This window comes from Delphinapterus leucas, chromosome 1, assembly GCF_059928025.1.
Source record: "Delphinapterus leucas isolate spDelLeu-1000000601 "Yukka" chromosome 1, BTC_Dleu_Yukka2, whole genome shotgun sequence".
Classification (NCBI taxonomy): Eukaryota; Metazoa; Chordata; class Mammalia; order Artiodactyla; family Monodontidae; genus Delphinapterus; species Delphinapterus leucas.
This window is the reverse complement of record NC_143129.1, coordinates 166,598,242-166,670,163: the sequence shown is the minus strand read 5'-3', so window position 1 is coordinate 166,670,163 and position 71,922 is coordinate 166,598,242.

Genomic DNA, 71,922 nt, shown 5'->3' with positions numbered 1-71,922 from the left:
TTTTACAGATGAAGAAACTGAGGTTCAGAGAGGTTAAGTGGCTTGGCCTGGAGTCACACAACCAGTCCATGGAGGAACCAGGGTGCTATCTCAAGACCTGCTCTTAACCACCACGCTGCACTGCCACCCTAAAGGGAATAAGGACAGCCAGCACAGTGATACTAATGACAACAGCATGGGGCTGGCTGAGGATGTGGTGGTGACTGCCCAGCGAGGGCAGGCTGAGCGATGGATTCTGGGAAGTTGTAGGTTCCCTGTCTCCCTGCTGTTCCACCCCCCTAGCTCCACCCCCTCCAAGTGCTCAAGGGGATGCGCCCCACCCATCAGGGCTGCAGTGCTTCCTTCAGCTAGAAGCCTTGCATTTCTATAAAAATCAAGGGGAAATGTGGCCCCAAATCCCCCCCTCCTCTCTCCTTTCCCCTCCCTGCTTCTCACCTCTGGCCCCTGCTGTACCAACAAGAGGGGAAAAGAAAGTCGAGCCTCTCAGCATTTATCACTGTGGGACTAGAAGCCCAGAAACAACTTTTATACTTTGGCGAGGGGAGGGGAGGATGCATGGGTTACAGTGGTGCTGAGCTGAGGTAGGAACACATGTTTCCCTGGGCAGATGTGTGTCTCCGGGTGGGAGGCAGGACCTGCAGAGATGCTCACAGCCAGCGCTGGCCTGAGGTCAAGGCGGCCTCCTCCCAGGGGCTCTAGAGAGGGCAGTGCTGACCCCAAGGGGGATATGTGCTGATGGGGATTTCAGGCGCAGAGGGAGGCTCTTCTGATGCCAGGAGCCTTCACTGTACTTGCGGGTGAGCTTGACCTGCAGGGAGAGCTGATTCTACAGCTCAGAGTGGCAGAGCCAGAAAGGCCCTTGGAGAAGGGGTCACCCCTGCCTTGGGGGGCAGAGGCCACCCAAGACGGACTGAGGGCCAGGCTGCCTGCTCCCCAGCCCCACCCTCAGGTTGTATCCCTCCCTGAGCTCAGGGACCACCACTGTGGCTGGAGGAACTGGTCTGAGCCCGAGGCCTCCATCCCTACTCTGAGAACCTGAGCTTGACCATCTCTGCACTGGCCCTGGTCTGCTCTCTAATGAGGCCTCTGCCTGGGATCCAGCCCTGCTGGTCTGAGGTGCCGTTCTGCTCCTACAGCCCCTCACCACCACCACCCACCCACAGCCCAGGCTCCCATCTACCCACCAGTTAATGGGCTGGCATTATGATCCTCAAATTACAGATGAGAAAGCTAGGCTTAGAGGAGTGAGGCGGGGAGGAAAGTGCATCTCAAACCCAGGTCTCTATGGCTCCAAAGGTCAGTTCTGCACAGGCTGCTCTGCCTCAGCTCTCCAGGGCTGAGAGCCTGGGCCAGGGGCCAGGGGTGGGCCAGGAATGGCCTGCAAACAGACCAAACTTGTGGGCAGAGAGAGGTCTAGGAGAGAGTACAAGAGGGCTGGTGGAACCAGCCAGGCCTCACCCTGGGTTCGCTTCCACCCCTGAACTCTGCAGGGCTTGCTGGACATTCCATGTTGTTTCTTGCCTCCGCCATTTGGCTTTGACTGCTCATTCCGTTCTTCTTAAGATGCCCTTCTCTCTATTTTGTCTGCTTGGCAAGCTCCTATTCATCCATCAAAACCCAGATTAGAGGACTCCTCCCTGCCATTTCCCAATCCCTATAAATTCTCATCTTTACTCTATTACTCTTCTGAACTAACATCCCGTATATAAGTCCTTATCCACTAAATTGTGATTCATTTATTGCCTACTCATTCACACAGCTGGATATGAATGTTGGCAGGAGACTGGCAATCAACTGACCAGGACTGGACCCATGAATGCCCTCTGAGGCATGGCCACTCCCATCCCTGTGCCCCTGTGCCCCTGACTCTCCCCGGCTCACGGTCCATCCCCTCACGAGATGTGGCATTTCCAAAGGGTAGGCTGAGAACTTTGACTTCTTTAGTGTCATTGTCAGCAGGGGCTGGCACAGAAAGTGCATCACGGATCCAGGAGGGGGCAGCCTTCTCTGCTTCTGGGTGGAGCCCGGCCCACCTCTGGTGACCAGGCAGCCCAGGGAGCATGAGGACCCAGCCCGCTTGACCACAGGGGCACAGCCCACAGGACAGCCTCCAGGCAACTCCACAAGCTTCCTGGGTCGAGATCAGTGACAAACTGCGGGAGGGGACACAGAGGAGACTCCACCTGTGACCATAGCTGTTAGTGGGCTGGGTTTTGAGCCCACATGAGACACCCAAGGGACCCTCAAATTGAGGGAGAGGCTTTCAAGGGACCACAGTTCACTCAAGTACAGGAGGGATCAGAACTGGCAAGATCAAGTTTACCTGTTAGATTCTCCCTTTTTCCACCCGTAGCTGGTGAGACCCAGGGACATTCAGAGACTGTGGCCACCTAGCCTGCGGTCAGTCCCCCCACCTCACACCTGCCCCCCATCAGGTGGCCTAACACAGAGTCAGGATCTCCAATGGCTCCTGTTGGTTGAAGGGCTCCAGATCTCCCAGCCCCGGTGACACAACGACATCTCCAGCCCTAGAGCTCTCTGCAATGGGCACGACAGTGCCTGGGTGACCCCACGCACACACTCCACCTACCAGATTTGTATGCAGCGCAAGGAGGAGAGCATGGCAGCTTATTTTATTTTCTTTGAACAAATCAACTTTCTGCCATAGCCAAGCAGCGTGGAGATTTCAGTGTGTACAGACATCAGAGAGAGGAAAACGAATATCCAGTTCTATGGGTTTTATTGGTCTCACCCACGCTCACCTGCCATCCCTCCCAGGTCTCCCCTGAGGCCTGGCTGTGTTCTCAAAGCCTCATGCTGCCACCCGGGCATAAGCGCCCCGTGGCAGCCTTGCCTCCTGTCTCTCTGTCTCTCCTGCCCTGCACCCCCTTCTCTCTCCTCTCCCTCCTCCTCCCTTGCTGCTAGCCCTCTCTGAGCACAGGGAAATGTGATCTCAGAAGCGTCGCCTTCCTTTAATCAGGACCTAATTCCTTATCCCAGAGCTCAGAGATGGAAGTTTCCAAGAAGACAAGGAAGGTGCTAGTAGTGATTAACGCTTCCCTGCTCTCTGGAAAATAGGACTTAGTCCAGGATGTGGATTTTTTTTTAAGGTGCTTTACCATAGGAGATTCTGGGAGGCCAGCCCCTGGCTTAGCAAATACCCTACAAGGCAAAGCAAGAATTTGGAGGAATGGGGGTTGCCAAACTGAGAGACAAGAGAGAGGGTGAGCCTTGAGGGAGGGTTAGGGAGACCCCAAGCCAGGGGCAGGAGTCAGCTTGGCCCCCACTACCAGGATGCCTGGAGGTTGGGAGGGCCCTTCCTGGTTGTGCAGCTCTCCTGTCTTCCTGTCCTGCCCACATTCCTTAACCAATTCTCCTTTGATTAAATATCTCTTCCATCCCAGAGGTGATGAGCGGATCCTAGTGGCTGGAGTAGGGGGGCACTTTGGGGGCACATGTCCTTGTGGATGGAGGAGAAGTTGAGGGTAGCTCAGAGGGAGATCAAATACCAAGTATAGGAGCTCAGGTTTTGACCCAAGGCTAGAGGAGCCACGGAGGGCTGGGGGTCTTGTGTGTGTGTGTGTGTGTGTTGCAGTGGAGGACAAGGTGGTTACGTGCTATAGGGAGGCTGCTCAGTAGGGATGGATGGGAGGGGAGCCTGAGGCAGGGGGACCAGGTACAAGGATGTTGCAGTGGTCCTGTGGGACGTGGCAGTGACCTGGACCCAACTGGCACCCAGGGCTGCAGAGAAGGAGACAGATGCCATAATGGGGCAGCAGGTAGAGTGCACGCACACCCCCTCCTTAGCCGAACTCCCCAGCGCCCTCTACGGTCAGTCTGGGCATCAACGATTCTCAGATGCACACCAGATATGTTCAAGGTCACCAGATACTGTGAGGCAGTGCCATGTCCAAACCTAGAATAGGTCAAAGGACATTTCAAAGGCGGAGATGACAGAGGTGGAGGGGGTGGGAGCTGAGGGCAGAGACGCCTGCATGTTCCAGGCCGGGTCGTCTTCCCCATCTCCCACTCGTGGTTCACCCTGTCTCCTAAGGGCTGACCTGCAGTCCAGGGCCCAGCCTATCAGCCCCTCCCTAGCTGGTGGCCTTTTCTCTGGGCCTCAGTTTCTTCCTCTGTCAAGTGGGTTAATGCCCCCTTCCTCCCACCCTGTTGGGGCTGCAGTGAAATCGTGCCAGGATAGGAAACTGGGGGCGGCCCAGCACTGAGGTGACAGGGACCAGCATCTGTGTCCTCCTGTGTGACTGGTCCCTTCTAGGACCAAATAGTGGGAGTTTCACCCCATTAGGTGACGCTGAGTTTTACCACATCTGATGGCTTCCAGCATTTGGCGCAGAGTAGGGCCACATTTATGTTTGCCCCATGAACGAACCGATTAGTTCATAGATTTGAATTCTGGCTCTGACACTGATCAGCTGTGTCCCTCCAGCTGGGACCTCCCCTCTGGGCCCTCAGTTCCCTGTCTTGGAATCTGTATGGTGGAGAGTCATTTGCCCCCTGGGTTCCAAGTAAACATCACAATAACACAGCACCGGATGCAGGGACCCAGAACACCTGGAGGCAGAACTAGGAAGACAGACTGTGGGCATGAAGTCAGCTGCCTCAGTGTTCACTCTTCTCCAGAGCAGGGAGACGGTGTCCCAGCCATAACGCGGGGTGTGCTAACCAACCACAGAGCTTCCGCAAATGTCAGCGCTGCCTGCGGGAAGCTTCCTGTGAACATTAGTCGGAAGGTCAGGAGGAGGTGACGTGGAGGGGAGCTCTGTGTGGACAGAGGGTGGGCAGGCCTCCAGGGAGGTCTCAAAGGGACAGGCCCCCAGCAGGTCCAGGAGGCCCCAGCTGGGCTGCTTCCGGGACCTTTGAGCCCTGTAGTCACACAAGGGCCTGTCCTCAGGACGTCTGACTTGGAGTTTAATGCCTTGCAGTCATTGTCCTGAAATTCACAAAGGTTTTGAACAAGGGGCCCCAGTTTCATTTTGTGCTGGGCTCTGCAGATCACGCAGCGTGTCCGGAACCAGGGTCACTTCCATATCACAGCGATCGTGGGACATGTGACTTCATCCCCCTGCACAGATGAGGACACTGAGGCTCTGAGAAGGCAGGAGACTTACCCAAGGTCTCACAGCTATTGAGGGGCAGAGCCATCTCTCCATGAGTGCTGAGGGAGGCTGGCCCTGTGCCATCCACGGGGATGGAGACAGTCACTGCCCTCCAGGCCCCCAGTCCCATGGGAGACAGACATTGAAGATGCAGTGGGATCTCAGGCAGAAGCACAGGCAGTGTGAAAGCAGAGGGAAACCCCAACCAGCCTGGGATGTCAGGGGGCTCCCCAAGGAGGGGCTGTCTGCTCTGGGGCCTGAGGGTGAGCAGGGGTTAATCCTGCCAGGAGGAGGAAGAGGGGACAATTAGTTCACAGGCTTCCCTTGCTGAGCCTCTTTCATTCCCTCCCTGGGGAGGAAGCATCTTAAATTCACTGTCCTGTTCTCACACAGATGCCCCAAAAGCACCCAGACCCATGCCCCCTTCCCTGGGCTGCCCCTCCTTCTCCTCCCTCTTTCCCCCTTTCCCAAGGCAAAGGCAGCCCCTGGGGTCTCAGTACAAGACCTGCTGTGTGTCCCTGGGGGAGTCACTTGCCCTCTCTGAGCCTCAGTTTCCCCATCAGTGAAGTGAGGGGCTTGGACAAGGGAAGAGAATTCACCTCGATGAGACCTCATGTGTGCTGGGCCCTGACCTCCCGCCCTCTCCAGAGCCCTGGGCACCAGGATGAATGATGCACTGTCATGAGCCCTGAAACACAGACTCCACCCCCACTCCTCCCCTCCCCCTGCCTGACATGGGGGTCACCAGGCAGAACAGCCATCCTCCACATCACCTGCATCACTGCTCCAGGACCTGTTGTGGCTCCTGCTGCTGGCTGCCTCAGGCCATCATGCCTCCCTACTCAGCAGTTTTACTACCCACCACCTCTCCCATCCCAGGAAACTCCCAGGAAACTCCAGGCAAAGTGAAGTTTTGTATGCCAAACACCCTAATTCCACCCTCACCCTGCCAGGGCTCCTGATGTATTCCCCTCTTCCTCTCCTCCCTCTGAGGAACTCCTATGCATCCTTCAAAGCCCAGAATTCATCTCTTTGGTGAAGCCCTTTCCAGGCAGAACTAATTGCCCCTTCAACTCAACCCCAGAGCAGCTGGTGGAGAACGTCCTGAGCCTGTAACATGTGCCAGGCTCTGTCTTCACCCGTCACCTGTGTCATCTCACTTAATCCTCACCTCATACTGTGAGGCAGGATCATTATTGTCTCTGCTGTGCGAATGAGGAAACTGAGGTCCAGAGAACTGTGCAACTTGCCTGAGGCCACACAGCCAAGAAGCAGTGGTGCCCCCACCTCTTCGTGTTTTGTTGGCAGCTTGTGACATGGCCCCCAATGACCCTCGCCTCCTATATTCACACCCTGTGTAATCCTCTCCCGTGAGTTAAGCAGAACCTAGTGACTTGCTTCTAATGAATAGGATGTGGCAAGAGCAATGAGGCGTCACTTCTGAAATTAGGTTACAATGGACTCTAACTTCTGTCTGGCTGGGATTCTCTCTATATTGTCTTCTTGACTCTCAGGCTTTGATGAGGCTGACTGTCACATTGGAAAGGTCCACATGGCAGAAACAGAAGGCAGCCTCTGGCCAACAGACAGCAAGGAAATGAGGCCCTGAGCCCCTCAATCACACAGCCCAAAAGAAGTCGAATCCTGCCAACAATCACATGAGCTTAGAGCCAGATCCCTCCCCAGTCAAGCCTCCAGATGAGACCACAGTCCTGGATGATACTTTTTTTTGAAGTATAATTGACCTACAGCACTGTTAGTTCCTGGGGTACAACATAGTGATTTGATATTTCCACACATTATAAAATGATCATTACGTGAATGACACTTTGATTGCAGCCTGCATGAGACCGTGGGCCTGAGGACCCAGTTAAGCCAGCACTGGATTCCTGACCCACAGAGACTGTGAGATCATCAATGCGTCGCTTTAAGTATCTAAGTTTGGGGTAACACATTGCAATGCAAGAGATAATGAATACAATCTGTTTTCTAGTCTGGCTCACCAGCTAGGCCTCTAGGTACTCAGGGCAGGAGTCATTTCTGAGTCATCTGTACTGTGAAGACCTAAAACAGTGTCTGGAAATATGAATAAACATGTGGCATTAAAGGAACGTGCCAGTCGAGTCCCACGTTTGTGACTTCGTTCATGCTGGTTCCCCTGCCAGGTGTGCCTTTCCCACTCCTCTGCTGAGTATCCTCGCATCCACAGCCTGCCTCTTCCTGGAACTCTTCCTAAGCATGTGTGTGCCTCTGCTTACCGCTGGCCTCCATGGAGTCCCTCCGCACTGCCCTTCATATATACATGAGATGTACATCCCCAGATGGCCTCCCTTGGCCTCCTCCCAAAGTGTCTGGCCCTGTGCTTCGCAAGAAAATGCTCAGCCAACTTAAAATTTGATCCTCCTTACTTGGCCCCATTTGGGTCAATGGCAAGTCCCACCACTAACATTCTGGGTCCCAGCGCTCCTGATGCACAAGTACACGTGTCCCTCCTCCATGGGGCCAGGGAAAGAGCTGGGAACCCATGGTCATCCAGGCCTGGGCTCACATCCCCTCCTGGCACTGGTGAGCCGAGTGACCTGGGACCAGTCAGCTCACCCCTCAGAGCCCAGACTCCCCTGCAGAAAAGTGGGAGCAGCAGTGCCTCCGGTGGACAGTGTGAGGGTTAATGGGGTTCAGCATGTGCCCCGCCCAGCACACAGTAGGCCCCACCCCCGTCCCTTGCAAAGGCAGCAAACTGTAAGCTGCATCCAGTTCAGAGCTTCCAAGTGAATCCTTCATCCAGCAGCCTCCGAACCCCCCCAGCCCCGCCCCTCCCTCCCAGGCCCCAGCCCAGCTTCCAGCCCACCTCAGCCCTGCTGCTCTGAACATAATTTGTGTGGTGTTTGTTCCATCCATTACATAGAATAAATCTTTCAGGATGTTTAAATGCCAATCTTTTAAAAAAAATTCTTCCCACACCCAAAGAGGAATGGCTGTGTTTGGCAAAGGTCACACATAAAGCACAGGATACAGGACAGGAAGAGGAGGTCAGGACTCGATCAGGGAACAGGTGCCATTCGTTAGGGAAATCGCAGCTCTCCTTCCAAGGAGCACGTGCTCTTCCAGGGCTGCAAACCCAGAGAGAAGGCACTTTTCTCCCTGAAGCCTCAGAAATGCGCCATGTGGGAGCTCCGAGCTGGGCGGCTGCTACAGCAATACCGTGAGCTCTGGGTGTTGAGCGCCTGCTTCCTTGGGCCCCGAGCCCCGCACAGCCCGGAGTGTTATCCCCCCTGCACGGTGGGGGCCACGCGACACTGAGAGGAAGGGACTCGCCCAGGATGGCGCAGGGCACTAAGAGTGGGGCTGGGATTGGAACCCAGGTCTGCTGGCTCTCGGGTCCCTGCTCCTCTCCAGATTCTCTGCTCCATGGGAAAGCGGGAGGATCGCGATGGGAAAGGTGAGCAGAGAAGTCAGCCCTGTCTAGGCGGACGCCCATCAGGCTTTGGGTTCCATCTTGGTACCAGAAACCTTAAGTACAGGCCAAAAAAACACAGAAACAAAAAACCATTGATTAATTAGTGCAGCCAACTGTGTGTTTAGCTGCAGGAGGTGCGCAGAGCGCAGTCACAGAATGGATTCTGAAGTGATCCCCCTCTTCACCTCCAGGGGCAGCAGAGCTCACCCCATCTGAGACCAGCCCCATGACCCCTCCCCACCTCCCTCCCCAGCTATCTCTCTCCGGGTCAGAGGAGGAATGAAGGCGATGGGAAGCCAGGTCTATCTTTATCCTTGGGATGTCTGTGCCTTTCCATAGGACGTGAGTAACAGGATGACGGCAGCCTCTGTTCACTGCAAATGCCCTAGAAGCAGAACCTTCTCCTGGCCCAGAGCACGTGGGTGCTCGCACACCCTCCTCAGAGGTGAAAGGACTTCCTGGGGCAGAGCGAGGGCAGGTGGTCTGGCCCAGGTCACCCAGAAACCCAGAGGGACAGCAGGCACCCCTCCAGATGGGCTGGAGGGACCAGCCTGGAGGGACCAATGAATAAATGCTCTGAAGAGGGGCACATGACCAGATGGGAGAGTAAATTCATGCCTCACTGCTTAGGTGCACGGATCCTGTGCAGACAGTGGAGGGAGGAGGGAGCAAGATTGGATGGACCCCCGAGAGCAGACAGAGGGAAGCCTTGGGGCGTGGGGAAGCAGAGGTCTTCCTCGCACTGTCTCCTTCGGTCTGGCTGTCGTGCTATGGAGGAGCTCCATCATGATCACAACCTCAACCTGACCTCATGAGGGTAGGACACGACGCATAGAGACGTTAGGTAACTTGCCCCATATCACACAGTTCATGGGGCCAGAAATGAATCCCAGACACTCCTCAGGCTGCTTCCCCAAATCTGTCGTGGGCCGCCAGGCTCGCCAGGAGGCTTGGCCTCCTTTATAAACTTAATAAAATCCAGCTCTTTATATCAGAATAAAACCTTGCCAGATTCTTCTAAATTGCTCCAACGTTCCGGCATTGGGTTCACCATCAAATCTTTCCATGTGCTTAGGGCTGGGTGTTGGCTGGGAGCTCTTGTCTCTTCTGATGGTTGTTTCTGACATGTTTTAGTTTGTTCAGCTTTCCTGTCCCTGCCGTGCATTGGGGTCCCAGGAGGCCAGGCAGCTGCACTCTGTCCCCAAGCTGAGGACGAAAGGAAGGTGGGGCATCTTTGCAGGCGGGCACCTCCCCCTGCCATGGCTCCCAGTGCCCTCACTCCACCCCCCAGGACAGGGGCATCCAGGGCCCCCATGCCCCCAGACCGTGCCTGCAGCTTCCCCTCCCCAAACCCCAAATCTCCAAGAACACATGCTGTTCCCCAAGTACTCCTGACAGGCCCGTGGCTCCCAGGCCCTTGCATAGGCTGTTCCCTCTCCCGGGAATGCCATTCCACATCTTCTTCATGTGCAGAAATCCTGCTCATCCCCCAAGACCCAGGCACGAATAGAGGGTGGGGAGGAGCTAACAAATTTACCCTCCTGCCCTGGGCCTCAGCGAGTCCACTGCTACCCGGGCACTGATCACAGGGTGGGCTTCATTAGCCCATTTTACAGATGGAGAAACTGAGGCTCTGAGACACTGAGTAACCTCTTCAAAGTCACCCAGTGGTCAGTGGCAGGGCTGGGATAACTCTGACCGGGTGGGTCGACCCACAGACCAGCCTTGCCCACCACCCCTGGCTCTGGGCATCCTCCCGACCCCAGGAAAGGGCATCACCCCTTCTTCCACACCCTCACAGGGCCTGTGAGCCTCCCCACTCCTCCTTTTTTCTCAGTTGTTCTCTTCACCTTGCTGTCTGGCTTGGTGAATGAATGTGGATTGAATGTCCCCCAGTCCTGGTGCCAGGCTCTGCCCTGGAGAAAGAGAGACCTCTCTAGCCTGAGGGGCAAGCTGGACCATGTGTTTTTCCAGGAAAAAGAGCTTCTTCAATGGTTTCTGGTCCACAGATTTTCATACTTAGCTCCTCATGGGGGCAGGATGATGGGGCGGAGTGGGTGGGAGGCACAAAGTGTGGACAGAGGGGTGCGTGGGTGAAGGGGGAGCAGATTTAGGCTCAACAGCAGCAGCCTGATGTGCCTAATCTTGGGACAGGTTCCCCTGTCAGCTGATGAGCTCCCCATCCCTGCAAGAGTTCAAGTTATTACAGGACAGTGAAGAGAGGTCTTCCTCCTTTACCAGGGGGAGCTGGACTAAGGTCACTTCTTGTGCTACGATTCTGACTGCAGGGTGTGTATTTCAATGCCAAGCTTATCACAATTGATTCTGTGATTCCGAGGGTCCAATAATCTGTAGGTGAGGTTCCAGGTCTTCTCCAGAGATCCCTTTATTCTGCAGCTCTCAGCCCCGTGAGTCCTCGAACACTCCTGTGATTCTAGAATTCTAGGATTCTGTGAAAGGGACCAGATGCTCAGGTTCTGTGATTCAAAGACTGTGTGAAAGCATCTGTGAGTCTGTGAGAGATGCTCTAATTCCAAGATCCCATGCATTGCAGATGCCATGAAAGGGGCTGACAGATCTGAAAATCCTGGGCTGGGAGAGAAGGAAGGTTCCCGGACCCTCCCCTCCCCGGTTTCAGCGTCTGCAGGGGGAGGACACTGGGAGCTCCTCTCAGCAGTAACATGCGGGGTCCCCAGGAGCCCTCATGTCCACACTCCCCCTCCTCACCTGGCTCGCACCCCCAGGTCCCCCCATGCTGAGGGGTTGACACGGGTCCTGAAGCCCCAGGGACAGAGCCCATGTGACCAAACATTGATGGCTGTGCCCCAGATGAGCCCTTTGCTGCTCTGTCCTTGTTTTCCTGTTGCATTAATTATGAGGAACAGCCTTTGCTGAGTGGAATTTTCTGGTGCATCTCCCACCGTATAAGCAGCTGGGGACAGGAAGCCAGGAGCCCACTTTCATTTCTGTTCTGTTTGTGTTTCCTGGTCCTCTCGGCCTGCTCCACGGAGCTCTTCTCCTATGTTCACTGTTTAACCTGGGAGCTCTCAGTGGGCTCTGAGCACTGGCTGTCCTGTCGGGTTCACTCTGGCTTCTCTGGAAGGAACTGGATCCCAGGGAGGGAGACATGGGAGACAGGCAGGGAGGGGCCGGAATTCTGGAGGCTGGGTCCATAGTCGGTCCTCCAGGATATCCCAGGGTGGCCCCCTCCCACCCACCCCGACCTCAGCGGGCAGGTGGGTGTCCTGGGCACCTGTGGCAGAGAGGGAACACAGAGCCCAGAGCCCGCAGTCTTAGCCCTGGGGATTGGGACAAGCTAGTCCTCTCCCTGCACCTCAGGAGCCTTTCTGGAAATTTCCCCAGAGTTGGGCTGGCCTGAGGCCCCCAGGAGCTGGCAGAGGAGGCCTGACCTCACCAGGGGGAGGCGGGCAGAGGCTGCCACGGCCGCAGACCCAGGCTCTTGGCTCAGGCATCCCAGCCTTTCCCAGGCTGAGGCTCAGGGGCTCCATCTCCAGGACTAGAGGGCCGCTGCCCCCCCCCACCCCCGCCACCTGTTAGATGCTAGTCTCACTTCTGGGACCTTGGCTGCCTTGTTCCCTGCTGAGTTCCCACCACAGAGGCCTAACAGGGTGTTGATGTGGGGCGGAGGGAGGGGATTCTGTTTATCCAGGCCCTCCAGGACCAGCACACACATCCCACCTCCCCCTCCCCCTCCTCCTCCACCAGCCTCGCACTCAGTGCAGATGTCTCCTCCTCCAGGAAGCCCTCCCCTCCCCACCCACACCCTGTGCCCCATCAGTGTCTCTCCCCCAGGCTGCTCTCTCCCATCTCACCTGCCCATCAACATCTCCCCTCAATCACCCCACTTAGACTGTGAGCTCCCCTGAGGCACGAGCCTTCCGGGGTCCTGTACCCCCAGTATCAGTGAGTAACAGCTCATTAGTTCCAGTGGAATTTCATCAACCCCCCTGCCTCAGTGGTACCATTGAGGGGGGATGGTACCATGATACCATGAGTGGGGTCATGTGATATATGTGGCAGCTACTCCGAAAGTGCTGGTTGAATAAATAAAGGTGCAGCAGATGGGCAGAGGGAGGGAAGGACACCAGTAATCATGGATACGTAAACATGTGTGCTCCTGTGTGGGAAATGGGCAGCTGTGCCTGGTCTGTGCCCTGTACCGGGCGGGCAGGAGGTGTGGCTGAGATAGGCCCTCCTTCCCCCAAATCTGCGGCTGGGTGGGAAGGTGTGCCCAGGTGTGCACAGAGTAGGGAGAGAGAGCCAGAAAGAAAACAGTGGTGGTCACTGATGGAGCCGCCCTGTCCAGGGACCATGTATATTCTCTCAACAAATTTGTCCACTGCATGCAGGGCACTGTTCTAGTACTTGGGGTACATCGGAAAACAAAACAAAGATCCCTGCTCTCATGCTAGAGGGGCTGACATTCCAGTGATGCAGACAATAAGCAGTAAACATAATGCATAAAGAAACTATATAGATTGTTGGGGGTGGGAGAGGGGGCAGGGCTCAGTGGCCGGAGAAACCTCCTGAGAAGACGAGGTTTGAGCAAAGACTTGCCCTCTTGTTTCTTCATCCATGAGGAAACGGAGGCTCAGAGAGGGTGAACATGTGCCTGAGGTCACATAGCCTGAGAGGGAGGCAGGATTTGTGTCTGCTCTGCCACACTCTGAGCCCTCACAGGTATCACCTCGCAGGTCTTTGCACCAACACTGAGACAAGGATATTTTCATCCCCACTTGGCCATCAAAGGAAAGGAGCCAGGAGACCAGAGCCCCAAGTGGACCCACAGAGCCAAACCCGGGTTTGCCAAATGAAAAGCCTCTTGCCGTCCATGAGCTGCCACTTGAAAGGAAGCCACACAGGCTCCAAGGGGAGGAGGGGGTCTCAGCCCCCGGGAGCTGTCTGAGGCACGAGCCCTTCTCGGGACCTCTGCTCACCGTGGGTCCAGGCAGCAAGTGACATCCTCAGGAAACAGGCGGGGGCTGATGCCAGCGACAGCATGACTCACTGTGGGAGGATCAAGGGGGGGACCTTCTGAGGCCTGAGCCAGGCCCAATGTCCGGGCTCAGAAACAGATGGACTTTGATCCAGGGCCCAGACACTGGGCTGCCTCTGATGTGAGAAGAAGCCTTGTGAAGTCAGATCCCACCAGGGGACAGATCAGAACTGTGCAGCCTCATTACTGCTCTGGCCTATTTTCCACTTCCCCTCCCAAGGCCAAGGTGGCTGCCATAGTAACCACACAGACAGGCAGCTCCACGGACACCGTGTTTTCACCTAACAGGGAAAAGGCATGTGGGCCATGCTGGACAAACAGGCCTGTGTTTGCGGCCCAGCCCTTCCACTTCCACGGCAAGTCCCTCCTGCTCTCTGATCCTCACTGGTCTATTCTATCAAATGGACCAAAATGGTGCCCGTGTCCCGAAGCTGTGAGGAATGCAACACTTAGCAAGGGTAGCACTTGGTGTGTCAGCTATCACGATTGTTGTGTTTCATTTTTTTTTCTTTTTTTTTAACATCTTTATTGGAGTATAATTGCTTTACAATGGTGTGTTAGTTTCTGCTTTATAACGAAGTGAATCAGCTATACATATACATATGTTCCCATATCTCTTCCCTCTTGCGTCTCCCTCCCTCCCACCCTCCCTATCCCACCCCTCTAGGTGGTCACAAAGCACGAGCTGATCTCCCTGTGCTATGTGGCTGCTTCCCACTAGCTATCTATTTTACGTTTGGTAGTGTATGTATGTCCATGCCACTCTCTCACTTTGTCACAGCTTACCCTTCCCCCTCCCCATATCCTCAAGTCCACGCTCTAGTAGGTCTGTGTCTTTATTCCCGGCTTACCCCTAGGTTCTTCATGAACATTTTTTTTTCTTAGATTCCATATATATTTGTTAGCATACGGTATTTGTTTTTCTCTTTCTGACTTCACTCTGTATGACAGACTCTAGGTCCCGTTGTGTTTCTTGGTACGTGCTGATGCTGGAGTTTCGGGGACAGTCACACTGACAAAGTACCTACCGTGTGCTGAGCACAGGTCACAGCACGTTCCATGGCAGCATCTCACCGAGCCTTTGGTAGAAGCAGCCAAAGAAGCAGGAAGTGCTAATCCCCCTCAGAGGGATGGGGAGCCTCAGAGAAGAGGAGGGACTCGCCTTGCATCCCCTGTGCCGGGGGCCAGAGCAGGTCTCCCACCCAGGCCTGGGCAGAGGCAGGGTCTCCTTGATATGCTGGTTCCAGGGCCCCCACTCATTTGAAGATCTGTCTGCCCAGGAAACAGCCCTCTCTGATCAGGCCTGCACCCTCCTCCCAGTGCCAGGAACTGGAGGCCTCTCCTTCCTGGTCCTTGGAGCCCCTCCCCACGCCTGCCATTCCAGGCTCCCCTTCCTTCTTCAGAACACAGCACACAACAGTCCAAGACAGCCTTCAAATTCATCACACCCAGTCTCCAGAGCCCATTTCACAGATGGGGAAACTGAGTCAAGTGCACTAGATGGCAGCAAAGATGGAGTAGAAATGGCAGAAACTTAGAGCCAACAGGCCTGGCTTCCAATTCCAGCTCCAACTCGAGCACTCTGGGCAAATCCTACCTGTGCCTGAATCTTCTTTAATACTTATAAAAAGTCCATCACCCACCCTCTCTGCACCTCATCAGTCCCTGCACACATCTGCCTGCCTTAGTTCCTCTATCTATATAATGGGTGTGTAAAACAATACCTGTGAAGTTAGAAAATACACATAAAGCCCCCAGCACATGGTGCCCAAGAAACAGTAGCTCAATAGAGGACCATGGCTGCCCGGACCCAAACCCCCAGAGATTGCATCCCCGTGAACAGAGCGGCCCCTCCCCAGGCCAACATGCCCGATGCCAGTCAGCCTCCTGTGGCCGAGCCTTCCGGCCACGAGGCAGCTCTCAAGAGGGTGTGAAGCATGTTAGCCGGTGGGACGCCCCTGAGCAACTCCCGCCTCCTCCCGTATTAACTGTATTCATATCTGGAACAGATGGGGCAATTGGGTCTCTTTTTCCCCATTTTTCACAGAGCATCATGTAATTAAAGAGGAGAAAGGCTAAACAATCTTCTTACTGGGACTATATAGACCTCCCCATCTTCCTTCCCTTGTAAATCCATAATGAACTGTAATGGCGAAGACAAATCCCTTATTGAAACCTGGTAACCAATTCACTGTGGGACCAAGAAACTCTCACTCATCCAAGACCTGAGGTTGGAAAGAAAAAATTTTAATTAATTTAGTCCTGTTTATCTATACATAAATAAAAAAAAAATATTGGATGCAGAGCAGTTTGCCATCTGCCAAGAGACAGTGGCTGCCCTGAGGAGATGCTGATTTTCCTTTTTTCTGGGACTTGTTTATAACCTTCTGTTGATCAAACCTGGATTGGAGAGAACGTGGGAATTACATGGAGAGGGTGGATGGAATGAGGCCCTGGAGCAGATGTGGGGAGAATTGGGATGAGTTTGCAGCAGGAGTTTGGGTTAAAAAGACCTCAAGATGCCAGCCCCTCGCTTTCTCCGAGTCTGACAAGATGGTCCTTTTACACTCATCCCCTCTCAGGGAAGAATGTGTTCCTCAGGAGGGTGGCCGTGTAGGTGAGGCTGTGCCAGTCAGGGATCCAGTGTAGGCTGGGTTCCTAGAAGCAGAGTAGGATGGGGACCTGTGGGCAAGTGGCTTGTGGAGGGGGCTCTCAGGAGGGGGGCGAGGGAAACAGGGGAGGAAGGAGAGGAGCCAGGCAAGGCTGAGGGCTCAGCTTGAGTCTGGCCCCAGCCTGAGCCCACAGGGAGCCCTGGAGCGTGGTGCCCCTCCAGCAATGAGCTGGGCCTTTTGTACCTGTGTCGGGTGGTCATTAGCTGCAGGTTGCCCCCAGTGGGAGGGTAACATTCTAAGCATTTCCAGCTAGTCAGCGGTCAGCTCCCTTCAGCAGAGGGCAATTCCCTGAAAAGAGTCCTGCTGTGAGCTGTTAGCAACCAACACCATAGCAGCTGGGGGACAGGTGTGTTGACCTAGCAAAGGGCATTTGGGTAGGGCCAAAATCCCACCACTCCCATCTCTGGCTCCACCCATGGTGGACAGCTGATGGCTCTGCTTGCCCAGCATCTGGACCCGGCCTTGGTAACAGCCGTCTTTATTTTCCTTGGGGAAGCGCTGATCAGCCTTGCCAGTCTTGGGGTCCTGCAGAAGTCACTCCACTCCCAGACAGAGGGGTGGGCTGAGTCACAGGTCTGGCCAATCAGAATCTCAAATGCTCCTCACACAGTGAGGGACTCATGGAAGACCCAATCAGAGCCAAGGGGACCGAATTACGGGAATGTCCACACGTTTGGAGTTGGCAGAGTGTCAGCGTGGAGTTGTAGGGCCATCTCGAGGAGAGGACCTGCCTGGGACTGAGGCCGTCGTGATGGAGACCAGAATCAAGAGTGGGGAGAGACGGAGGCCTGACAATATCGCTGAGCCCAGCCCCCTCCACCAGCACCTGCAGTTACCAGATCCCATCAACTCCCTTCTTGAGCTGAAGCTGGTTTGTGTGGGGTTTCTGTCACTAGCAACCAAGACCCCTAACTCACCTGGTTCTGACCCACGGTGCCTGCGGTCCAATCTCCCGTGCCATTTCTCATGCCAGCTGCATCTTACACTCTCCTCGGTGCCATAGGATTCCTGGGGCAGGACATCCCCCTCCTTCCCCTCCACACCCTCAAATGGCTGAGTCCCAGGCATATGCAACCCCCCACCCCCATGTTCGTTGCTTTCATGGAAGATCCTGAGGCTTGGCCCCCTAGACCCTCAACCCTGCACAGCTCAGGCCAGTCTGGGGACACAATACCAGTTCTAGCTTCTGAAGGCCTCCCCCAGCCTTTGGCCCAAGGGCTTCTCCCTGACACTGGGCTCTGATCAGTTCCTCCTTCCACTCCCTCTTGCCTCCACCACGCCCTCCTCGCCCTCCCCCTGATCCCAGGCCTCAGTGCCTGCCTGGCTCCCGACCAGCCCCTTCTGTAGGGTCCCATCTTATCCTTCCGCCCTCAGGACTGGCCTAGACCCGCTGGAAGCGGGATGTTTCCCCATGCTCAGGATCTCTACCAATCCCTGAGCCTGCTTGACTCCTGGAAGAGGGTGGGAAGAGAGAGGCACTGCTAAGAGCCCAGGGCCTGGCATTCATTGTCCCAGGCACAGTCCCGCTGCACTTGTCAGGAAAGGCCTGGCACATGGTCAATTCAGGTATCAGACTCCACTTTTCAAGGCTAGCTGATTCTGCAGGTGCATTGTTCCACACTCAGAAGGGGATTCCCGCTTCCATGGCCACCTTTCTGCTGGGGGCTCCTGCAGGACGGGCAGCAGGGACCCATCTCCTCCTCTTATTGAGCACTGCGGACTGGAGGGGATTCTGTGGGGGAGCTAGTCTGCCTCCCTCCTCCCCCCACTCCATCCCCTCTCCCTCCAAGGCTGTTCCAACGCATTAAATGGTGAAGCGGCCTCATTACTGAAGCCTCTGGCTCATTAGCAGGCAGCTGGAGGGGCTGGGAGACCCCCGAGGAGAGATCCGACGGGGTGAGGAGGGGAAGCAGCAGAGCCCGGGCAGTAGTAACCATCTGCACTGCACCTTCTGCTGCGTTCCGTGTATTCCGATCGGTACACAGACATCCTGGGCTTTTTTAAATCACTGAAACTCCCATTTGATCTTCACCACTTGTGTCTCTGTGCTGTTATTACAATGGACCACGTTTCAGGCTGGGCTGGAGACACAGAGAGGGGAAATGACTTCCTCAAGGTCAGACAGCTGCAGGTGGCAAACCTGGCCCCAATACCAGCAGCCCACATGGATGGAGCTCCTCCTGTGTGCCAGGCTGTTACCTGCAGTACAGGCGAGATGCTTACAACCCTACCAGGGAGGCAGCATTATTATCCCATTTTACAGACAAAGAAACTGAGGCACAGAGAGGTCAAGTACTTGCCCAAAGTCACATAGCTCCATCTTTCTTACCCTCAGACCCCAATCCTTCCACACTGAGATGGACTTCGGAACCTCTAGGCAAAAGTCTGAGCCTTACAGGAGTGTATCCATGGCCCCGCAGAAGCTGACCTCCCCCTCCCCTCACCCCAAGAGCTGTGGGGTCAGTGTGAGGCTGAGGGCAGGGTTGATGGTGTGGTGGAGATAGGTTTCTGGCCACGAGGAACAGGCCAGTGAGATGAAGGCCCAACTCAGTCTGACTTCTAGCCTTGGATCTGCCACCTGTTTTCTGGGTGACCTGGGAAAACCACTTCCCCTCTCTGGGTCCTCATTTTAAGGGTTTCTAGAATTTGGGGGACTGCACAGATGCCCTCCGAGTCCACCTTTCTGCCATGGCTCTGACTGTGCTCATGGTGGGGGAGGAGCAGGGGCCAGCCTCTCCTCCTCTCCTGTCCCTGGCTGGACACACCTTCATGCATGATCCTTCCTCCCATCTCCAAAGCCCTTCTCCAGCCTCATTCTAGCTGGAGAGGAATTGAATTGGGAACTCACAGCACCTGCTATATGCTGGGCACTGAGGACAACTCACCCCCATTTGATGCTCCCACCCCCCGGTGAGAGAGGGATTAATATCATCCCCATTTCACAGGTGAGGAAGCTGAGGATCAGAGAGGCTGAGTGGTGCAAGCACCCCAGCTAGGAAATAGCAAGGCTGGAATCTGAACCCAAGCGTCTGCCTCCAAAGCCCGGTTCCCCTTGCCCTGGGTCGCCTTTCCCTTGCAGTGCCTGGCGGGATTGCGGCTGGGTCCCTGACCTTCGCTCCGCTGGAGGACATGATCTTCCTCAAGTGGGAGGAGCCCCAGGAGCCCAACGGGCAGGTCGCTCAGGATAGTTGCGTGTGTGCGGAAAAGGTGAGGGTAAGATGTGTGAGCATGTATGTGCCAGCCTGGGCACGCCCACACCGTGATCCCAGGGGACGTTAAAGGGTCTTATCACCCCTTTTGTTGAGGACCTCTGTGGCCCGGCATCATGCCTGGACTTCACAAGCGTGAAGTCATTTGACCCTCTTGGAGCCTTCTGGAGGGGCCGCAATTACCTTTATCTTCCACCTCAGGAAACTGGGACCTGGAGAGGTGACTTGTTCACAGCACATAGCTAGTACCGGCAGGGGCTGAGATCATCCACGGGGCCCCCTGGTGCATGCACAGGTCAGGGGTGACAGCCCTTGTGTATAGGCAGGGGGAGGGAGCCCAGGTGACCCTCCAGGAAGGAAGCATGTTGCCCTGGTACCCTCGACAGTCCCTGACTCCTCACACCTTTCCCTCCACCTCTCTGAGCCTCAGTTTCCTTATCTGCAGAATGAGATCATCCTGCTTACCTCACAGGGTGGCTGTGAGAGTGCAGATTACCCAGATCAAGATAGATTCTCTTCACAGCATTTGAATGTAGCTGACAGATGAAGTTACTATGAGAGGAAGGTTTCCCCGTGTTGAAGGAAGGAAGATACCCAAGGAGGATAGTTGGAAATGACCAGGGGCCAGCGTGGAGGCCATTCAGATGGTCCGCCCGCTCTGCCCACGTGGACGATGTCGTCCTCCTGTGTAGAGGTCAGGAGCGCTGGCTTTGTGGTCAGAGTCTCAGGTTCAGACCTGGCTCTGCTGAGCCACCCCAGGCAAGTCACTCGACCTTCCTGAGCCTCTGTGTTCTCTCGCCCCCGAGGCAGCCCCTTGTGTCTTGAGCCACTCCTGCTGGGTGGGACCTCCTGACATCAGACCGCAGTCTGCATCCAGGAAGGTCCTCACCCGGGGCCCGCTCTGGGTCCACAGCTCTGTGTGTGTGTGGGGGGGGGGGCAGACAGATGGCAGCTCTCCACATGGTGCACACAGCTCCCAGGGTGCCACCAGCCCTTCTCCAGCTGGTGACCCCAGCTCCTCAGACCCACCATTTCCTGGGCACCTCCCCTGGGCTCAGTACTTCACACAGAATTCGCACAACAACCCTGAGAAGAGGCACTGTGATCACCCCATTTTACTGATGAGGAAACTGAGGCTCAGGGAGGTTAAGAGACTCCTCAGAGGCCACAGGACAGGCAGAGCTGGGGTTACAACCCAGGCCCCGTCGGACTCCACGGTCTGTCCGTGCTGCTCTGTTTCCTGTCTCTGTGATCGCTGACCCTGCAAGCCTTCCAGAACATTCCCCTTACCTGTGCTTGTCCCCTCCTTGCACAGCAGGCTCAGGTGGCCCTGGGCCAGCCCAGAGGATGGTGGTCTCTCACCTCCTCCCTGGACCCTCTTCTTGCATCGAAGTCACCCACCGTCACACTGGCTTTTCCAGCAACCATACCCCCATCAACTCACGTGGAGCCTCCAGCTCGGCTTTTCCAGGAGCTGCTGACAAGGCAGCTCGCCCTCCCTCTCTACTTTGCAGCTAATTTTGAACCTAAATGCAGAACTTTTCCAAGTGTCCATGTTACGTGGCATCTGCTTGATCTCACCCTGAGATGGGCTGGAGGCCTCAGTGTGAGGTGTCCCTCCTGGCTGTGTCTGTGGATCTGGTTGGTTGGTGTTTCAGGTTCTTCTTCCAAGTGGACCAGGAGGCCTGGGTGGGACCAGAGCCCTGGGGTACACCCCTGCAGACCTTCCAGGCCAGTATCCATGGTGACAGGCCCTCCTTGGGCACCATTGTTCAGCTAGCTTGACGGGCTGTCCTCTGTCTGTCTTCCCTGTGGTTGCTGGTGTCTGACCTGTCCCTCCCTCCCTCTGTCTCCTTCCCTCTCTCTCTCCCCTTGTCATTGTCCCTTTACTCTCCTCCTCTGTCAGTCCTCTTGCCCCTTCTCCCTCCTCACCTCCCTTCCTCCTCCACCTTCTCTCTTATGTTGATAGTCAAGGTCACAGCCAAGAAGGCTTCTCACCTGCACCCAGAGGGGTTTTTGGCTCTGCCCTGGCCACAGTGAGGGTGATGCCCAGAGGCTGAGGGTGGGCTGGGAGTAGAAAGGAGTACTGCTGTAGGAACAGAGGAAATCAGAGCAGCCTCCTGCTGTGTGACAGGGAGGGAAGGGATCAGGGGCTGAGAGGGACTGATCTGGAGTCACGCGAACCTGGGCTTGCCTCTCAGATTCCCTTAGCTGTGTGACCTGGGGCAAGTCACTTACTCTCTCTGGGTGTCTGCTTTCATCTGTAAAATGGAGTAGAAATCATAGGGCTGCTGTGAAAACTCAATAAGACTGTGCATGTAAATCCCTTGCTGCCAAGCCTGACCCCAGGAAGAGTGTGGGCAAGCCTAGTTGGCATCATTTGTATGTATTGGGCCCTGTGTCAGGAGCTTTCCATATATTACTTCATTAAATCTTGGTTTTTTATGATGTAATTTTCTATACGTACAACAGAATCTGTATTACACATCTTTCTATCTACCTGTCCATCTATGTATGTATGTTATGAACCATCAGTGCGTGGTAAACTCCAGCGAACCACAGTTCGAGATTTAAAACGTTACCAAGAGCTTGGCCGTTCCCATATCCTCTCAACTCTGCATCTCCCACACCCCATAAGAGGTCACCACTGTCCTGCATTTTTGTTTTTCATTTCTATGCTTTTGGAAGAAAATACAGGTGATTTTTATGACTTTGGGTAGAAAAGGAGATATTTACCAAAATACGAAATGTGCCAAGCATAAAGGAAATGAAAGATACACTTGATTCAATTTAAATAGTTTCTGTTCATCCAATGTCACTATCAATAAACTGGAAAAATAAGCCACAGCACAGGACCAGACATTATAACACATAAGCAGTCCATGATTCTAGCCTAAATATATAAAGACTTCCTAAAAAGACTAAGAAAGCAATTTTAAAAATCCAGTAGAAAATTAGGTAAAAAGTATAAATAGGCATTTCAAGAAGAAATCTGAAGAGCTAATAATCATTTGAAAATATGTGCCATCTCATTAGCAATCGGAGAAATGCAAATTGTAGAACATTGAGGATTCCCATCTCACACCTGCTAGTCGGGCAGAACTGAAGTTGCTGTCTAGATAGAGAGCAATGGGAACTCTCCAGACCGCTGCTGGGAGCAGAAACAATACAGGCTCTCTGAAAATCAATTTGGCGCCGTCTTGTAAAGTGGAACATGCACGGACCTTCTAATTCAGCAGTTCTACCCAGAGATCATGCCCCAGAGAATCTCCTGTACATGTGCGCTGGGGACTTGAACAAGAGTGCTCACGGCAGCTGCGTTTGTAATTACAAAATCCTAGAAACAACCCAATCGATATTTTTGAGTAAGCGAAGGAATCTTTCCAGCCCTTCCAACTCCAAGACAGGTATGTCTGAGACTCCACACCATGCTTTATGACAAATGAGGGGCGCTGAACCTGCTCCCCCTCCCAGGCAATCAACCGGCTCCCTGCAGGCTTGATCACTCAGAACGGCCCCCAGCTGGCCCCTTGCTGAGTTCAGTGCAGTCTGAGAATCAGGGCCTCCTGGCTGCTGTACCAACAGGACCCACATGGCTGGCATCAGGTATCAAGGACCCCAAGAAGGGACAGGGCTGCCCCAGAGGCTTCTCCATCTGCTGGCCCATTCCCACTGAGGGTTAGGGAGCCCCAACATGACTCTCCCCAGCTTAGAGACTCAAAGGACCCTCAGAGAGACTCTTCTTCAGCAGCCCAGTCTGCAGATGGGCACACTGAGGCTGCAGGTAGGCTGGGAGGGAGGTCACAGATCTCCTAAGTTGCAGTCCAGTGGTTTTCCCAGCACCCCATGCCACCCCTCCAGGACCCCCGACTCCCTCAGCAGACCCAGATGCCCCCAGGTGAGAATGCACCCCCAAGCCCACTCCCACATACTCATACATCCTCCCTGTCTCTCTCTCTCCCTCCCTCCCTCCCTCCCTCTCTCCTCTCTCTCTCTCCTCTCTCTCACACACACACAGCCCCCGCCACCTGGCTGAATTTCGGGCCCCTTTCACCTCTGCAGTGCCTCCGCTCCTTTCTCTTTGGTGCCTGGCGATGCTCCTCCCTCCCCCCACCTCCAGCTCGTGTCAGGAACCCCCTGGCAAACAGCAGTTGGAGTTCTTCATCTTTGAGGGACCACCTTGTTCCTCCACCTACACCTCCAAAGAGCCAGGCCAACCCCCGCTCTGCTTGCAACAGAGTAAAGGAGGTAGAGCCTCCTGGGCTGGGGGCAGGGGGAGGAGCTTCTGAATGACCTCTCAGCCCTCAGACCATTGCCAGGTTGGGGCCAGGTCCTGGGCAAGCTCAAGTTCATTCACCCCAAGACAAGCTCCTCTGGCTCCAGGCATCAGGTCTCAAGTCCCAGGGCCCTCTTTTCATTCTGGCCTCACCAGGCAAAATCCTGAATCACTCATCCTATCCCAGGCTCTACTGGGCCTGATCCTGGAGACAGCCCTGCCTGAACTCCACCACCGAGACCCCAACTCAAGCCAAGGGTAATAACTAAGATGGAGCACTGCTCTGATGATACTGGGGGACAGATCAGCCCACAGGTCAAGCCAGGGAGGACACCCAGCAGAGTCCCCAGGCCTTCCCAAATGCACATACTCTGGCAGGGGGCTTTATCCTGAGACCTTCAGCCCCTGGGGACCTGGATCTCGGTTGAGCTCTTTGGGGGGCAGCATGGGAGGCTCAGGCTTTGGTGTCAGACAGACAGGTCCCCACCAGCTGAGAGGCCCTGGGCAAGTCAGCTGCCCTCTCATTTGCCATCTGTAAAATGGGGACGATTACGTTAGGATCACATGAGGTGGTGATTAACTGCCTGTGTGGTGCCAGGTGTGCTGAAAGAGCTCTGTTTACAAATACAAGGCAGAAAGGCCTCACCTCCCTTCTCGACATAGTCTTCCTCAGGGGGTGGAGCCAGAGGTGGAGTGGCTGGCTGGCAGGGACTCCTGGCTCTGTCACAGACTTGCTGTGTGGCCCTGGGTAAGACATTTCCTGCTTCTGAGAGTCAGTTTCCACATCTGAAATTAGTTTGGTGAGGCTTTTCCGGTTCTGTGATGCTCTGATTCTATTCACACTGGCTGACTCTCTGCCTCGTGTCTCCTTTGGCCAGAGGCTACGACAAGTTCTAAAGTATCTCATGAGCCTACATCACTTAACCTGAATTAAGAATTTATTCAACTGTCTAAACCCACAGGCCAGGCCACAGGCTACTCCTCCCCCATCTAGCTGACCTCTAAGGCTCACGCACGCATCACAGACATGGGCCAGGCAAGCGTGCAGAGGGTCTGGTCAGATCTGTCCCCATATAGGAAACCACGGAGCGTGCAGGTCATCCTGGCAGTGCTGAGTGAGTCCTGGGCCCGTGTCCTGGGTGGGTTGGGCAGGGTGATGGGAGCCATGACCTCTGCAGAGAAGCTGCCGGAAACTGGAAAGAGGGGGAGGGCTGCCCAGAACTTGTTCCCCTGAGTCAAGGTGCCCTTCCTGCTCGGGAAGCAAGTGCCTGTCCCTGCTCCACAGAGTTCAATGTCTGGGACCAGGCATGGGGGTGCCTGCCTGCTAGTCAGCACCAGCCGGACCCCAGAGCCGCCACCTCTCGGTTAGGAAGGTGGACACCCCTGGGGCTCTGTGAACATGTGTGCACCTGGGCATGTCCCTGCTGCCTCCTCTGCTCTCTGGCCTCCCTGCCCAGGCTGCCCATCAGGGACGTGCTCCCAGGTGGGACCTTCACTGGGAGGAGGGCGGGAGGGGGCAGCTGACAGTGATGGAGCCTCTAGTAGGGCTGGCAAGCTGAAGTCATAAAGTGATGCTTCCTCCCAACCACCCTCTGGCAGGGAGATGCTGACACAGAGGAGGAAACAGAGGCTCAGAGAGGGTGAGAAGTTTGCCTCTGTCACAGAGCCGGAGGTAGCAGAGCCAGGATTCAAACCCAAGTCTACTCCTACCCACTGCTCCACACAGCAGCGTGACCTCAAGGCCACCCGGACCTCACCTGTGACCTCACCTGTGACATCACCTGCCTTGCAGATGGTGAGTGGGCCAGCCCCTCCACAGCACATCCACTGGCACGGTCTCCTTTATTGCCCGCAGCTTCATCTGGGGTGGGAGCTATCATCTCATAGACTCTCAGAGAGGAGAGGAGACTCACCCTAAGTCATCAGCTGGCTGTAAACAGCAGAGCTGGGATTTGACCCAGGTCTGGGTTACGTAGGCTGGGATGATGGGGGTTCATCCTCAGCCAGCCCTGCCACTCCCTGCTCTGTCAACCCCCCAGGTCCTCCTGTTGACACCACCACTTCCCACCAGCCCACAACCCTGGTGAGTCCTCTGTGTTGGGCTCTCTTCAGCCCTGGGAGAGGGTCTACTGAATGTCAGCTACAGCTCCTGCCACTAGGGGAAACTGTAGTTGGGGCGGGTGCAGGGCAGGGGGGGGACCCTCAGCATGGTAAGTGTGAGCTTTGCTTCAGATTTCAGATGACAGGGTCTTGGAGGAAGAGAAAGGACTTTGGATGGCAGAACCAGGGTAGGAAGAAAATCCCCACAGGCTAGAGCCACTGAGGGAGACCCACAGGGAGGGATTCCATATGTAAATGTGAGTTTAGCATGCAGTGCGAAGCTCTGAGCTGAGATGAGAAAAACAAATCAATGGTTCAGGTACAGAAGAAAGAGACAGGCTTTGATGGGAGCTGACAGGGAGCTCAGTGTGAACCCACGAGATGATGTGTCTCTTATGTCACTGGTCCCTTCACTCCTCCCCCACCCCCAGTCCAGTCTGGTCCCAACCAAGGCTCTTCTGATGAGATGGAGGGTCCCCAAACCTGGCTAGCTTAATAAGAGCAACAATAATAATATTGGTAACAATGAAAATAATTTTATCAAGAGATAAAATTATCTTTGCTTCTGAACATTTACTGAATGCTTACTCTGCACTGTGTGCTCACATAATCTGTATCTTCACAAGAAGCTTGCAAGGTTGGTATGATTGGTGCCATTTTACACAAGAAGGAATTGAAGCTTAGAAAAGCTAAATAATACAGAACTAAATGGCAGAGCTGAGATTTGAACTTCAATCTTTCTGATTCCAAAGCGAACACTCTTCTGTGCACATCTTCTTTCTTTTAGACCATGTTAATAGAGGTATGGAGTCTAGCAAAAAGGAGGTGAGAGTCCTGTTCAGCTGGGAGGCTCAGACTCTTCTGCCATTCTGAGGAACAAATGTAGAAGGTCATGGATAAGCTGAACTTTATCTAAAAGAAGGGCCTCCGGTCTGAAAAAGGCAGGGGAACCAGGTCACATGGATTCATTCATTCATTTAATAGTTTAATAAGGATCCTATTATGTTCTGGGCCCTCTTCTAGACCCTGGAGATAGAGGGGTGAAGAAAATTGACAATATCCTTGCTTTCATGGAATTTGTATTCCAGTTGGGAAGACAGATATTAAATAAGTATGTATCAAGCAGTGATACATTGTATGAAGGAAAATAGTGAATGAAAAGGGACTAGGGATGAGAAGGCTGTATTAGAGAGGGTGATCAGGGAAGTCTTCTTGGAGGAGGTGGCAGTTGAGCAAAGACTTGAATAAATTGAAGGAGTGAAGCTTGCTGATAACAGTCAAAAGAATGCTCTCCTGAAGCAGGAATGAGCATTATGTGCTCAAGGAAGAGCAGAGAGGCCAGTGTAGCTGGAACAGAGCAGCAGTGGGTAGGAGATGAGGTGTGAGGAGTCAGCAGGAGGAAGATCATTTAGGGTCTATAGACCACGGGAGACTTTGGATTTTATTTTTAATGTAGAGGGAATTAATTGCAGAGTTTTAAATATGAGAGTGACATCATCTGATTATCCTAAAAGATCACTTGGCTTCTGGGTGGAGAAGAGGAATAGGGAGCAAGAGTGGAAGCAGGAAGACCACGGAGGAGGGGCTTGTACAAGCTCAGGTGGACCAGGGAGCCAGAGAAGTGTGTAAAGGGTGCCCTCACTGAGGAGCTATTGAAGGAATCAGGTGCTTATTCTTAAAAAGAAGAGGTGAAAGTAGGGATGAAAGCTGCCCTCAAACATCGGAAGGGCTATCACATGAATCAGAGGTCAGCCCCTTTCTGCATAGCTCAGAAGGGCAGAACCAGGACCAATGGGTAAGGTCACGGGAAAGCCGATTTCCCTCTGATAAGGGATGCTGACTCAAGATGGAGCATCCTTCCTGGTGGGGACAGTGACCTCTTTACCACTGGAGGTACATAGCAGAGGCCAGCTCTCAGGGCTGCAAGGTACAGGGGACAGAGATTAGCCTTTGTGATCAGATAGACCTGGATCCAAATCCTCTCTCCTCTGCTTATTATCTGCGTTGTCTTGGGCACTTCACCTTTCTGAGCTTGATTTCTTCATCTCTAAATTCCTACCTAATTGGATTATCATGAAAATTTGGTGCAATCAAGTACATAAAGCACCCAGTATCTTGCCTGGCACAAAAAAGGTACTCAATAAATGTCAGTGATAATGATGACGACGACGACAGTGATGATGATGAGATAGTGGTAATGATGGCGACAGTGATGATGGGTCTGGTGATGACGATTGTTTTGGTGATAAAGATGATGAAGATGTTATCAATGACGATGGTACTATTGTGCAAGCTGGTGATGGTTGTTGAAAAAGGAATTTAAGCATCAAGGAAGGGGATGGACTAGAGACCACTAAGGTATCTTCCAATTCTAAAATGTGATGAGAAAAAGCCCTATAAGCTGGCTGTGACTGTCAGGCAGGGCAATGTCTGTCTGTTGACATCATCACACTCTCTACTGACTTCCTCCCCGGGAATTCACTAGCCCAGAAGGAGCAGTAGAAACAGCAACGGGCTCAGATTCTGAGCCAGGAAGCCCTGACCCAATCTGTGCTTGACCTTGTGCCTCCCACATTCTGGGCAGCTCTGGGAACCAGAGAGGAGGCTGAAGGTAAGTGGGGGTGGGGTGTATATGGGGAGGGGCAAAGACTCTCTCCTCTGCTGACATTTCCTACTCATCCACATTATAATCATCCCGCCCAGGTTATGGTCAGAGATCTTTGGAGTCATGAAAAACCTTAGATGCTCTGGTCTGACCACCCTTCCCCATTAATAGACGAGAAACAGCCCAGAAAGGGAGGATGACTTTCTTAAGGTCCCAAGAAAAGTCCAGGTCTCCCGACTTCCAGTTTCACTCTCAACTTCACCATACTTTATCTATTGGCTCAATGTTCTCATAAGTAATCAACACCAGCCCTCCTGGCCCCATTGTCCTAACAACAAAACCCCTTCTTGCTACGTGAGGCTGATGCACATTTGCAGGTACATAGTCCAGTAACCAAGACCAGCTTGATCCCACTAAGTATTATTTTATAAGTATTATTTCTATTTACAGATTTCACTGCTCAGTTCATCTTAGCCCAGGCTTATTGTGCCTTGTTCCAAGAGAAGCTGCTATTTCCTTAATAATTTCATTGAGATCTCTATGGATTAGCTAGAGTTTTGCCATATCTCTGCCATCCTTGACTGTTCCCAGTGTATTTTTTAGGAATTCAGCTGCCAGTAACAAGGATCTGAACAACAGTCGCTTAAACAAATTGAAAATTATTACTTTGCTCTTGTTTAAGAGAATTTGGGGCATAGGAGCTCCCAGTTTGCTTTGTTAGCTCCAAATATTTTGTCAGTATCCCCGTCTCCTTCTTTGTCTTCTTTGTCTTTCCTTTACCAGTGCATCACCTCATATCTAAATATTGCCTATTGGCTATATGATGGCTGCTGAAGCTCCAGAAATTATTGCAGCATTCCAGATAGGAAGACAAAGGAAGGGAGAGGACAAAGGAGCCAAAAGTGTTTCTCCAACTGCTAAGCTCCCATCAAACAGCTTTCCTAGAAATCACACTTAACACTTCTATTCATATTCCACTGGCCATCCCAATGAAAGGGGAGGGGTGGGAACTAGTAAATACAGCTTTTAAGCAGGAGACCTACCTATCCATTCCCAGCAGCACTGGTATTCTGTTACTAAAGAAGAGGAAACAGGATTCTGAGTGACAACCTAAAACCTGGGTCCCGCCCCACAGCTAGAAGATTTAAATAAGGGCCTAGAGATGCAGAGATTAAAACCCTAGCCCCAGAGCTGAATCCAGGAAGTCTCCTTGTGGGAAAGGGAGCTGTAAAGATCCTTGTATGACTACCTCCATTCTAAAACAAATTAAAAGTTATATTTTAGCAATAGAGGCTCATGGCCGAAATTTTTCAAACATATAAAAATTAAGAAAATCAAAATCTTTTATAATCCCCCGTGCAGAGATAACATCTGTTGGTATTTTTGCATACGTCCTTCTGGGTATTATTTTTCCTTTGCTTATATTAGCAAACTTAGGAATTTACTTTATGTTCAGTTTTATATGCAGCTTTTATTTCCTGCATTTATTTTTATAAGCATTTTCCCAGCATGAGCTATTTTTTGAAGGTCTCATTTTTAACGGCCAGTCCAGTCCAGTCCAGTACGTGGGCTATTCTGTAACTGACGTAGTTAATTCCCCATTGGGAGGCAGTTAGATGGTTTCCAGCTAAATTTGGCTGTTATAAATGATGCTGGGATGACTAGTCCTGCAGATAGATCTTTGTCTCCATCTCTGATTATTTCGTTATGACAGATTCATGGTCTCACCAGGTCAGAGGGTATGGATTTTTTTAAGGCTTTGGGTACATATTATGAAGTTGCCTTCATGGAAAGCTGGCCTGGATTCCACTCCCTACAAGGGGTCTGAACATATCCTCAGATGGGTTTCTGAGGCCTCCTGCCCCCCTTCTTCAACATTGTATCTCTGATTCTCCTGCCTCAGCTTCCTCTCTCTGTCTCCCTCGGAAAATAACGGGAAAAGTTTATATTCAAAAATATCTAATGATGTGTTTGTTTATCTTTAAGTACTTTAAAAAGTCAACATAATTATTCTAGTCCCATTAAGTTTAATTTGCAGCAAATTATGCATTCAGCATGAAGTTGGGGTTGCTTTGCTGGTTGGAGCTGAGATAGAGTTTGGCGGTTAACAGTTAACCGAGAGGAGCCAGTGATAAGAGCGCAGCTGGGTGAGCAGCAACAGGTCCGTCCTTAGGAAGGTGTTATTCCCAGGTGGGAGCCTCAGTGCCCTGGAGCTCTGGAATTGCACCAATGCTCCAGCCAGGAGTCCCAGGGGACTAGGAGAGGGAGGGAGGGAGAGAGGGAGGAGGGCAGTGGCTGTCTGGCTTACTGGATACACCAGGATTCAATTCCTGGGGTGTCTGTGGAGTTGAAAGTCTCCCTGTTGGCTGCTTTGCAGGTGCGCTTGGGACATGAGTCACACCAGATCCGATCCCTGAAGCAGGAGTAAGGATTTGGGTTCTTTTCCCAAAAGCCAAGAGGAGCGCTTGAAGGGATTTAGGCAGGAGTTGCCTGTTGGGAGGCCCTCCAACTGCCTTAGGGGATGGATGGGAGGGACACGACTGATAGCCAAGAAATGGGGGGAGGCTAAGGTAGTCCCCCAGGTGAGGGATGATGGCTGTGGCAGAAGGTCTGGATATCCTGCCCCATGTCCCCTGGGCCAGCTCTGGGCTCACCTGCACCTGTAGTGGGCAGTTCCCAGTGCAATGACCTCTCCCCCGTCAGGCCCTGCTTCCCTCTGCTTCTCCACCTGGGGGTTCTCCAGTGTCCTGGGGGTTTGACCAACCATGGCAAGGGCAGCCTGGAAGTGCCAGGGGATTAATACCCCAGGGGAAACTATCAACCAGGGCGAGATGGAAGTGAGAAGGCAAATACCCAGCTTCCCTCTGAGGGACAAGTCTGAGGCACTTCCTCAGAGGGCCTCCAGCAGGGCTGAGCCCACAGTATGACCTGCTCTCTGATTCAGCCTTTAGGGCTTTCCTCCCTCCAACCCCTGCCCCCTCCTCACTGTGCCTCCTGGGATCACCTCCCACATAAACCAGCTGCTGTTTTGGAGGAACCCAAACTCAGCACTGATTACTCAAGAGCAGCAGCAGTGGGATGGATAGAATGGGAGATTTGAGAGATATTTGGGGAGAGCAGGGCTGTGATGGGCAAAGGAGGGTGAGGAGGAGAGAGCGGTAGATGGATAGGTCAGCAAGTTAATGGTGCCCCTTTCCCTAATTTGTATGTATGTGTACAGAAATTTTGCATACATCCATCTACCCAACATCCTATGAAGGTATCTCATTTCCACTACCTCAATAATATCGCTTGTGCTCAATTACAGTCAATCTCTACCCCAGCCCCTTTCTGCCAAGGAGATTAATTTTGCATGCTCTACAATTTCATATGAATGGAATCCCATGGAATGTATCTAGGGTCTTTTGCTCAACGTAATGTTTTTGAGATTAATCTACGTTTGTGTTGACCAACAGGTTATTCTTGATTATTGCTCATTGTTAGTCCATTATGTGGATATACCACAATTTGTTTATCCATTAACCTGTTGATGAGCAGCTGAGTTCATTCCAGTCTGGGGCTATTATGAATAAAGTTGCTGTTCAAATACTTATATAGTCTATTTATAGACCAAAGTTTTCATTACTTAAAAGGGTCCTTAAAAGTGGAATTTCTAGGACGTAGAGTGGGTATATATTTTACATTATAACAAACTGACAAGCTGTTTTCATTCTAGTGACAGTATTATTTTGCATTCCCTCCAGAAATGTGTACCATTTCCATTTACTCCATATTCCTCACCCACACTTGATATTGTCAGTCTTTTAAATTTTACCCATAATGCAGATCCCTGATAACTAGTAATTTCAAGCATTTTCCTTGTGTGCTTTGGCCATTGGTTTCTCTTCTAATGTGAAGTGTGTGTTTAAGTTTTTGACGATTTTTATGGAGTTTTACTTTTCATGATTGATTTGTGAAACTTCTTTACATATTCTGGGTATAAATCCTTTGTCAGATATAGGTATTGTGATTATTTTTCCCAATCTGTGACTTGCTTTTATTTTATTCTTAATGATATATTTTGAAGGCCAAAGGTTCTTATGCTGATGAACTGCAATTTACCATTTTTATGGCTATTATGGATAATGCTTTTTTGTCTGTGTCTTAAGAAATCTTGATCTACACCCAAGATCACAAAGATAATTGCCTAAGATTTTCTCTTATCTTGTTTTTTTTTCTACTCTAAGTTTACATCTATATGTCATCTCAAATTCATTTCTATATAAGGTGTAAGTTAAGGGTCTAGGTTAATCATTTTTTATGTATAGAAACAGTTATTACAGCACCATTTGTTGAAAAGTTGGTCCTTCTCCTACTGAAATATCTCTCATTCTTAGACAACATATGTGTGTGGGTTTACTTTGGGTCTTTCTATTCTACTTCATTGATCTGTTTCTATTCTTGCTTTTTCTTGATTATTAACTTCATGGTTTTTAAATCAGATATTATATGTCCGTCAAATTCTTTTTAAAGATTATTTTGGCCGGTCTAGGTTTATTGCACCTGCGCATGATTTTAGAAACATCTTGTTGATTTCTATCAAAAAAAAACCCCACAACAAACAAATTTGCATGTGTGTGTGTGTGTGTGTGTGTGTGTGTGTGTTAAATCAAAGTTTCAATTTGAGGGTAATTAACATCTTAACAGTATTATTTTCTAATTCATTAACAGTATATGTCTTTCTGTTTATTTGTCTTTAATTTTCTTGTGAAATAATTTATAGACTTCAGTATAAAGGTCTTGCACATTAAAAAATCCTTAAATATTGTGTGTTTGATGCTATTGAATCAAACAGTACTGTATTTTAACTTTTTTTTTTTTTTTTTTTTGCGGTACGCGGGCCTCTCACTGCTGTGACCTCTCCCGTTGCAGAGCACAGGCTCCGGACACACAGACTCAGCGGCCATGGCTCACAGGCCCAGCCGCTCTGCGGCATGAGGGATCCTCCCGGACCGGGGCACGAACCCATGTCCCCTGCATCGACAGGCAGACTCTCAACTACTGCGCCACCAGAGAAACCCCTTAACTTTTTAAACAATTGTTTGGTTTTAGTAGGGAGCAGGATTCAGCAAACTCTTTCTGTAAAGGGCCAGAGCATAAGTATTTTAGGCTTTGCAGATCATACACTTTCTGTCACAGCTACTTAACTCTGCCATTGTAGCATGTTAGTAGCCATAGACAATACATAAGCAAATGAGCTTTGGCTGTGTTCCAAACAAAATTTTACTTATAGACACTGAAATTTTATTTTTGTATAATTTTACATGTCACAAATATTTTTATTGTTTTGGATGGTTTTCAACTATTTAAAAACCTTTAAAGCATTCTTGGCTCACAGGCTCAAGAATTAAAAATACAAAAAGCAGGTGGCAGGCCAGATTTGGCTCACAGGCCATAGTTTGCCAACCTCTGACATGGAGAAAACAATTGAGTCTGATACTTTCATACCTGCAACTTGTTAAATTCACTTATAGTTCTATGGTTTTCCTTATAGTTGCATCCTGCTATTTGTTAAAATCACTAGCAGTTTTTGTAGACCCTTAGGATTTTCTATAAAACATGTGTGTCACCTATAAGTAATAAGAGTTTTAACTTATCCTTTCCAAACTTCAAGCTTTTTATTTCTTTTTCTTGCCTTATTGAACTAACTAGAACCTCCAATACAATGTTGCGTAGAAGTGATGATAATATACATCATGACTTGTTCCTGATGGGGGAATGCGTTCAGCCTTTCACCACTATCCCTCACTATATGTCAGCTGTAGATCTTATATAGAGGCCCTTTATAAGACTGGAAATTTCCTGCTATTTCTAGTTCGCTGACAGTTTTTGTTATGAATGAGAGTTGATTTTTTCAGATAGTTTCTTGGCATTTACTGAGATGATCATATGCTTTTCTCCTTTGTCATACTAATGTGGTGAATTACTCTAATTTTCTGATGTTGAACCAGTCTTACATTCTTGTAATAAATTCTACTTGGCCATAATGTACTATTCTTTTTATGTACTTCTAGATTTTATGTGTTGATATTTTTAGTCATTTTGCATTCATGTGCTTGAGATAATTTTCTTTCTTTTAATGCCCTCATTGGAGTTTGATGATGGGGTTACACTGGCCTCAAAATGAATTGTGAAATGTCCCCTCCTCTTCTATTATCTGAAAGAATTGGTGGAAAATTAATATTATTCATGTCTTAAAAGTTGGGTAGAATTGACAGTTGGGCCAGAAGTTTTTGTGGAAAAGACTTTAAATTATGAATTCAATTTAAATATTAGATATAGGGCTATTCAGAGCTTCTATTTCTTCTTCTGTTAGTTTTGGTAAGTTTTATATCTCAAGAAATTTTTTGAGTTTGTCTAAGTTCTTGAATTTGTTGGCATAAAGCTGTTCATACTATTCCCTATTACCATTTTAATGTTCATATAATCTGTAGTGATATCTCCTCTACCATTCCTGATACTAGTAATTTATATTTCCCTTCATTTTTCTCATATTGTCTTAGTTCAGGTCGCTATAACAAAATATAGAGTGGGTGACTTAGACAACAGAGGTTGGGGAGTCGTAGATCACGGTGCCAGCCAATTCACTTCCTGGTGAGGGCTCTCTTCATTGCTTGCAGATGGCTACCATCTTACTGTGTCCTCCCATGGTGGAGAGAGAGAATGAGCTCTCTGGTACCTCTTCTCATAAGACACTAATCCTGTTGAATCAAGGCCCCACCCTTTTGACCTCATTTAACCCTAATTACCTCCCTATAGGCCCTACCTCCAATGCAGCCACATTGGGGGTTAGGGCTTCAACAGGGCTTATATTGGGGGGAGAACACAGTTCAGTCCACAGCACATTTCTTCTTGATAAACTGAAATCTTTGGATATGATCCTCTTTGTCTCTTACATGCTCTTTGTCTTGAAATCTACTTTCTCTGACGTTATTATTTATTCATATACGCTTTCTTATGCTTAGCATATCATTTTCCATCTTCTTTGCTATCAGCCTGTCTGTGCCTTTATATTTAATGTGTATGTTTTGTATTCATCATATAGTTGGGTCTTGCTTTTTTAAGTAATCTGAGAATCTCTGACGTTTATCTTAAGTATTGTGTCTGTGCTGGCTGTATCACCTGTTTTTGTTTGTTTTCTATTGGACTTATTTGTTCTTGGATTCTCTGTTTCTCCTTTCCTGTCTCCTTTTGAGTTAACTGAGTATGTTTTAGAATTCTAATCTATTTCCTTTAATGGTGTTTTAATTATGCTTCTTCATGTAATTCTTAGTATTTGCTTTAATGATTACAATATATTGTTTTCCCCTTGGGCTCACTTGCGCATGTCAGTTCACTGATCGGTGTGGATCCTTAACTTCTCTCAGTCTAACTTAACACTATACTACTTTGTTTATATAAGAACCTTATAACAATGCAATTCCATTTATACTCGCTCTCATTCACTAGCTATTATTGTCATATATTTTATTTCTCCCCGTGTTGTAAACTCCACAATACATTGTTATTATTGATTCTCTAGACCATTTACTAACTGAAAGAACTGAAGAGAAAAACGTATTTATATTTACCATTTCCAGTGCTTTTCCCTATTTGGGGTAGATCTGAAATTTCATCTGATATTATTTCCGTTTAGACTGAAGAACTTCATTTAGGATATTTTGTAGTGTGGGTCTGCTAACAATAAATATTATCATCTTTCATTTATCTGAAAATGTTTTGAATTCACCTTCTGTTTTTTGAGTTTTTGCTGGATAAAAAAAAAAAATCCTAGGTTAAAAGTTTTTGGGGTTTTTTTCCTTCCAGAACTTTAAAAATGTTACATTGTCTTGAGGCCTCCATTTATCTGAAATAAAATCAGCTTTTGTTATTATTCTTGTTCCCCAGTATTAATATGTTTCCTGCCCTCTAACTATCCTTACAATCTTTTCTTAATCTTGGGATTGCAGCAGTTTGGCTGTGAAGGGTCTAGCTATGACTTTCTTTATAATTACCCTGCTTGGGATTTCCTGAGATTCCCAATCTCAAGAGTTACTTTTATCAACTTTTAAAATTATTTTTCTAATATTTTCTCAAGTGTTTGCTTTTTTCTTCCATTCTTTCATTCATCTCACAGTTTGCTGAGGGTCTGTTTATTTTCAATATTTTTTACACATACACAGCTTTCCCTGTTAACATCTTACATTAGTCTTGTAAACTTGTTTTAACTAATGGACTAATATTGATGCATAATTATTAACTGAAGTCCATAGTTTATTCAGATTTTATTAGTTTTTACCTAATGTTCTTTTCTGTTTCATGATCCCATCCAGGATGCCACACTACATTTAGCTGTCATGTCTCCTTAGACTCCTCTTGGCTGTGACAGTTTCTCAGACTTTCCTTGTTTTTGATGACCTTGAAAATTTTGAGGAGTACTGATCAAGTATATTGTTGGATGGCCTTCTATTAGAATTTGTCTGATGTTTTTCTAACGATTAGCCGGGGTGGGGTGGGGATAATGGATTTGCAGGAGAAAGGGCACAGGGGTAAGGGACCACTCATATCATATCAAGGGTACAAGTATCAACGTGATTTATGACTCTTGAAGTTAGCCGTTATCTCCTGGCTGATGTAGCGTTTGTCAGGTTTCTCTACTATAAAGTTATTCCCCCCACCCTTTCCACACTATACTCTTTGGAAGGAAGTCACTGTGTGCAGCCCACACCTGAGTGGGGAGTTATGCTGCAGTTCTTGAGGTCGAAGAGATCTACATAAAGTATGGGAATTCTTCTGCCCAAGAGATTTGCATCTTTTCCACAATTTATTAATTAATTCAATCCTTTTTACTATATAAGTTTCAAGTGCACAGCATTGTAATTTGACATCTGTATACACTACAAAGTGATCTCCACCACAAGTCTAGTTATCATCCATCACCATACAGTTGACCCCCTTCACTCATTTTGCCCACCCCCAACCCCCTTTCCCTCTGATAACCACTAATCTGATCTCTGAGTTTGCTTTTATTTTATTTTGTTTGTGCATTTGTTTTGTCTTTTAGACTCCACATATGAGTGAAATCATATGGTATTTGTTTTTCTCCATCTGACTTATTTCACTCAGCATAACACCTTCAAGGTCCATCCATGTTTTCACAGATGGCAGGATTTCATTCTTTTGTATTGCTGAGTAGTACTCCATTGTGTATACACCACATCATTTTTATACATTCATCCATTAATGGGCACTTGGGTTGTTTCCATATTTTGGCTATTGTAAATAATACTGCAATGAACATATGGGTGCATATATCATTTTGAATTAGTGTTTTCATATTCTTCAGATAAATACCCCAAAGGGGAATTTCTGGGTCATATGGTAGTTTTATTATTAATTTTTTGAGGAATCTCAAAAACTTCCCTAGTGGCTGCACCAGTTTACAGTGCCACCAACAGTGAATGAGGGTTGCCTTTTCTCCACATCTTCTCTAACATTTGGTATTTCTTATCTTTTTGATGGTGGCCATTCTAGCAGGTGTGGAGTGGTATCTCATTGTGGCTTTGATTTGCATTTGCCTGACTTTGAACAGCTCTTCGTGCACCTGTTGGCCATCTGTCTATTTTCTTTGGAAAAATGTCTATTCAGATCCTCTTCTCACTTTTTTTTTTGAAGTTTCTATTTTTTTTTAATTGGAGTATAATTGCTTTAAAATGTTGTATTAGTTTCTGCTGTACAATGAAGTAAGTCAGCTATATGTATACATATATCCCCTCCCTCTTTTTTTTTAATCAGGTTGTTTGTTTGTTTTTGAATTGTATGAATTCTTTATATATTTTGGATAATAACCCTTTGTCAGACATATTATTTGCAAATATCTTCTCCCACTCAGCTTTCTTTCATGGACAGTGGAGTACCCTCAGGGGGGAAAAAATCTAACCATGGATCTCACCCAGCACGCTTCACTGCTAGTAAGGGTCATAGCCCCTCCAGTCTCTGCCAAATTTTGGTTGCTCTTTATTCCCTTCAAATAGTAGTCCTTTCATTTTTATAAACATTTTGTCTAGAGTTTATCATTGGCCCAATACAAGCTACTCTTCCAGGGTCAATATTCATAAGCTTAATATATAACTTTGATAGCCACCTTAAACCTACCTGAATCAAGACAACGTAAAAGCAAATCAATGTGATTGTATAACCAAGAGGTTGTCTGACCATTATCTTGCTTTGTCTCTCTGATCCTTTCTTTACTCAGCTGTAGAAGGGCTAATAATTCCCACCTTCTAGGGTTGTGGTGAAGGCTAAGGAATGTGCAACACAATAGGTGCTCACCAAATGTGCGTCCCTTCTCTTCTCCCTCAGTAGAGATACCCATGCGTTATTGCCTACAGACCAACCCCTGAACCAGGAATGCAATGCTGCTCCCACCTTTCTCCTGCCAGCCTCTCCCCGCAATGTCTGGCTTTTACTGGCTTCTGGTCTTTACACCCAGCCTATCCTATCCCCAGGTAACCTCTTTAGGAATAAAGCCTGCTTGTAGGTCTGCAACCTCCTTAGCTGTATATTTCTAGCTCTTTATAAAGGAAGATATATATTTGGGGCATTCATACATTCTTTGAACCAATACTATAGAGTACCTACTATGTTCTGAACTCTGTCCTATGTGCTGGGGAGTCAGCAGTGAACAAAAAGAGAATATCTCTTCTCTTATTATATTCAGTGGAGGGGCAGGCACTAGACAAGTAGGTCAAATACATAGTATGTACAATGGTGTAAACGGAGTACAAGAATGAGAATACTGCAGGGTTTTCTTAAGGATGTTTCTTTTTATCTTTATTTTATTTCTATAAATATATTATCTTTAAAAACCATTAAATATAGTACAAAAAGAGTATAGAAATGGACTTCCTGACAAAATGTTTAATAAAATATGTAACAATAGGATAAAGTTGCCATGAGAGAAAAGATTGCCAGTCATCTTGTTGCTGACTACAGCAGTCCATGCTGTCAGCTGGAAAGCTCAGAAGGACGTCAAGAAAACCTTAAAAATATTTTGTGTAAGGAGGAGTCTGCATTTTTTAAATAGTAAGGTCAGGAAAGGTGACATTGTGAACAAATGCTGAAAAGAGCGAACCTCAAAGATATTTGGGGAAGAGGGAACAGCAGGCGCAAAGGCCCTGAGGTGAGAGCGTTTCTGGCTGTTGGAGGAACAGTGAGAGCACAGTGTGGCCAGAGCAGAGGCATTAAGCTGAGAGCAGGAGAAAAGGGTTATGAGCATTCAGACTGCTTAGAACTTTGCAGATCATTTAAAAACCCACCCTCACCCCGTCTCCCAACATTTAGGGAGTGGGAGAAGAGGAGAAATCAGCAGAAGAGACAGAAGTCAAGGCCAGCAAGGTGGGAGGAAAACTGAAAGGGTGTGGTGTCCTGGAAGGAAAGGAGGCAGGAGTGATTATGTCACCGAGTCCGAGGTCATACTGCTCACCACACGACAGGACAACAAATCAAGAGATGAGGTGTTGGGGCAACGAAGAGCAACTTTACTTGGAAAGCCAGCAGATCGAGAAGAGAGTGGACTAGTGTTCCAAAGAACCATCTTACCCAAGTTAGAATTCAGGCTTCTTTTATACTAAAAGGGGAGGGGGTGTGGTTGGTTGCTGCAAACTTCTTGGTGCTGGAGTTCTTTGTTCCTTCAGCTGTCCACGTAGGTCCAGTCACAATGTTCCTATAAACCTCCAACAAGACGAATGTTATTCTCTGTTCTGCAACTTTTTCTTTTCTTTTCTTTTCTTTTTTTACCATTTTTTTAATTGAAGTATAGTTAATTTACAATGCTGTGTTAGTCTCAGGTGTACAGCAAAGTGATTCAGCTATACATATATGTTCTGCCACTTTTTATCTCTGTATGAAAGGAAAAGGTCAGAGCCTTGAGAATGGGCTGTCCTGTATATGTCAGGCTATAGGCAACATTCTTGGAGCAAAAGCAACAGAATACAAAGGTTAAAGTAAAAGAAACAGATCCAGTATGGGGTCAGATTTGTTCTTCCCTATTACAATTATGTGCTCAAGATGAGGACTGAGACTTGTCCACTGGATCCAACAAGGAGGTCACTTGGAGCCATGACAAGAGCTGCTTAAGTGAATGGGTATGGACACAACTCAGTCAGGTTCGAGAGAGGAGGAGAGCAAAGCGTCAAGGGGAAGTTTATTTCTCTTTTAAGTGGGAGAAATGTTTGCACTCTGTATGCTAATGGGAATGATTGGATGAAGAAGGGAACATTTGATGATGAGGAAGAAAGAGAGAAATGGTGCAGCTGTGTTCCCGAGGAGGTCTTCTGCCCTATTCTGTCATAGGCACCAATTTTCTTTTTTTTTTTTAATTTTTATTGGAGTATAGTTGCTTTACAATGTTGTGTTAGTTTCTACTGTACAGCAAAGTGAATCAGCTATACGTATACATATACCCCCTCTTTTTTGGATTTCCTTCCCATTTAGGTCACCACAGAGCACTGAGTAGAGTTCCCTGTGCTATACAGTAGGTTCTCATTAGTTATCTATTTTATACACAGTAGTGTATATATGTCAATCCCAATAGAGGTTCCTTAAAAAACTAAAAATAGAACTACCATGTGACCCAGCAAAGCCACTACTGGGCATATACCCAGAGAAAACCATAATTCAAAAAGAGTCATGCACCCCAAAGTTTATTGCAGCACTATTTACAATAACCACGACATGGAAACAACCTAAACGTCAATCAACAGAGGAACAGATAAAGAAGATGTGGCGCCAATTTTCTATTGGGAGCCACCCTCCCCTACCATCGGTCAAAATGGTCCGAATGAGGCTGCCTCATTGCCTGGCTACCAGCATGGGCAACCTGACCAAGCCTCGCCAATAGCAGGGCTGCAGCCACAGGCCAGTGATTAGTTTAGAAGGGGTCATGTGACCTACAATGGGCCAATCAGAGTGAACGAGCGTCAGCTCTGGGAGTTTTGCCGGACACCAGGGAAGGAGAGGCTTTCAGTCCACTGGGGTGGCTGCACAGATAGGGAGTAGACCCAGCTGTGTCTGTGCCCAGAGCCTGTGTCAGTGCAACCTCACCCAGCTGCCTGCCCGACAGGGAGCCTGTCACAGAGCGGAATAATAATACCGGTGCAACAGACGGCCTTTCTGGAGCCTGACTACCCCCAACTCACGCTGGCCCTTCTCTGCTGTATGACTCTGCTTTAGCTCCTTTATAGTTATCGTCACTATCTGAAACACATAATTTCATCTATTTACGTATTTTTTTGTCTTCCCCCAAGGTCTATCTTTTCCACTGTTATATCTCCAGGATCTAGAATTGTTCCTGGCACAGAGTAGGGCTCCAAATAAATATTAGCTGATTGAATAAGCAAATATATAAGAATGAACTACAGCTGTATATTTATACTCAGCCACGCCTCACTTATCCAGGAATCAAGCATCTGGCAAGCTTCAGCTATCTGGAGTGCAACAGGAAAACTCAGAAAGCCCTAGAATTACCAAAATGCAGGTTACACGAGCCATGTCTGAAAGCACAAGTTTTTTGTACTTTTAAACAGAGGTGCCCCCTTCATGTCCTCACTTAGAGATCAGGGACTAATGCAGACATGGTTCTAACATGCCTGGTGATCTGGTTCCCCATCCATGACAGGTTAGAGATAGGACTTTGGGGGCATTAGAGGGTCAGAAACACTGACACCAGCAAGAAGAAACATGGGGCACCCAGGAGACTGGAAAACACTGGAAAGTCGATGACAGAACTTCAAGTGAGAGCAGGCTGGGCCCTGAGTGTAGGGTGAGGGGTCTTGGGGGACACCCTAGGGTTAGAACATGTAGGGGAGGTGGTGATGACTCAGGGTACACAGCAAAGCTGAAATTATCCTCCACAGTCCCCATTCTAGAGCTAGGGAGATGTGCAGTACATTTTATTCAACTATTGTAAAACTAGGTTGATTCCATGCAGAAAAGTAAGCAGCAGAAATAGAAATCACCCATCATCTTACTAAGAGAGATGCCTCCTTGGGGGTCACATGGCCCATGCAGTGGTTGGCTCTGCTCTCTCACTCCCAGATCACGCACTGTGCTCCACACCATGACTTTTGTTGGCTGCATAATATTCCATCACATGGACACACACTATATCATGTAACTGTTCCTCTGTTGGACGGTCTGTTTCCAGACATTGGCTGCTATCAGTAACTCTATAGTGAGCATCATTATATGTAAGCTTGAGTGCTCAGCCCTGATTGTGTTTCCTGATGGTAGAATTGCTGCCTCAAAGATATGGGCGTTTTGGATTTTTTTATACATACTGTGAAATTTATCCATTCAGAAGCTGGGTATAGGGCCTTTTAGATGCTAAATTAATCACAGCTCAGTGGACAACAAAATAAGCTCATTACAGAAAAGCTTCTGTAACTTCTCATCCCTGGATAGTAACTGACTGGTGTCCCCTGGTGGACAGTTGTGTGTGTGTGAGCACATGTGTACACATATGTGTCCAGCACCTTCCTTGTGTGCATGGCACATTTCCCATCCTTCACGTCACTGGTACTAACCAACTACCTTGTGAGCTATACAGGGTGCGTACTGTCGCTCCCATTTTACAGATGAAGACAGAGGCTCAGAGGGCATGTGTAGTACAGTGAAAGGAACACGAGCAGACACACGTGGGTTTGAATCCCAGCTCTGCTGCTGGGTGAGCTTGACCTGTCTCTTGAGCCTCAGTCCTTTTGTATATAAAATGAGGGTAGAAATACCTGCCTTACAAGAGAGGATGAAATGAAAGGGCAGATGGAAAGTGTCTGGTACAAGCTGGGCAATAAATGCTCAAGCAATGATATTTGTGGTCATTGTTAGCAAAGTCACTTGTCAAGGTCACAGAGGCAAAATTGAACCCACATCTTCTAACCACAAGTCGAGTGCTCGTTCCGGATACCACCTGCCTTTGAACCACATGCCCAAACTGACAAGGGAAGATTTTGAATTAGTCTCCATGTGGGGTGGTTGTTGCTGAGTCTCCAGAAGACTGCCTTGCTGTGAATCCAAAGGAGACACTGGTCCTGACTAAACTAATTTTAAGAATAATATAACCTATAGAGGTGAATGGCTGTCAGCTTGTGGTCCACTGGGACTGGGAGATCTTTCTCATGTTGACTAAACCCCAGCCTGTGTCAATGTCCTCTCAGCCTGGTATCCGAGTATCCACCCTCTCCCCCCAGAGCCCTGGCCAAGTTTGCTGATAACAGAGCTGAAAGAATCCCTTCCTCACCCGGGCATGTCTTTGGGAAAGTTATTCCAGCTGCCAGGCCAGACCATGCTGGGTAATGGATGGCCTCTCTTTAATGCTGTCTGGGAGATGGGCCCTTCTTTAATCGTCTACAGTATCATTAAGAGATAAAATATTTGCTCTATGGAGCTCCTGATGGTCTTTAGAAACTGCAACTTAAGCACGAACCAAGAAGGGCTGCTCAGAGCTTAACCCTCCCCTTCCCAGCACAGACCCAGGCCTTGGCCACTTGGGTCTACAGATCACTGGCCTTGACTCCCAGGGAAGCCTTGGGTTCCATTTCCAGCTCTTCTCAGCCCAGGGAGCAGGTGGATGAGAGGGCAGAGGGAGGACGAAGGAAGAAGAGGAAGCCTTGGCCCCTGAGTGACTCAGTTCAGGGGTTTGTAGACAGAGGACCCTCTCCCAGGCCAGTTACAGAGCAGAGCACTGGAAGGCCCTCATTGGGAGCTGGGTGACTTTGGGCCACTCCCTTAACCTCTCTGTGTCAGGCTCCTACAGGGCAGAGGGGCTGGAGGGGCCTGCCAGCTCTGAGGTTCTAGGGTCTGTTTCATGGCAAGTAGAGCCTGGTTCCCTAAGAAGGGTGATATGTGCACGCCCCCACCCAGGTCCCTGCTCCCTGCTGGGACCACATGTCACATGTGACCAGGTGGGGAGGCCACCCCTGGGGACAGCAGGTGGCCTGGATGAGCTAACAGAGAGGAGAGAGCCCCTGTTACCCAGAATCACTCAGGAGCCCAGCACTGTGCCAGGACCACATCCCACCCTACACACACACACACACACACACACACACACACACACACACAATACACGGCACCAGCCTCAGAGCAACCCTGTGAGGACAGGGTGTCATTACCCCCACTTCGCAGCTGACAATGCTGAGGCCCCGAGTGGTAAAGGGACCTTGTCCAAGGTCACACCAAAAGCAAGTTATATCCAGGTCTGTCTGATTCCAAAACCCAAACTCTTACCCATCACACCACTGGCAGGAGCACACAGGAGAGAGAGGGCTCACCCTGACCCTCCCCTTCCCACCTCCCTGCTTTTGCACGTGCAGTCCCCCCAACCCCAGCACGCCTTCCCTCCTCTATCCAAGTCCTACCCAGCCCAAGGCCTGCCTCTTCCAGGAAGTTCTCCTTCAAGACTGACAGCCAAACCCCCAATGCTTCCACCCAGCTGGCTCCCTCGTTGTTCAGTTTCCCAGCATCATTTTAGATTTTGGTGCCGTGAGGCCCAGACACAAACATTAGCCCATTTCATCATCTCACCAGGTTAATTGATATTTACTTGGAGCCAAGCACCGCGGGGTCACGGAAGGGACGGGAACAAACGTCCACTGAGCTCCTGCAGATCCCCCCGACACTGGGAGCCTGTGAGGGGTCCCTGCAGGCCCCTCACTCTGTTGGAGGATGAGGAACCCAATGCCCAGAGAACGGGGGTGGGTGGGAGGTGCCACTCAGGTCCGGAGGTGAGTCAGGGGCTGGGACTCAAAACCAGGCCAGACTCCAGATCCAACCCCGCCCCCTTACCTGCCCCCCGAACTCCTTAAACCCCCTCAGCTGGAGCAGGATTGGTCCTGGAGCCTGGAGCCTTCTGATCTCACAAGTGGGGCTCAGGCGGCCATAGCTGTACAGAGAGGGGGAGGGACAGGGGCAGCAAGGCAGGACTCTTATGTCACCCCTCAGGGACACCCAGGGCCCTGTCACCCTCAGTGACGCGCTCCCCACCTCTGTTGACTCCAGGCTGTGCCTGCACCTGGGGACTCTGTCCACCCCCTTCCCCCAAATGTCCCCAGGGCGTCACTCCAGCTGAGAAGCCTCAGGGCATAAATTAATCCACCTTCAGCCTTTGGCCTCCAGATGCTCTTTCCCCTTGCCCTCCAGATGCTCTTTCCCCTTGCCTCCCGGGTGCTGGTCCCTCTCCAGCTCGATTCTCAGAGAAATATTCAAGGAGCAGGTGGTGCCGCGGTGCCGGCCCGGGAGGGTGAGGCCTGGCCTGGGACTGGCGCTGGCTGGGAACTCCCATCCTTGGAGCTGCTAATGACGCGGCCCAGCGTGAGAGGGGGGCGGCCTCTGTGTATCGCAGACGTGTCTGCTCACGGGGACAGTGAAGCCCTAGTGCCCTCCCAGCACTGGACTCAGCTCTGGGGCCACGTGCGGAGGCTCGGGTGAGTCCCTGCTTTGCTGATGGAGGACTTGCCTGCTGAGGAGCGTCACCTTACAAACTCCCCTGGGTGCCCCCTCCCAGACTTTATGTTCTCAGCCAGCCTGGATTTGAAAGAAGGAGGGAGAGGCTGAGAGAGAGGATGTCAAATCCCAAGCTGTCCCAATCGCAAGAGGCTTAAGAAATGAAGTCTAAGTCACTTGTTACACGTGGGAAACTGAGCCCAGTGCTCACAGAGCCAGTTAGCAGCGGAGCTGGGACTAACCCGGACTAGCCGGGGTTCCTGACTGTCAGTGCGCCTGTGTGAAATGGTGTGCGCGCGTGTGTGTGTGTGTGTGTGCCTGTATGTGTGCACGCATGCACGTGCACATCTGCCTCTGAGTGTATATGATGGTCTTAAGTTGAGTGTTTAACAGTCTCAGGGTGCACATGTGAAAGTCACATTTGTCCCAAGGTGTGGGCATGTATGAGTGTGACCTGATGTGTGACAGGGACCTGAGGTGGACAGTGGCTGTCCCCTAGGGTGAGGGCGGGTCGTGTGGGTGCCTGTCTCAGCAGGTCCCCTGAGCTTATCCTGGCTGAAGCTGGACCCTGTCTCTGGGCTGATGCTCTTCCCCCTCCAGAGAATTTCCAGTTCTTGGCCAGGGGCAGCGAGGAACTCAGTTGTTTCTATTTGGTCTTTAGATTATGAAACAAAAATTAGGTCTAAACTCTTTGTGGGGAGGTAATTTTTCCTAATCGCTCACCCTGCTGCACAGATCTCCACAACTTGATTGCGTCTAATTAGATTAATTGGACGAAAACTGATTTCTCTTCTCTGAGAATATGAACTACAGAGAAGGGGGGCCGTTGGAGGCCGGTGACTCCCTGCCCCCCGACAAGTCTGGCCTGGTGGGGAGGGGCTGTGCGTGGGGCTGGGTCCAAGGCCTCTCCCTGGGCGCCCCTCTCTCTGCTTCTCTCTCCTTGTCACTTGCTCTGTCACTGAGTCCTTCTGTGTCTCTGGCTGCCCCTGTTCCCAACTGTCTCCTGGTCTGGGCTTCAGTGGCCCCGGGTCTGTCCTGACCGTGCTGGGGTTCACCCTCCTGCACCCTTTCTCTCTGCCAGGAGATGACCCAGGGCTTTCCCTGCATTACCAAGGGGCGTGGCGAGGAGGACAGAAGCACAGCAGGACTGGCCCAAGGTCACCTTCCGCAGCAGCTGAGCGCCGCAGAGGGCGGCCTGCAGGGCCAGGCTGGACCATGCCAGCTGCGGGGCTCAGGGAGCTTCCGGCTGGAAGAACGGGGTCTGGGCGGTTCTGAGGGTGGCAGGACCGGCCATGCTGGGCAGAGGGTGGCTGAAGGGTCTGGTCATTCCTGTCCCCCCACGGCCCAGGCCGGGCACTGCCACCTGCAGGGGCCTGAGGCAGAGAGGGGCCTGGCCGGAGCACCCACCTCCCCATCTGTTTGCAGAGTCATAAAGCTGGGCCGTCCTGGGCTGCTGCCTCCCTGGAGCCCCATCCAGGGGGACGCCCTGCCCTGCCCACCTTGCTGTCTCTCCCCTCCTCTGTCCCCTGTCCGCACTGTCCCGACGTAGTCCAGGGCACCGTCTTCTCTCCCCAGATTCTGTACAGCTGCCCCACTGTCCTGGGCCCGGCCCCCTTCTCCAACTCCAGTGCACAGTCTACAGCTTAAATGAACATGCCACGCCCCCTCTCAAAGACCTTCCATGGCTCCCACTGCTCTGAGGACTAAAATCCCAGCAATTCACACAGATTGCACACCGACCTCCTCAGCGCCATCTCTCACCACCCCCGCCTCCCACTCTGACCCCACAGACACAGCTGTGTGCAGGCCTTGGTACATGCTGGTACGTCTTCCCAGAACACCCTTTCCCAGGCCCTGCCTGACGCCAGCTTTCTTACAGCTTTGCTCAGTGGGCAATGCTAACAGCGGGTGTGTTGAACTGGTGTGTATGCTCTGGGCTATGGGCATAATTATCTCATTTAATATAACTCCTCTGTGGGGATCATTATTATTCCCATTTTACAGAAGAGGAAACCGAAGTTCAGAGACACGAAGCACATGGCCAAGGTCACTAGGCTGGGAAGTGGTGGAGCTGGGATTTGAACCCAGGTCATTTGCATGATGTCAACTCTCCCCATCCCACCCATCATCTCCCAGACTAGGGTCCACTCCTCTGTACTCTTGTGCCCCCCCTACACAAGCATTTGTCTGATTGTTCTGAAATTGTCAGTTTCCCCATCCCCTCATCAGGTCTGGGCTGTGAGCTCCCCATGGCCACCCTGGGTCTGAGCTGTTTCTAATGCCCAGAGCCTAGGATAGGACTAGGTGGACACTTGGCCAGAGACTGACGCCCAAAGAATGGGCAGTGGCAGCCCCTCCAGGCCGCTGGGCCCCTCCCTCTTGCGCACTCCCCTCCCACCACTCGATACCCCAGTAAGCAAAGCCTTTAAACCAAAAACAATTTTACAGTTCATTTGAGTTAATCACAGCTGCTCTTTCTGGAAACTATCTTCCCTAAATTGTCTGCAGAGAGGCAAGCGACCTGCCTGGCAGCCCCCCTCCCCTTCTTCCATCACAGAGCCCTGGAATCACAGGAGGTGGTAGGAGGAGTTGAGACCCCAAGAGTTCAAGTCTGTTGTCATGGTATGTGCCGTGGCGGGCACCGGGGTACAGCAGTGAACGAGATGGATGCACTCCCCACCTTCACGGGACTCACCATCTAATAAAGAAACCAACTTTGAACAAATAATCACACAAGGGATTGTGTAGTTAGTGTTGAGTTGTAATAAGTTAATCATGAAGAAGTCCAATAATACTAACTATACAACCCTGGCAACTTGTTAAACCTCTTGGAGCCTCAGTTTTGTCATCTGTCAATGGAGATCCTAATGGCATCTTTCTCCCAGGGTTTTGTGAAAATCCAGTGAAATGTGTAAAGCTCTTAGCCTAGCACCTAGCACTTGGTTTGTTGTAGCATACATTATGGGCCATATTCTTTTGCTAGGGCTGCTGGAACAACATATCAGACTGGGTGGCTTAAACAACAGACATGTATTTTCTCACAGTTCTGGAGGCTAGAAGTTGGAGGTCAAGATTCAACAGTGTTGATTTCTTCTGAGGCCTCTCCCCTTGGCTTGTAAGTGGCCATCTTCTCCTGCTGTCTTCACATGGTCTTCCCTCTGCGTGTGTGTCTGTCCTAATCTCCTCTTCATATAAAGACACAAGTCATATTGGATTAGGGCCCACCCATGTGACCTCTTTTTAACTTAATCATCTCTTTAAAGATTCTACCTTCAATACAATCACATTCTGAGGTACTGTGGGTTAGGGGGGTCAACATATAAATTTGGAGATGGTGGGGACACAATTCAGCCCATAGCAGTATGTATCCAAGAGAATTTAGTGCATGTATCCACAAATCACGTACCTGTAAGTGTTCATAAAATTTTTACTTTTAGTAGTCATAAAAGAAAACAACCCATATGTTCATCTATGAGAGAATGATAAATTGTGGTAGATTAAAAAAGTGGAACTACACAACACTTTTAAAACATGAACAAAGTATTAATATGCACAAAACATGTATAAATATCACAGACATGGTCAGCAAAAAACAACAAAAAAAATCAGACCAAAAAAATGCTTTATGATTCTATTAATAGGGACTAACCTATAGCATAGAAGTTAGAATAAGAGTTATCTTTCAGGGCTGGGACATTAACCAGAAAGGGGAACAAAGAAACTTTCTGGGGTACTAGAAATGTGCAACATCTTGATCTGGGTGGTGGTTTCATAGGTGTGCACATTTGTAAAAATTCATAGAGGTATTGCATCAGCTTTTGCTATGTAGCAAACTTCAGATTTGGTGGTAAATAACAGTCAGTTATTTAGCTCACAATTCTATTGGCTGTCTGTGCAATTGATCAGGTCAAGGCTAGCTCAGTGTCTCTCTGATGCTGATTCTCATGGGTCTGTGGTTGGCTAGAACTGCAGATTGCAGCCGAATGATCTAGGGTGGCTTCACTCACACATCTGGTAGGTGGCAAGCTATTAGCTGAGGCACCTCCATTCTCCTCCATCTGGGCTCTCACCCTCCAGCACTTTAGCTCAGGTTCATTCCCATGTCTCCAAGTGCAGCAAGAGAAGGAAAGCCCATATCACCAAGCACCTTGAAGCATCTGTTTGCTTACTTCTTGTTCCCATTGGTCAAAGCAGGTTTATTGGACAATGAAGACTGAAGAGATGAAGAAACAGACATTCACTCTTGATGGGAGAATCTGAAATGCCACATCATGAGTGTAGATATAGAAAGGGAAAGAATTTGTGATTATTTTTACAATCCACCAAATATACACTTAAGATTTGTATATTTTGTCATATGCAAGTTATATCAATATGATAAACAAAGATACAAGGATTGGGTCTGATGATTACAAAAGGTACTCTTGGCCTAAGTAAGGCTTCCTTGTATTCTATTCTAACTAACCCTTTCCTAAAGAGAACCAAGATTCTATAAAGACAGAGGTTGTTACAAGATACGTGTGTGTGTGTGCGTGCGTGTATGGATGGGGAGTTGTAGTAGTTTCACAGCTTGCAGCCTCAGTCAGGTTTTGCTCAGGTGGGATAGAGGTGAGATTATCAATGGACTAAGTTGTGAGCTGGGCTCGGAACTCAGGCTGAGAAATGGACTGGGGAAGAGTAACATCCTGTGTCAGCTAGTGAAGCAAATGATTGCTTTTCAGCATGCTGGAGAGTTCTGATACAGCTAGAGGTCCTTCCTCTTCAGAGTCCTGAGACCACTCAGTTCCCTCTGTCTTCTTGGTAGAATGATCTGGTTATTAAAGGAAATTTACTCTTGCGCACTATACATTATTGCCAGAAGTGAAGGCATGGGCGCTGGAACCAGACTGCCTGAATTCAAGTCTTGGCTGCACGACACAGCTGAGTGACCCTGGGGAAGTCAACAACTTACTTAACCTCTGTGCCATAGCTGCCTTGTCTATCAAATGAGGAAAATAATGGTAGCTGCCTCGCAGTGTTGTGGTAAAGACCGAATCAAAACAAGGAAAGTAAGGAGCTTAACATAGTGGCTGGACATGGTAAATGCTAAGAAGTTATCTTTTTCTTACATAAGATGGAAAGGATTCCGAAGGTTTCCATGACCCCAGATGTCTGACAAGCTTGTTATATGACTTTAGGTGAGCTATATAACCTACCTGGCCACTGTTCCTATTCTGTAAAATGAAGCTATTTGCTTTTCCCACATTACTGGATCGTATCTTTTTACCAAAAGAATATATTCATATATCATTTGATAAAATAAAATAAAAAATAAAATAAAATAAAAAAGATATTGGACTAAGTGGCATTTATGGTCCCTATAAACACTATCTTTTCTGGGTCTTGGATTCAGGACTTCGGATGGAGTGAGTCAGGCATGAGGGTTAAATAAGTGAGGATGACATTGGGGGCAGGCTGGGAGAGGACCCCACTCTAAAGCATGTCAAGCCTTCTAGCTCTTACACTATGCACCCCCCACTTTCCCAGTATGCTGAGGCTTTTGGTCCCTCTGATCTCTGACACACAGGAACTCACCACACTTTCCCGTTGCTTCAGCCGCACTGGCATTGTTAGAACTTCTTTACTTTCCCTCCTCAGTGCCTTCCCACATTCTGTGCCCTTCTCCAGGAGTGTGCAATATCCTTCAGAGTCTTCCAAATGGAGTGACAAAACCAACTGAAATCCGTTTAAATAAAAGAAATAAAAAGGGGGATTAGTCAGTTCATTCACCTGAAAAATCCAGGAGTCAATAGCTTCAGGTACAGCTGGATCGAGGAGTTCAAATGTTATCATCTTGGAACACAGTCTTCTCATCTCCTCTGTATCAGCATCATTCAGTCACTCTCTCCCCTCTAAGTGGGGAAGAAATGCTGGTAGAGTCAGGCTTCTGTCACACTGGCATCACACCCCACATTCCCGATAGTTTTAGCACAGTCTCTGCTATGATTCCCATTGACCTGCATTTAGTCATCTGCCCACTCCTGAAACAATCACTGTAATCAGGGGGTAAAGTGCCCTGAGTGACCAGGCCTGGGTGGCAGGAGCCAAGATGGGTCAGCCCACCTGAATGGGCTGGGAGTGGTCAGGGAGTTGTTTTCAAAGGGAAACTGGGGTGGTCTTACCAGAAGGAGAGGGATGCAGGCAGGGTGGAGAGTGGGTAGAAGCCCACTACACATTCCTCTTGACTCTTTCTTGGTCTCAGTACAAGTGGCACTTCTTCAGAGAAGACTCCCTTGACCCCTGATATGTCAGGACCCATCAATCCTTTTCCTTTGCTTTTTGGCCCTTATTAGTCTCACAGCTAAAATGCAGAACTAAACATGTACTAAGTCTAAATATATACTAAGTGCTTTAGATATGTTAATGAATGTAATCCTTCTAATATCCCTAGAAGGTGGGTATTTTTTCAGCTCAATTTTATAGATGAGGAAATTGAGGTCCAGAGAGGTTAAGTAACTTGCCCAAGGGCACACAGCCAGGATGTAACAGAGCAGGTTTTCCAGTCCAGTAGTCACATTTCGACCCGCGCTTTTCTCTAAACCACTATCCTACCCTTTTTTAAAACATAGTCACATGGGTAATCATGACTTTATACACACATGCATGTGTACACTTATATAAACACACACACAAACACATGCTTGTAAATGCACTCACACACTCACATAAACACTCACATACACACACTTGTACATGCCTTCACTTGCACATTCACACAGTTGCCCAGTGCTGCATGTACACAGGCACTCACACACAAACTCAAATACACATTTGTATGCACTCACAGAAACACACACGATCATACACATATTCACTCACACACCTGCGCACACAGGTGCTCAAATAAAAATTCTCATATACTCGTTCACAAACACTCATCCATGCATTCACACACATATAGTTGCATATGCATGCACTCCCATAAATATTTCCATGTGCTGATACACACATGCACGTGTGCTCACACATAGCAAATGCACACGTGTGTACACACATACATGCTCCCACACAAATATGCTCATAATACACATTCACATACCTGCACATACATGCACTCCTGTAAATAGTCTCACATCTCAATACACACACTTACACATATGCAAAGTCACACGTGCAAACACAGAAACACTCACATGCACACATTTGAGTTGAATCATTGCTCAAGGCCTGCCTACTGCACTCCTACTGCGAACCCACACAGGCAGGATGCCTCCTCCATTGTGGTATCCCCAGCACCCATCACGATACACAGAGCGGGATTGGGTGTCCTCACTTTTTCAATGAAAAGAATAAGGCTGCCCAATCCTTCCCTCCCTTCAAGGGGGTTTGGGAGAGTCAGATACAAAAAAAAAAATGGCCCCATCTCTCCTCTTCCTTCCCTCCTTGTTCACTCCCACTGTCCTTCCCTCCCCCCTCCCCTCCTTCCCTCCCCTCCTGCAACCTCTCTGCTCCGCTGCTAAACCATCTCCCTCATCCTTTCCTCTTTCTCTGCCTCTATCCCATGTCACCCCCTCTTTCCAGCTCTCTGTACATTTCTAAACTAATTAAATGATACCGTGGAATGTGTTTCATTTGCATTTGGTTCGAAAGGGCCACAGAGCACCAGCGCATGCTCATTAAACAGCTCCTTGCAGAGGGATGTAATGAACCGCTTTTATTACAACAGTCATCTCGGCCCATCCTGGGAGGAGATTCTGTTTTCATTGGGAAGAAAGAGAACTGCAAATCTGAGTGCCTGGGGTTGGGGATGGGGGGGGAGGACCCCATTTGGGGAAGGTCCCAGGCTGCCCTGGCTCCGGCTCTGGCTCTGGCTGGGACAGGAGGGCAAAGGCAAGGCTGGGCTGTTGCTGTGCTTCCACCATAACTGTGAAAGGCAGGAATCGCCATTGGCTTTGGCTAGAGCCATGGCCAATGTTCCTACCCTGGGCCTCCAGAACTCCTGGGGATGCTTATCACAAGAGGCCCCTGAACTTACCTGGGTACCAAGAACTGTCTGTAGAAGGAATAATCAGCCTGGCATATAACACAGCTCCATTGTATTATGCGTGTGCTACTGTGATTATAGTGACAGGGAAAGTTATTGAGAAGCATTTCTACGTTCCTGATAGCCTTGGTCCATGGTGCATGTCCTCTGTCTTTGGGATCTAATAGTAGAAGTAGGGGCAGTGACATAATAACAGCAGCCACCATCTCTTGAGCACCTACTGTGTGCTGGGCACTGAGTTTAGTGATTTACCTGGATTATCTCATTTAATCCTCACAATGACCCCATGAGGGAAGTACTATTATTACCCCATTTCACAGATGAGAAAACTGAGGCACGGAATGATTAGGTCACTTCCTCAATCCTGGTACTGGCCAGGTGGGTAATGAATTCAGTAGTCAGGCTCCCCAGTCCAAACCTGACCCAACTCTACTGCTCCTGGAGCCACTCCCACCTCACAAGTGAGAAGACTGAGGCTCAGGAGACAGAGGGGTTGCCAGGACTTCTCAAGGGCCAGCCACAGGCCTCAGTGGTCCTCTGGGGGCTGACAGGTGCTGCTACAGAGACCCCTCCTCCCTGAATTATACTTTGAGAATGGAATAGGTTTTTTGTTATTTTTTTCCTTGGTTTCTGACCAGATTTGGGGATTCTGAAGATGCCTTCAGAAGAGACTGGAGCTGGCCGTAGTCCCTGGGCCAAGACATAATACCGCCCACTCACTCCCCGTGGTGGTCAGGCCCCAGACCAGTCAGACCAGGGTCACCTGAGCTAACTAGGCCAGCGCCGTCACCAGTCCCTCCTCGCTTTATTAGAAATCAAACAGATTAAAGAGTTCTGCTGACCCCTTGGATCACAGCACAACTTTGGGCCCCAGAGGCCCCTTACTCTGCCAAGGGCTGTTTATAGACAAGATGTGTTAACGCATCAGCAGGGAAGCAGCTGCACTGCTAACAATCCCTGGGCGTGTGAACCATCTGTGCCCGGCGTCCTGGCATGCAGCTGGGCCTGCCCTGCCAGTGGGACCTCGTCCTTCTCTTTCCTGACCCACAGGGACCTGGAACCTGAGAGACTGACAGGGTCTGCTCTCCCCGAGGACAGAGATGGATGCAAGTGGGCACTTAGAGGAAAGCTAGGGGAGGAGACCTAGAGGAGGTGATCTGGCAGGGAAAGAGAGACTTCAAATGGGCTAGAGGGGAGAATTCAACTTTCCTGAGCCCCTATTATGTGCCAGGCATTTATACACAGCTCCTCACCTAAGCCTCATCACCTTTGGAGGCAGATGTTGTTACCAACCCCATTCCTTTTGCAGATGAGGAAATGGAGACCAACTAAAGGTCACACAGCTTGGCCGTGGTGGGGCAGGGATTCAAACCAGGCCCCTGGTGACCCCTAATTCCATCTTCTTCCTCCCAAACACACCGTCTAGATTTGCTCTTCACCGCATGGGGGTCCTGGTGGCTCCTTCACCTCTGTTGTCCTCCCAAAGCCACCAGGAGTCTCCCTGAGAAAAGGAAGCTTCAGTAAATCTCAGTCTTCAACCAGGAGGGGCGGAGAGGATCCCTCTGGAGAAGCAACCATTTCCCAGCAGAGTAAATCACCAGGCAGGTGCAGACGCTGCCCTCCTTCCACAGGAAGTTTGTAAATCAAACCTTCGACCTGGATTTGCAGAATCTGCTGGGGGGTAATTGAGTCAGGAAGCAGGGGGAGGGATGATGGGAGAAGAGCAGTGCCCCAATTCAGGCCCTGGGGGGCTTCATGGAGGGGATGGGCACAGCATGGTGTTGAGGGACCACTGCTCCCACCTGAGCCCCCAGGGCTGGTTCAGACCCTCCCTGGGGCCCCTGCCAGCCAAACATTCTGTGAGTACTTGACCCTCGTGTCTGGGTATCTGAGGGCAGCTGGAGCAAAGAGTCTGGGGCTCAGGGATGGAGAATGGAGAGCGCGGTTGGGACTGGGCAGCAGCTCTGAGCTGAGCTCTGGGTGGGCGTGTTTGGTGGGGAAGAGGGCTCTGATGGTCACAGAGAACAGGCCCAGGGTTGGGGTGCCAAGCCAGGCCTCGGCCAGGGCATCCAGGAGGACCCAGAGGGGCAGGACTCAGCACCCTGGGCTGGGGAGTCAGGACCTGGGTCAGTTCTGGTGCTGCTGACTGGCTGTGTGACCTTGGGCAAGTCTCTTGACCTCCCTGGGCCTCAGTTGCCTCATTTGCAAAATGAAGGTGATTGCTCCTGCCCTGGATGCTGGGCTGTTGGGGAACTCAAGGAGGTCAAGAAGGGAAAAGCCAGTCAGGAAGGTCCAACCTGACCGCCCAGCGCAGGGCCTGGCTCTGCTCCACCTGCCTTTGCTCCCAGCCTCCTGCTGATTGGACTGGCCCTGGTGTCCCCGCCCCTGAGGGCTCAGCTGATTGGAGGAGGTGGGGCCTTTCTGCAATGAGTCTGCTCCCTCCCTCCCTCCTTTCCGTTCTCCCCCAAGGTCACCATCACTGGGCCTCACACATGCTGGCTTGAGTTTCCCCAGGAATGTCTGGAGCCTTGTAAAACATGTGATTTGCTGTCTAAATGCAGGACCGCTCTGGCCGTCTCTCCCCAAGACCCATGCTGCTCTCCCAGCCCTACCACTGACCCTCCCCTTCCTAATCCCTGCCCCCTCCCCCAGCCGTGTGATTTGGGGCAAGCACTTCGCCTCTCTGAGCCTCAGGCTCCTCCCCTGTTAAATGGGGATGAGAATGCCTACCTCATGGTTGTGTCCTGATTATTTACACACTCTTGTAGTCCTTAGACAAACATTTCTTAGGAGCTTCCTGTGTGCCAGGCCCTGGTCTGGACACTGAGGACACGGAGATGGACAGTGGAGAGGCCTCTGCTCTCTCGGTGCTTCCATCGTGGTGGGCTGCTGGGTGGCTGCAGCAAGGAGCTGGCGGGGAAGGTGTTTGCAAGTGGCCAAAAGCCGAGGCAATACAGAGTGTGTGGGTGACACAGTGAGGTCACCTCCTAGTGCGGGGACATCAGGTCCCAGGGCAAGCCTCCACTCATGGTGGCTGAGCCCTCTTGGGTCCCCTTGTCTCCTCAGGCCCACCCAAGGGCTCACAGGCTATACAGCTGAAGGCCACCTGGTCATGTGCATCCCCCGGATGAGTGGCCCTTGGCTTCCTCTTTCTGAGGTCACTGTCATCCCCCTCCAGATCCAGAATCTTTATCCAGCAGAATCACCTTGGAACAGAGTTGAAGTAGGGAGGTTGGGAGCTGAGTCTCATTATCAGGACACTCTGCCTTCTCATGGCCCTGAAGTCAGCTGCACGGGCAGTGACTTCCCCCACCAGAGCTGATAACAGAATTTTTAATTATTATAATTATCACCTGAAAAATTGGGACCCGCCACAGATAATTAAAATGAGATTTGGCTTCTGCTTGTCCATCTCTTCTCTCAGCTTTAAAACTGATGGTGAGGGCTTCCCTGGTGGCACAGTGGTTGAGAGTCCGCCTGCCGATGCAGGGGACACGGATTCGTGCCCTGGTCCGGGAAGATCCCACATGCCACGGGGCAGCTGGGCCCGTGAGCCATGGCCGCTGAGCCTGCGCGTCGGGAGCCTGTGCTCCGCAACGGGAGAGACCACAACAGTGAGAGGCCCACGTACCGCAAAAAAAAAAAAAACAAAAAACAACTGATGGTGAATTTCACAGGACGCCTGGAAACAAGAGTTACTAACAGGGACGTTCTTACAGAAAGGAGGCTGTGGGGCAAATGTGGCTGCAGACACACACCTGGGGGTGAGGGGCACACGTGCGTGCATGTGTGCACATGAGGTTGCATGAGTTTGTGTGTGCACAATGGTGTGTGTGCATGTTCAGCGGTTGGAGAGAGGGGGACAGGAGGCAGGCAGGACCTCATCAGGGGCAGGGCACAGGAGGTGGGGAGGGGTGACAGATGGTGGAGTGAGGGTGCTGGGGAGTGAGTGATGGGCTACAGGTACAGATCTGCCCCTGAGAATAAAGGCAGGGGCCCTGGAGGCCCAGCAAGTCCCTGCTTCCTGGTTGTTTATTTCCCTTCCTGGATCCTTTTTTCTCACTGGCAAATTACACACAGTGACTATTCCTCCGGCATAAGATGGTTGGCTGTGAGAATTGAGTGATGGGCTGTGTACTTAGGTCAGTGCAGGGTGAGTGCTCAGGGAGGGTTAGTTAGTATCCGTCCACCCCAGGGCGGCAGGATGGCGGACCGTATGGTGACCACACGGGTGACAAGGCAGGACCGTGAGGGATGAGGACTCACGTCCTGAGTTCCAGGCAGCAGGCCCCACTGTTGGGCCTCTGGTACTGGGCCCTCCACGGAGACCCGCCCATCCTCCAGGGGTGGTTGATGGGCCACAGCCTGGGCAGGCACCAGGCTGCCCCAGTGGTACCATCTTGGGACCCTGTGGGGTGAGAATTCACTGTGGAGGGTCCGCAAGGCTGCTTGGACCCCAGGCACCTGAAGAGTCCTAAGCAGGCCTTGGGGCCTCCCTCTTGTGTGATGCGTGGGCCGTGGTGGAGCTCCCCCGAGGCTGCAGGGAGACTCAATCCAGCCTCTTCTCCCACGCCCAGTGCCCCCCAGAGGGAGCTTAGGACCCCACAGAGGGGACCATCAGGCCCCAGTGCTAGAGCCCAGCCTGCAGGAGCCTCAGCCCCAAGGGGGATGGGAAGGCACAGCCATTCTTGAGCACCTACTGTGCGCTAAACAGTGCTGGCCTCGGCTCCCAGCCTCCCAACAAACTGCCGCTGCCCCATTTTACAGAGGAGGAAACTGAGGCTCCCAGCAGCTGAGTGACTGGCCCAGGGCCATAAGCCCGAGTGGCATGAGCCTGGGTCTGTCGGGGAACAGGGCCCACGTCTCTCCCACAGTCCCTCCACTGACCACTCATTTGGGGGGTCCTGGGGTGAGCCCGTGAGCCCCCCTCTCTCTAAATGTCAGGGTGGTGGAGAGAACACGAGGAGGGCAGGCACCCCTCCCCATCAGGGTGCAGATTCCACCACAGGACTTTCCAGTGTGACCTTGGAAGGGTCCCTCCCCTCGTCTTAGCCTCCGTCTCCTCACCTGTCAAACAAGGACAAGGACCCCCCACTCTAGGGGGCAGGGGGATCCACAAGGAGACGGTGCAGCTCAATGACTACACACAGGGCACTGGGTTCAGATCCTGCCCTCAGCAACCCCTGCATGACCTGGAGCCAGTTGCTTCCCTTCCCCATGTTCTCATCTCTCCAACAGGAGGATTGCGATGAAGCTCTCTCGATGCCGAGGTGTGATGAAGGTCATTGTTAGCAGACACGGATTAGGGCCTGGTCAAGAATGAATGGTCCTGGTTTATTACGATAATGGGGTTCTGATGGAAAGTAAACCTGATAAGGACACTTGCACTTACATGTTACTGGACACGAGGTGTAGCGTGTGTGCGCTTATTCGGGACAAGCTCAGGGAGGGCTGCTGTGCTGGTTACTCCCTGCCCACCCCATGCCAGCTCTCCCCAGGCCTGGGCGCTGCCCACTGACCCTACATCCCTCCGCCCAGGGTTCAGAGCCCTGCCCTCCCCTCCTTAGCCCCACACCCTAAATTCTCAAAACAAGGGGCAACTTTGAGCTCGTTTCCAGCCCCAGCGCTCATTAGCTCTCACCTGCCCCTGCAGCCACCCTGCGTCCGTCCACCAGTCCAGCAGCTGCAAGGCAGCTTCTTCCCCACCTGGGCTGGCTGCTCCTCCTCAGGGCAGAGGTCGCAGGAGAGGGTGGGGAGGAGGCGGACAGGCAGCCAGCGAGGCCGGGCTGGAAGTGGGGCAGCAGCCCAGCTCCCAGAATGCAGGGGGTTTGCATCAGAAGGAAGCGTTCAGATGGTCAAGCCCACACCCCATCTCATTCATTGCAAAAACTGAGGCCTGAAGAGGGCAAGGGACTCCCTCAGCTCACACTGCAAATCAGTGGCAGAGCTGGGCTCTTTAGGCCGCCTGAGTGGGGAAATGGAAAGGTTTGTTTAAGGGGGGACAAGCTGATGTTTCCTGCTATTCAAGAGAGGATGGGGAAGGGGAGTGGTAACTCTAACTTGTAGGTCCTAAATGTGAGAACGAGGAATTTGGACTGTACTGTAAAGGTGGCTGGGAGCTGTGGATGTGTCTGAGTTCCATGTGCTTCTGTCCGCCTGCACTGCCTGTGCCCTGGTCCAGGCCCCCAGCACCGCCTGGACACCTGCAGTGGCTCCTGCCAGGTCACCTGCTCCTTCGCGCCCCTCCACACTCCACTACCCATGGCAGCAAGTGCAGCCTTATAAAAACATACACGGCTGTGTCACTTTCCCGCTTGAAACCCTCCAGGGGCTTCTGCTGCTCCTAGAATAAGCTTCGGAGGTTGTGTGTGAAATGGCAGCTGTCTCCAGCCACTCCCATAGCCTCATCCTGCCCCACACCCTCTCATGTACCATGGCACAGCCACCCTGGCCTTCGGATGACTCCTAGATGGTGCCAAGGTCATTGTATTCACCATCATGATGCCTGGGACACCCTTCTCATCCACAGATCCCAGCCTAAAGTCTTAAAAATCTTCCTAGAAGCCCTGGAGAAAGAACCCTACCCCAAGCATGCTGTACCACATCATCCATCACGGCATTTAATACTTTAGGAAATGTTCTTGCTTATTTGTTTATTGGTATGTTTATTAACAGTCTTCCCCACAGGTATGCAAGCTCCATGGGGCAGGGCCCTTGTCTGTTTTGCGCCCTGCTGCATCCCCAGTGCTCCGCATAGTGCCAGGCACAGAGTAGGGGCTCAGGAGACACTTGCAGAATGAATGAATGAGCTGGACCAGAGCCCAGAGCTCCTGCCTCCAGCACTGTGCTCTCCCTGTTCCAGGTTGTGGCAGAAGGAGGGGGCTCAGGGTCAGGGGCTGGTCCTGTGCCTACCTTGTCCCTCCCAAGCGGGAGGACACTGTGGGGCCTGTCTTCCTGGAACCCCTTGGGTCCTGGTCCTCCTGGCATGGACTTCCCACGCATCATTCTTACCTGGCCTGGAGGTCTCCCAAGGCTGGACACAGCTGTCCTGACCACTGGCACCTCCACAGACTCTGCCCACCCTGGGTCCCAACCAACCTGGTGGGAGAGCAATGTCCAAGGGGGGAGGCTTGTCCACAAGCTGCCCCAAGGAGTCCCCAGTTTTCGTGGAGGCATCTGGGCTTGTTCTAAGGAGACGTTAGTTCTCTGGAGGAGATAGCCCTGCCTTTAGAAGCCCGCCGGCAGCTGGGGGAGCCTATCCTCCCTGGTCGGGAGCCCTCTGGGAGAAACCGGGAACTGCTGAGGATACCTGGCCCCTGCAAACTCACTGAGACATGAGCTCACACTGTCCCGACAGAGACCATCGGTGAGGTGGTCCCTCTCATAGGTGGGTTCCCCCCTCTCTGAGGCAGAGGGGCAGCTGGGGGGAGGTGGAGGCTAGCCTCCCCAGATGAGTGGACCCTGGGTCAGATCTGCCAAGGGCATCCCTCTCCTGGGAGGCCAGACCCCATCAGTATCCTCCCCTGGTCTGGCGGTGGGAGGAGGGAGCCTGGACCCCAGCCTCACTGTGCCGCCAGAATCCTGCATCATCGCGGACGTGCCCCTGCCCCTCTCTGGGCCGGGCCAGGTGACATTAATACTGCATCCGCCTCCAGGCTGGACTCTCCCCTCTCTCGCCTCCCCGTGCCCTTGCCCCCAACCCTCTCCCCCCATCACCCCTGGCTCCTGATCCTGCAATTATGGAAACAGAAACTCAGCTAATTTCTTGAGCCTGTAAATCGCCCAGTGGGGAAGGCAGGTGGGCAGCCCCCGCTTCACTCCATCACCCACCCTAATGCATCTTCTGACACTTTCAATTTATTTTTCAATTCCTTTACCATCAGAAATGACGATTAAATTTCCAGCGTAAATACCGCCTTACCAAACTGAATTAATCACAGGAGAGGAGGGGCAGACAGGCCCCAGCAGCACCGTCAGAGCATCTCAGGCATTACCCCTTCATCCCAGTTGAGGCCTTACTGGGAGGGCGGGGTCTCTGGGGGGCCTCGATGGGGTCACCTGACCCAGTCCCCTTTGTCCTCTTGCATCTGTTCTCCTGTGGAGGGGGCGTGTCTGGGAGGAGAGTCTTGCCCAAAGTCACCCTCCCCATCAGGGCAGAGTCAGAGACACCAGCCACTCATCCCCCCACCTAGCTCCTTCCTGACCCGCCTCCAGCCCCTCGAGGACTCAGGCAGGGAGGCGTTCCATGGCCAAGAGAGGAAGAGATGTGGGGAGTATCCCGAGGTTTGGCATTTTGCAAGCCTGGGCTCCTGCGGGCATGAGGGATGAGGGTGGGCGACTCCTATCAATCCAACCAACAGTTGCATTTGACGTGTCTCCCCTCTTCTCCATCCACTGCCCCCAGCCTCAACCTGGTCCTCCATCCTGGGTGACCCCCAGGGCCTCCCCACATCCCACTGGTCTTCCCACTTCCACGCCCATCCATCTGCAGAGGTATCGGCTCAAAATACTGCCCCATCGTTTCCTGGCTGGAAACACTTCAGTGCTTCCCTCTGATCTCAGATCAGGTCCCCGCCCTTCACAGCTGTGAGGACTAGGGGGACACAGCTTCTAAAAGCCCTCTGACCCCCTTCCTGGCTGGGTTGACTCCTTCTGCGACAAGTTTTTTTGTCTAAACCTCCCTCCTCAGAGAACTTTCTCTGATTACCATCCCCCATTCTAAATTAGTTTCTTCCTCCTAAGATTCTCTCTCAAATCTATTTCCTCTCCTTTAGAGCACTTAACACAAGTTATAATTACACACTAATTTGTGGGTTTGTTTAATAGAATTATCCGGGGAGGAACATTATCTGACTGGCTTGATGCTGCAGCCCTTAGAACATGGCCCAAATGTAGTAGGTGCTCAGTGTAGACTTTGGAATGAATGAATGAGTGAATGAATGAGTGAAGGAATAACAAACTCTTCATGTGCCCACTGTGTGCCAGGCTGAGGCTGGGCCCTGGAACTAGAGTGATGAAGTAGACATGCTAGCTGGACTCTGAGGGATGAATAGGAGTTTCCTGGCATTGAAGACAGGGTTGATTTGCTGGGGTTCTAAGAAGCCCACCTGTTTCTGGATGGACCCTTCCCAGCCACCCTGAGAGGAAGCCCTTTCCCTTTTGCACGTGATTAATTTAGTGGTTCAGTTCAGCGAGTGTTACTATGAGTAGGTCAGAGCCCATACCTCAGGGTCAGCCTAACCTGGGTTGAATCCTGATTCTGCTCTTGGCCCTGTGTGACTTTGGGCAGGTCACTCAGACTCTCTGAGCCTCCACCATCCACTCTGTGAACAGACAACCCCTTCATTGGTGTTCAAAGTTCCATCTACCATGAGGGAGGTGGACATGCCACGGTGCCTCCCATCCAGGTTGGGGACAAGTCCAGGCACAGCCAGTCAACTGGATGGGAGTTCCGGAAGTCCAGGCAGTGTCAGAAGGGAGGGTGGAGTGAAGGCACCAGGAGCCCAGGCCAAGGCGAGGTCAGGGGAGGCTTCCTGGACGAGGCAGCCAGTCAGAGCTCCCTGCAGCTTACTCCTGTGACTGCACGTGTGTGTGTGTCCTCGTCATCTTGTTCTCCCTCCCTCCAAGTTCCCGCTCTTCCCATTGCCTCCCCTCACTCTCTCTCTGCCCTGACAGGAGGCTTGAGGGACTCAACCCTGTTCCAAGGAATATGTCTCTGTCCCTGTAAGCAGGCCCTTGGGACCCCCACTAAATGCACCCACACACACCTCCCAGAATTGCTTCCCTCTAGTTGGCAGCTCATGAGGCCAGATGCCTGCTGCTGCATCTCTCTAGATACATATGCACAGACACACACACGCGCGCGCGCACAGGGCAGGCCCCGCAGGCAGCAGGAGGAAAAGCTATAGCTGGGAATTAATGGAGGCCTCCTGCAGGCTTCAGAGTCAGCGTCTGTGCAGCAGCCAGGAAAGCAGCAGGGGCTCCTGCAGGAATTTCCCCGCCCCCTCCCTACCTGGTGGGTGAGGGCTGGGCAAGCAACTGGCCCAGATGTCCATCCCAGGCTTGAGGGTGTCCCTCTAGAGGCTCCTTCCCAGCCCACCACCCCATGAGTGGGTCAGTCCCTTCCCCTCTCCGAGCCTCCCTTTCCTCAACTGTAAAATGGGCTAGGTGATGCTTGTTCTGAGAGTTGAGATAAAATGAAGACTAAAAACCACATGATGACCCCAAAGGATTTGCAAACAATCGAGTGCGATGCCCTGCCCACGTCAGAGTACTGGTGATACCTGAGGGGTGGGAGGGGAGAGTCCCAGTCCCAGGCCTGGCTCTGTCTCTCGGCTCTGTCTCTCAGCTGCAGACAGGTTCCCCTTCAGTCATTCATTAATTCACCAGTATACCCTACAGATTTTTATTAGGCACCTACTGTGTGCCATGCTTTGTGGAGGAGGTTAGGACACCATGCCAGACCCGGGTCCTCAGTTTCCACCTCCGTGAAATGGGGCATCACCTGGATGGTCTAAGGGCCTCTCCAGCCAGCCCCGAGCCTTTCAACTAGAATTAGTCCCTGAGGCCAGGCTGAGGGTGCAGCTGGCAGAGCCAGAGCCTGGGCAGAGGGTTGAGAAGAGGCTGCAGACTGCAAAGTGGCCAGAGGGACAAGGAGGGGGGACATGGCTCCTGAGCCCGTTTCACCCCTAGAACAAAGAGAGTTTCCAGAAAAGACGAGACATGCTCCCTACCCCACCCCTCCTGCTCAGCCCAGTGACCTCTGGTCAGTGGCTGCTGTGACCTCATCCTCCTCTGGGAACCCTGGGCTGGGAAGGAGCTCTGGGACCTGACATGGACTTGGAGCCTGACCCCATGTCTGAGCAGGGAGCTCCCATATCCCTCTGTGCTCAGATGGGAAAACCGAGGACAGAGAGAAAAGCAGCTTTCCCAGGTCACACAGCAAATTAGTGATGACTAGTTCCCACCGATGTGTGTGCTTCTGATGAAGAAACTTAAAATACAATAACAACCATAATAATAAACAGTGCTGAGCGCTTTACAGGTGAGACTGCATTTCACCCTCACACCCTCCCCTTGGGGTGGATGCATGGCTGGCCCCATTTTACAGACAAGGAAACTGAGGTTTCACTCCCATGGGTGCCCCTCTCACCACCCCTGCACGGTCCCCAGTGGGTTTTCTATGCTGTGGGTGGTTATTTATCCACGTCTGCCCTCCCTGCTCATCTCTGACCTCCAGGACGTCCAGGGCCTTCTGTGTCTGTTTCACTCCCCACAATACCCCAGCAGGTGCCCAGCATGTAAGAGGGGCTCAACAGAGATGTGTGACAGAACGGTAAAGTGAGAACCTAGGAAAACCAAGTCTTCCAGAGGAATTGTGCCCCCGCCCTGACCCCAGCAGTGGGCAGACCCCGACTCCTGGCTCCTGTTGGCACCACCTGCCACGCCCCATGTACCCACACCTAGCGCTGCCAAGACAGGCTGACTTAGAAGGAGTTAAGAGCCTGAGTCTCCGGGTGGGATTCCCGGGCCTGCCTGGTTGGCTGAGCCCCATGATTAAGCCCTGCACGGGGGAGAGTGGGCTGCTGATGGAGGCGTGGCCGTGCACTCTGGGGAGAGTCAAAGTCAGCCCCTTCCCCTCCCGAAGCCCTGAGCACTGGTTCAAAGCAGCCCCACATCCCTCCCTTCTCCTCCTTTCATCTTCAAAGCAGCCCTGGAGCTGGAGCACACTGTTTACTCCTGAAAAAGAGGCCCTGTCGGGAGGTGACAGGCCCAGGGTCACACAGCTATTGGTGGTGGACCTGGGGCCAATGGCCCCTCCTCTGATTCACTGGCATCTTTGCTCCTCCTTCCCAGCTCTGTGGGTGGTTGAATACCAGGCTCTGGATTTCAAAGTCCCTGAGCATGTCCTGCCCTCTGGCCACCCTACAGGGCACTCTGCCTGCCCCCCAGCCCGGGGACATCAGTGAGGGACCCTCCAGGAGACAGACGCCACACAGGAATGTGAACAGGGAAAGTTTAACACAAAGAATTTTAATTGCAACAGTGGATCAGAGTAACAAGGGCTTAGCTAGTAAGAAGTGAAGAGAATGCTATCAGTCTATCGAGTCCAGAAATGCAAGTATAAGGACAGCTACTACCTCAAGGACTGAGAGAGGGCACCCAAGGAAGAGCCCAGACCCTGTTGGAGAGGGCAGAGCTGTCGGGAAGCGGCAGGGAAGTCTCTGTGATGATGCCACATAGGTGGAACATGCTGCAATTTGCCCTCCAGAGCTTGCCAGAAATCCAGTCTTTAGGATGCCAAGAAAAGCTGTTTCTAGGGAGGTGACTCGCTGGGCGCTCTTGCTATGAAATCACCTTCAGATGTTGCTGGGAGAAACCTCCGGCCACTGGGTGCTGCCGACCACCGTCCACTACAGGGTCAGTCCCCGGGGAAGCCGCCTGTGCTGCAGGAGCGGGGTGCTGGCGAAGCCACGTGTGCCCCGGGGCTGCTTGCTGCTAAAACACCCATGTGCCCTATAGGACCTGGGTGCTGGGCAGGCCACTGCCCTGAAATAGGCTGCTGAGCCAGGGTGTGCGCCAGAACTGGAATGGATGTGTCTCCACTGCCCCCTACTGACGAAGTTTAACACCACCCCAGCTGGAAAAGGGAAAATCTTCAGTGATGCCCATTTCCTTTCCCACAAATCAAGCAGCAAACGACCTAGAGGGGTGGGATAGGGAGTATGGGAGGGGAGATGGGGACATATGTATACTTATAGCTGATTCACTTTGTTGTACAACAGAAACTAACACAACATTGTAAAGCAATTATACTCCAACAAAGATTAAAAAAAAAAAGTGAATTGGAGCTGAGATGCAGTAACTCTGAAACCCACATGGTGCACCAGCTACTCATCTTCCATAAGCACACGTGTACACATCTTTTAATTTCCATTCAACAGCAAAAGATCTCTCTATATCTCCACCCAACAAGAGGCAGCGATGTATCTTATAAGTGAACGAGCTTTTTCTCTAAAACAAGGAGACCCACAGTCCCCAGACGCACTGTGTCCATTGGTAGCTATAACTTACTCCTTTGTTTAAGACACGCTTCGCTGACTGTTCTGTCACCAAAGACTAAATTTCTAAGTTAACTTGCAACCCCTTGTATATAAAATAAAAATGAGGAAAAAGAGAGGGAAGAAAGTGGCTAGCATCTATAGGTAACCACAGACATGTAGTAAGCAAACTGAAAATATGCAAAGCTACTTACCATAGTGATTTTTCCAGCTGATCATGAGGCCATAATTGGAGCTATGGCTTCCTTCTTCCATGGCTCACTCCATGGCTCCCTACTCACCCCTTTCCTCAGCCAAATGCTCAGATGATCAGGGCTCTTTACCTGATGGAGTGACCAAACCTTCATTGCTAAAGAGTCTTGAGTCCTCAGTCATCTTGCCTTTACCTGGGGGTGTGGGGTAGTCTGTACTTTTCCTTTAACCTTCACTATGGAACATGAAGGCACTAAGAGGCGCCTTGCAGAATCTCCTGACCCAGATTCTCCTTCCCCCTCCCCTCACATGTAGCAGCACTCCAGTTTCCCTTTGGGAATTGAGATCAATCATTCCAGATAATCGAGTAGCCTCTTTCTTGACTGCTGGTTCAAGTCCAAAATGGCCAGGTGGCAGTCTTATCTTCCAATTCAGTGGAACCGTTGCTATGTCCCCCAGTGGAAGCCTTATTCCCTTAGGAAAGAAGCCCTCCAAAGCAGCAGCATACGAAGTTGCCAGGATGGGACCAAACTCTGAGTCATTATGCGTAATAGTGATGGGAGCCACTCCCACCTCCACGCCTGGTCTCCTGAACCCAGGTGTCCTGGCTGCAGGGGAGCCAGCACCCGATAATGGTCTTAGATTCAAAACATACTCTGCATCCTATGAGAGAAAACCCCATCTTTTCAGGGCATTGTCTCCTGATTGGCTCCACAACTGAGCCTTCTGTAGCCATTCCACCTTTCAATTAGACCAGCCACTTCCGGGTGTGTGGTAAGACCAGTTAATTCCATGGACACAAGCCGATGGCTGTGCTTCCCTTGCTGTGACATGAGTTCCCTGATCAGAAGCCGTGCTGTGAGGAATGCCGTGATGGCAGATAAGGCATTCTGGAGTTCACGGGTGATGACACTGGAAGAGGAATTACAGGCAGGAAAGGCAAATCCAGATCCAGAATACGTGTCTATTCCAATGACAGTGAATCTCTGCCCCCTTCATGATGAAGAGGTCCAATGTAATCAACTTCCACCAGGTGGCTGGCAGCTCCCGCTGGGAAGGGGTACCACGTCAGGGCCTCAGCGTTGGTCTCTGCTGTTGGTAGATCAGGTTCTTATCAGTAGCCTTAGCCAGGTATGCCTTGATGAGGGACAGCCCCGGCTGATGGGCCCATGCACAGCCTCCACTCTGTCACAATGGCTACTTTGTTCACATGCCCATGGAACAAGTATTGGGGGGCCATGGGAAAGAGGCTGTGTGGAAAGTGTCATTTTCTCCACCTGATTATTTGGGGTCTCATCCACAGTGGATTCCCTTTGTGTAACCATGTGAGAGGTCCAGCCACAAACCTCTTCCCCAGACCTTCTCATCACTGGCCTTCAGTCCTGTTCCTTCCACCTCCCTGATTATCTGCCAAACCATTGGCCGTGCATGTGAATCTACCACTTTCTCTTACTCTAGACATGGTGGACTTCTAAACGTGCCACTCGAAATTCTGCCCCCTAGGAGGATTTCTGTCCACCACTGTCCTTCAGAGTCACCCCTGCATGGGCGCCGTTGTGGAGCAGCTGTCTACTTTCAGGAGATACCAGCCTACTGTGCAGACACATCTGTAAACCAGGCTCAAGTCCTCTCTTCTTCAGTCGGCTGGTCATAGTGAAGCCCCAGGAGGCCATACGTAGGGACCGAGGGGAGGAAGTGATATGGCAGCAGCTGGTTTTGAAGGAGTCCGAGCTGCCTGCCCACACGACTTGCTGGCACCTTCCAGACCTGCCTGAGCTCATCTTCCATGACTCTTCCATTTGATAGATTACATACTCCCAACCTTAGGGCTAGAAAATACCAAGGTCATGATGGAAAGCTCAGGCTATACAGTCATCTGATGTCCCCTGGTTAAATGTTTAGTTTCTACCAAGGCACTGTAGCAAGCCAGGAGCCATTTCTCAAAAGGAGTGCAGTCACCTGCAGCAGAAGGTAGAGACCAGCTCCAAAATCCAACAAAAGTCTGTGTGGTGATTTCCCTGCCCATACCCCCAGAGGCTCTGTACTGCCCCCTCTTGGCCACAGACACTTCAAATGCCATTATATCTGCTGGGTCACAGCCCCTCAAAGCAGAGCAGCCTGCACTGCAGGCTGGACGTGCTGCAGAACCTTCTCGTGCTCTGGTTTCCGCTCCAAACTGGCAGACACTGAGGTGGCGGGCCCCCGAATCTAGTTTGTCTGGCACGTGTCACTAGGGCATCTAAAGTACTTGTTACTCCCAGCTCCTCAGAGCCAGTGGGCACGATGCCTTCAACGCAGGGGCCAGGGTGTCATTCTGCGAAGGCAATCACATTCTTTGCAGACTTTGTCACATCAGGGGACTCCTCTAACTCCCCAGGCTCCAGCTGCACCCTCTCCCGGAGGCCTGCGAGACTGCAGAAAATTCCCCCAGGAGAGCCTGGCAAAGCCCACAAAGAAGACACGTGAACTCATAGTCCAGTCCTTTTATGTCACAATTTTTCATTAATTGACTCACTCACCCACCCACCTGTCCTCCCATCCCACTGGCATTTAATGAGCAGCTACTATGGGCTTGGCACTGGGGTGCAGCAGTGGGCAAAAGACACCCAGCCCCTCCCTCACAGGCCCACATGGTCACGGGGAGAGGTGACAGACATACCAACTGACCCACTTCATGACGGGTGGGTGGTCATGACAGGAAAGGAGACCGGTGGACAGGACGGGGACCCAGAACAGCGTGGAGGCGCAGGAGTGTGGCATTGAAGGTGGGGCCTGGACTTCAGACAGTGGTCAGGAGGGGGTCAGGGGAGGCAACATCCCAGCTGAGACCTGAAGTGGAGGAGCCTCCCTGTCCAGGCACCCTTTCACCCTGGGAAGTGTCCCATTGGGATAATAAATCATGCGGTAGTCTTGGTAAATAGGGTTAAACAATCTCCTGGGCCTGGCATACAAGTAGGCGCTCAGCACACAAGAGCCATGAGATCGTGATCACTGTTACTGTTATACTTTGGTTATTATTGTTTGAAGACACGGCCTGTTCTGAGGTCTCAGAAGCCACCAACGAGGGGTGTGGGGTAAACACTGCTTCCCCTGGATGAAGCTGCCCCCCCACACACACAGGGGCTGCCGGGAGCCACAGAGCACCCTGAGCACCCATGGGTAGGGGATGCACCCAGGTACGGGGTCTATCCTTCCCATCCCCCATCCTTGCAGACAAGGCAGGTGGCTCCTGCTGACAGACTGCAGTGCCAGGAATCTGGGGAAGGTCTAACTAATTATGACAATTGACACCTTCGCCAGATGTCCGCCGTGAGATGCCGGCTCTGATGATGAATGGTTTGGGTGATTCTGTTTGAACAGCACTTTCCAAGTAATATGTTTTTCATCTGGGTCACCAGGAAATGGGGTTTATTTTCCAGGAGGGTTGGCTGGCACTTGGGCCTACTTATTCCCATCCTGGGGGTCTCAGAGGGTGCCAGACCTAGGCAATGGCCATGTTGTCCCTGGGGCTGACCTCTGGGCAGGCGGCCTGTGCCCAGCTGACAGGGAGGACATTTACAGAGAGCGGCAACAGAGACGTTTACTGAGCACAGACTCAGGGGTGGGTCTAAGGGCAATCCTCACGCCATCCCCTGAGGGAGGGTTAGCATTACCTCTGATTTCTTTTTTTTTTTTTTTTTTTTGCTGTACGCAGGCCTCTCACTGTTGTGGCTTCTCCCGTCGCGGAGCACAGGCTCCGGACGCGCAGGCTCAGCAGCCATGGCTCACGGGCCCAGCCGCTCCGCAGCATGTGGGATCTTCCCGGACCGGGGCACGAACCCGTGTCCCCTGCATCGGCAGGCGGACTCTCAACCACTGCGCCACCAGGGAAGCCCCCCTCTGATTTCTTAGATCAGGAAACCGAGATTCAGAGGGGCAGTGATTTGCCCTGGGTCACCCCTGCCCCCTGCCACCTTCATCTGTCACCTGCTGGACGCCTGGCCCACTCAGTGCCCTCCAGTTCCAGCCCAAGCCCCGAGAAGACACCTCAGGGCCCCCAAAGTGTGTTCGGTAGCCTCCCGAATGGAGGAGGGGCTTGTGAACATGCAGATTCCCTGGACCCTCCCCAGACCCAGGCACCAGGACCTCTGGGATGGGGTGGCGTCAGGGAGTCTGTATTTAACCACCTCCGAGGGTGAGTCTGGGCACTCCAACCTCTGGGAACGGCTGTCCCAGTTAGCGCACCCCTTTCCCACCACCCCCAGGCCCTCGCAGTGGTGCCAGCCCCCGCTGACCTCTGTGCACGTGCCCCGGGCCGCCCCCCAGCAGCCCTGCGGCCCGAACCACCACCTCCCTTCTCCAGGGTGTCAGGCGAGGCTCAGGGGGGAATGACTCGTCCAGTCTCTGCCCTCGGCTCCACCCCCGCCCCGCTCCTCCCCCTGGACCCCATCCCTGGGCCAAGGACCCTGATGGGGGCAGCTTCCTGGGTGGGGATGGCCCTGGTGACTTGCTCACACCGCCCCCCAGGAGGAACTGAGGGGCCCCGGCCTCAGCTTCAGAGTCCTGCGGCCCCAGGAAGAAATCGGGAAGCGCTCGGGCGTTTGTGACTCAGCCGACCCAGCAGTGCTCCACCGCCGCGGCCGCAGCCCCCGCTGGCCAGGCCGGGCCTCGATCCGGCCACGGGAGCCGCGTCC